We start from the raw sequence: 72089 nt of genomic DNA, 5'->3' as shown, positions 1-72089 counted from the left end.
CCACTAAGCAGTTTTAGAGTTAATTTTGTTTTAAAAAAAGCAGTAATTACCACAGCTATAAAGTAAATATCGAAATGAGAAAGGATAAGACCTCTAATTTTGTACTTTTTCAAGATTATTTCGACAAGTCAAGGCCTTTTGCATTTCCCTATATATTTTTAGAACCGGTTTGGCCAATTCCTCCAAAAAATAAGACTACTGGGATTATGATTGACAAAGCATTGAATTAGCAGATCAGCTTGAGAATAATGAGCATATTAACAATATTGTATCCTCCAATCGGTAACCATGATATACTTCAGCATTTATTATTTCATTTTTTATATCAGCAATATTTTGTAGTTTTCAGTGTAGATGACTTGCATACTTTCTGTTAAATACAGTGCACACTTAAGTATTTTGAAATTTTAGGTAAGTTTTAACTGTTTCATGAATACAATTTTTAAGTTTCTTTTTTCTAATTGTGTGCTGCTAATATTTACATATGTAATCCAATTTTTATATTAACATTTATATTGCAAGTTCTTTGTAAATTTCTTGGTTTGCTGGTAAATAGTCATTTCATTAAATAGAGTACTTACCTCTTTTTCAACTTAGTTATGCGTTTCTTTTTCTTTCTTTCTTTCTTTCTTTTTTTTTGCTTGTCTTGCCTTATTGAAATGGCTAGTATCTTGGGTACAATGTTTGAATACTAGTGGTTAAAGTAAACATTTTTGCCTTGTTCCCAAATGTAGGAAAAAACTGTTCAATATTAAACCTTTAACTATAATGTATTTTTTTTTCATAAATTCAACTTAACAGATTGAGAGTATTTGCTTGGATTCCTTGTTCGCTGAGGATTTTCTCATAAATGAGTGTTAAAGATTGTGAAGTGTATTTTCCATGTCTATTGGAAAAATATATAAATGTTCTTTTTACCTTGTTATTATAGTAAATTATGTTGATCGCTATTCAAATGGTAGAGTAAATTTGAATTCCCAGGGTAAGCTTACTTGGGCATGATATATTTTCTTTTACATATACTACTGGATTTATGAATATTTTATTAAGGAATTTTACAGTATTTTTCATAATGAATATTAGGCTTCAACTTTATTAATTTATTGTTAAGTCTTTGTCATTCCAGCCCCATAAAATAAGAGTGCTTTCCTGGTATTGCATTTTTAAAAAAAAATTCAATATAATATTGGCTTTAATTCTTCACTAAGTATATTATATAACTGACCTCTGAAACAACCTGGGCCTGGACTTTTCTTTTTTGGAAGGAATTTGACAAAAAAATCAATATTTTTGCTAGATACGGAGTTTTTAGATTTTCTGTTTCATTTTTATTAGTTTTGTTAAGTTATATGTTTCAGAGAGTGTTTCTGTTTCTTCTAAGCTGTCCAATTTGTTGGCATCAAGTTGTCTGTAATACTGTCTTACTTATATTATTTTCATTGTCTCTATGATCTGTACTGATAACCTCTCTTCTATTCATGATGTTAGTTATTTCTTTCTCAATTTTTCTTCATCAGTCTAGGCAATGGTTTATTAATTTTGTTATTCATTATAAATAATCAGCTTTTAGATTCATCAAACCTAAAATATTTATCTTTTCTCTATTTTACTTATCTATGGTATTATCTTTTTTTAATTTTTATTTATTTATTTTTTGAGACAGAGTCATTTTTATTTTTTTAACACTTTTAATTATGTGATCCTATCTTCTATAGTTTCTAATTTGCGATTAGGAGATACTAAGGTGATTCATTGTTTATATTTTCCATATTGTATTTTTCACTTCTGGAATTTCTATTTTGTTCTTTTTATAGTTTATTTCTTTGCTGATACATGCTGTTTTTGTAAGCCTATTTTACTTTATATCAATTAGCATGATTAGGATCCCTTTGTCCTATTTCTGTTTCTAAGGTCTGGTTCACTTTAGATTTGTTCTCACTGGTTGCCTTTTCTCTTAAATTGCAAAAACCTTAAGGTAGTTTATTTTGCTGGACTCAAGCAAATACTGTTTCTTTGGCAGCAACTAAAATTATAACACCGTGCTTTTATTTTTAACTAGACTGTTTAGAGTTAGATACCCAGAACAGACTGCTGACTTCTCCCAGATTAAAAGCTGAAAAAGAGACAAAGAAGGAAGGAGAGGAAAGAAAGAGAAAGGGAAAGAGAGAGAAAGAAGGAAAGAAGGATGAAAAGTAGGAAGGAGGGAAAGAAGAGAAGAAGGAATAGAATGGAAGAAGAAGAAAAAGAAAGAGAGAGAGAGAGAGAAAGAAAAAGGAGGGAAGGAAGGAAGGAAGGAAGGAAGAAAAGGAAGGAAGGAAGGAAGGAAGGAAGGAAGGAAGGAAGGAAGGAAGGAAGGAAGGAAGGAAAAGCAAGAAAGATTTCTGCTATTCTTTTCTTCTGTGTATCAACTTCTACCTAGAATCTGCTTGTTTTTCATTTTCTTCTCTTCAGGTGTCTTGTACTTATTCCCAAGTTTATTGTTGTTATTTTCCCGAAAGTTAGTCTAGTAGAAGATAGCATGAGTATAAATGAAGTAGAATTTTCATTTTCATGTACTTTCTTTTCTCTTAGGGATCCTTTGATGTAATAAAGAAGTAAAATATATATCACGGGGTGACAAGTGTTGTAGATGAACAGACAGTATGAAAAGGGAATAGGAAGAGTCTACACGGTACAACTTCAAATAGGATAGTCAGGGAATTAAATATTTAAACTATGACCTGAAGAAAGTGAAGAAGTGAGCATAAGAATATCTGATGGAAAAGTGTTCCTTGCAAAGAGAGTAGCCAAAGCAAAGACATGAGGCATGAGCCTGACTTGCATGTTAAACAAACAACAAAAATGTTAAAAACCCATAATGCAGCTGGAAGAAGCAAGGAGAATGAGAATGTTAGGAGATAACATCAGAAAATCACCTGTGTGTGGAGCCTCGGAGTTCATGTAAAAATAACTTTTCACCCTGGGCCAGTAGGAGAGCCAATAGATTGTTTTGAACAAACAAGTCCCAGTCTCTGTTCTGTTTTGATTCTACTGTCTGTGCTATTGGAAATATACTGTGAAGAGGGAGGCAAATTGGATGAGGAGAAGTCGAAAGAAGAAATTTTAGGAAGATATTATAATAATTCAAGCAAAAGTTATTCAAGCAAAAGTCTGGTGGCTTGGACCAGAATAATAACAGTAGATGAGTGATCAGTTTCTGGAGTGCACTTTTCCTCATCAAAAGAGCACAACAGGCCGAGCGCGGTGGCTCAGCCTGTAATCCCAGCACTTTGGGAGGCTGAGACAGGCGGATTACAAGGTCAGGAGATCGAGACCATCCTGGCTAACAAGGTGAAACTCCGTCTCTACTAAAAACACAAAAATTAGCCAGGCGTGGTGGTGGGCGCCCGTAGTCCCAGCTACTCGGGAGGCTGAGGTAGAAGAATGGCATGAACCCAGGAGGCAGAACTTGCAGTGAGCCTAGATGGCGACTCCCTCTCAAAAAAAAAAAAAAAAAAAAGAAGAGCACAACAAAACTTCCCATATCCTGGCTGGTCGCCTGTATCTTCCATCTCTATCGTGTCAAAGGTAGCAAGAAGCCGTCAAGTTATTAAGTATAGTAAACCATTAACCAAAATCAATTCTATGCATACCACAAAACTGAACACATTGACTCTTCTTTGAATACATTTAGTAAACATTTGTCACATTGTACTGGGGCTCAGAAAGTTCAAAAAATTGTCCATGGTTACAAGAACATAAAAAAATAAAGAGAATATGGAGCCACACGTACCAATCACACAGATTCATCATTATCACTTTTTTATTATCCTTCTTTATTATCCTGCTTTATTGCCACCTCACCCACTCCCTGACACACTGCCTATACACACATATATATGTGCGTATGTGTTTTCTTTTCTTTTCTTTTTTTTCTTGAGACGGAATCTCCCTATGTCACCCAGGCAGGAGTGCAGTGGCATGATCTTGGCTCACTGCAACCTCTGCCCCCTGGGTTCAGGCGATTCTCCTGCTTCAGCCTCCCACATAGCTGGGATTATAGGAGGCCTGTCACCATGCCTGGCTAATTTTTTTTTTTTTTTTTTTTGTATTTTTAATAGAGACAGGGTTTCATCATGTTGGCCAAGCTGGTCTTCAAATTCTGATCTCAGATGATCCCCCCGCCTCAGCCTCCCAAAGTGCTGGAATTACAGGAGTGAGCCACCATGCCCATCCAATGTGTGTGTTTTCTTAATATTTTCAAATAATTTCAGACTTTCAGAAAAGTTGCAATGATAGTCTAAACTTTGTTTCTTGAATCATCCAATATCAGGCTGCAGACACATGCACTGATCCTTCAGTGCTCACATCCCATGAATAACACTTTCCTATGTAGCCACATGACAACCAAAATCAGGAAGTAATCGCTGTACTTCTATCCAATCTTAACCTCTCACATTTATTCTAGTTTCTTCACCCTCTTTAATGGCGAAACATTCCAACTAAGAATCACTTGTTATACCTTGTGATCATGTGTTCCCAATCTCTTTCCATGTCGAGTATTTCCTTAATTTTCCCTTGACTTTCAAACCCTTGACACGCTTTTTAAAAAAAGATAGAGTCTCAATATGTTGTCCAGGGTGCTGTTGAACTCCTGGTCTCAAGCAATCCTTCTGCCTTGATCTCCCCAGTAGCTGAGATTACAGGCTCAAGCCACCATGTCTGGCTTCCTTGACACCTTTGAAGACCAGATACCTTGCAGAATGTTCCTTAATGTTTATCTTTCTGATGTTTCCTCATGAGCAGATTCAGGCTGTGCATTTTGGTGGGGGATATCACAGAAGTGATTTGATGTTTTCTTACTTGGCACACAAGTTAGCTTTGTCCCGTTATAGGTGACATTAATTTCAATTGGTTGGTGAAGTGTTGACTCCTTGGTGTTCCCCCTGCATTTCCCCCTTTTCTTCAACAGTATTTTATATATACATACCTTAAAAACACGGAAACATGTCTCTAGCATCTATTTCCATCATGCTTGTCAAATGGTAATCTTCCAAATTCACGGTTCATTTTACATTTATTAGTTGGCATTATACTCTAAGGAAAAGCTTGCTTCCCCTCACTTATTTATTCATCTATTTTACACCAGTATGAACTCATAGAATATCATTTTATTCAATGTTACTCTCATCATTTGATACTCAAATTGTCCCAGATTTGCCTAATAAAACAAAGCTCCTTCACATTGGTTTCTATCTTCTTTTTGACATAACTACAGCCTTCTTGGAGCACTTAAGATATTCCAGGCTCATCTTGTACATTCCTTGTCCAGTCTTGGAATCATTCTTTTCTCTAAGGAGTCCTTGTTCCTTTCAGTGGATAATGGTATTCAGAAACCAAAATTGAGTTGGAAATGTATCTACACACACCCACCGCCAGCATTAATATTTTTGCTTGACTTTCTATCTATACTTACATATTAAAAACCATGGGCCAGGCACGTTGGCTCACGCCTGTAATCCCAGTACTTTGGGAGGCTGAGGCAGGCAGATCATGGAGGTCAAGAGATCAAGACCATCCTGGCCAACATGGTGAAACCCCGTCTCTACTAAAAATATAAAAATTAGCCAGGCGTGGTGGCACGCGCCTGTAGTCCCAGCTACTTGGGAGACTGAGTCAGGAGAATAGCTTGAACCTGGGAGGCAGAGGTTGCAGTGAGCCGAGATCGTGCCACTGCACTCCAGCCTGGCAACAGAGTGAGACTCTGTCTCAAAAAATAACAACAAAAGAAAGCCATGAGTTCATAGTGATACACCCCCAATTCCAATTCAACACTGCAGGCTTCATTCTAGTTTTTTCCTTTTTCCATATTTGTAATTTTCTTCTCCTGTAGTGCAAAACTTGTCTTTCATTATCTTTGGTATGCTTGCTCTTTGCTCAGTTCCCCTAATTGTAATCATTTCCATTCCCCAGTGGGTCACTGATCTAGACCGTCTACCTCCTGTGGGCTCTCCTCTCTCCTGAGCCACTTCCATCCACTCAGTCACCTTCCTTCCGTAGGCGGCACCCTCCAGCCAGGCTGTTGCTGTCTCACTTAACCACTTTGCTCTCAAGGTTCTAATTCCAGCCCTCTCACACTTCCTCTGATTCTTTCTCACTCAGGACTTTGGGCTGAATATTCAAAGAAGAAGGAAAGAAAAAAGGAAGGAAGACTTATTTTCGAATCTGATTCTTTGGACTCCTTTAGAGTGTTACACTGTGCTATGATCGTCCATAAAATATATTATTATGGGATAAGTATTCCACCGGACAGTTCCCTTAAGAAGTTCTGCTCTCAATTCTTGTGAAAAGATTTTTAAAAAATCATGGATGGGGAAGTTACACTGACGTCCATGAATGAATACAGCAGGGATGCTATCCATTGCCTTTCCCTCAAGAAAGTGCAATGGTCTGGGAATGCACCCCAGTTTATAATCCACTTAGGCACAGACTGGCAGGGGTCCAGGTCGTTTGTAAATGTGTTTCTGTGGCATCCACCACAATCCTGCAGACATCTGTTTTTAACTATAATTACACGAAAACACTAACATATTGACGGCCATTTGATGTGACCATACATATCCATTATATATCCATTATACTATTTAATAACCTTTTATTGATCAGATGAGAGTCCTTGTAGCACTAACAGAAAGAATATTTCTATAGTAATATAAATTGCCTCATCGTTAGATATTGAAGAATCCGAAATTCTGTCCGGAATAGTGCTTTGTATGTATTTAAATTAAGCCTAAATGTGTTGTTAATGCATTTATTTTATTTTGTTAGTAGACATATGAAATAATTTTACATATCTATGGGGTACAGAGTGATATTATGATACATATACAAAGTGTAATGATCAAATCAGGGTAATTAGCATATCCATCATCTCGAACATTTATCACTTCTATGTGTTACAAGCATTCAAAATCCTCTCTTCTGGCTTATTGAAAATATGCAATAAATGATTGTTAACCATATTCCCCCTATAATGCTAAAGAACACCAGAGCTTATTCCTCCTAGTTAGCTGTAACTATGTATCATTAACCAACCTCTCCCTGTCTTCTATCCACCTCTCCTTCCCAACCTCTAATAATTACAGTTCTACTCTCTATGTCTTTGAGCTCAACCTTTTAAGCCCTTACATATAAATGAGAACATGTGATATTTATAGTTCTACACCTGACTTATCTCACTACAGGTAATGTTCTCCAAACTCATCCATTCTGCCACAAACGACAGAATTTAATTCTTTTTTATTCCTGAATAGTATTTTATTGTGTATACATGCCACATTTTCTTTACTCTTTCATTTGTTGACAAAAATGCATTTTTTTTTTTTTTTTTGAGACGGAGTCTCGCTCTGTCGCCCAGGCTGGAGTGCAGTGGCCGGATCTCAGCTCACTGCAAGCTCCGCCTCCCGGGTTCACGCCATTCTCCGGCCTCAGCCTCCCGAGTAGCTGGGACTACAGGCGCCCGCCACCTCGCCCGGCTAGTTTTTTTTTTTTGTATTTCTTAATAGAGACGGGGTTTCACCCTGTTAGCCAGGATGGTCTCGATCTCCTGACCTCGTGATCCGCCCGTCTCGGCCTCCCAAAGTGCTGGGATTACAGGCTTGAGCCACCGCGCCCGGCCAAAAATGCATTTTTTTTGTGGCTTGCAGTAGTCTGTTGATTATCTATATCTCTTCTTTTGAGGACCATTTTATTATTTATTTATTTTATCTATTTACTTATTTACATATTTTTGAGATGGGGTCTCACTCTGTCACCCAGACTGGAGTACAGCAGTGTCATCTCAGCTCACTGCAACTTCTGCCTCCTGGGTTCAAGCGATTCTCGTGCCTCAGCCCCCACAAGTAGCTGGGATTACAGGTGCATGCCACCACGCCTGGCTAATTTTTGTAGTTTTTGGTAGAGATGGGATTTCACCATGTTGCCCAGACTGGTCATTTAACAGACTCCATCTGAAGTCTTTTTTTGTTGTCGTTTTTTGAGATGGAGCCTTGCTGTTGTCACCCGGGCTGGAGGGCAATGGCCTAATCGTGGCTTACTGCAATCTCCACCTCCCGGGTTCTAGCAATTCTCCTCCCTCAGCCTCCCGAGTAGCTGAGATTACAGGCATCTGCCACCACGCCCTGCTAATTTTTGTATTTTTGGTAGAGACAGCATTTCACCATGTTGGCCAGGGTGATCTCGAACTCCTGACCTTGTCACCTGCCTTGGCCTCCCAAAGTGCTGGAATTACAGGTGTGAGCCACTGCGCCCAGCCTTATCTGAAGTCTTATTGGGCATATTTAACAGGATAAGAATCAGTGGAAGACCAAAACCATGTTTAACTTATCTTCTGTGTCTTTACCATGAATCAGATCCCACACATAGTAGATATTTGATAACTGCATCATGAACACTCATCCTCTTTTCCCCAAGAAGTTAAACTTCTAGTAGTACTTACCTTACTGAGCGAGAAGCACTAGCTATGATGGATAATGATTAATGTCTCCCACTCCATAGAGTCCACATTTAATCATGAACGGATCCACCATTGCCTCTCTATCTTCATAGCTCCAGTCGTACAGCCCCTCGTCTTGCCTGATCTGATCCATTGCAATCATTTATCATCTATTCTCTCTCTCTCTGGTCCTGACTCACTCCACAAAAGTCTCTGGAACTGCTGCCACAGTTTGTCTTCCATAAAGAATATCTCTTAGTCCAAACCCATAGAAAGTACACCACCAATACTAAACCCTAATGTAGACCATAGACTTTGGGTAACTGTGATGTGTCGATTTAAGTTGGGCAATTGTTGAAAATGTACCACTCTGGTGGGGAATGTTGATAATGGGGGAGGCTCTGTATGTGGGGAAATGGATGGAGTTGGAGGTATATAAGAAATCTCTATACCTTCCTCTCCACTTTGCTGTGAACCTAAAACGGCTCTAAAAAAAGTTTAAAATTAAATTAATGGATGATTAAAATAGATAAAATTTTATTTTTTTTGAGATGGAATCTCGCTCTGTCACCCAGGCTAGAGTGCAGTGGCACCATCTCCACTCACTGCAAGCTCCACCTCCTGGGTTCATGCCATTCTCCTGCCTCAGCCTCCCTCCCGAGTAGCTGGGACTACAGTCGCCAGCCACCACACCGGGCTAATTTTTTGTATTTTTAGTAGAGTCGGATTTCACTGCATTAGCCAGGATGGTCTCGATCTCCTGATCTTGTGATCCGCCCGCCTCAGCCTCCCAAAGTGCTGGGATTACGGGAATGTGCCACTGTGCCCGGCCAAAATAGATGAATTTTCGAATGGGAAAAAAACAACATACTTAGAGGAAAGTGGAAGAAAATTTAGGAAAATATTTATGTAATAGGGAGTTAGAAGTATAGGAAATTTTCATTTCTATGCTCTGAGTTTAGAATAAAGTTGTCACATACAGCCTCATAGGTTGTGCACTGCACAACTCCAGGAGGCCTCATTAGTTCTTTATACCTCCAGCTTATACAGCCTCCTTTATTGCCCATGGCTTCTAAAAGGCACGTATATCACTCTTGTGTAATGAAACCAATTAATGCAGTTTAAATACATGTTCCTTAAAAATTAGGATCATCCTATTGTCTCTTTTGAAATCTTTCAATGATTTTTCTTTCTCAAAAGGGCAAAGTCTAAATTCCTATCCTTGCAGAATCAAGACCAATTTTAATTTGGCCTCTGAACCTCTGGCCTGTTCTCTCTGTGCTCTTCTCACTTTCTAGCATGCCCTGCCAAGCAAGCTGTCCTTTCACAGCTGAGACACAGAGCCCCACATCTCTGTCCTTGCTGTTTCCCCTGCCCACAGCTCTTACTACCTCCTCATCTTTTGAGCCTTGGCTAGGATGTCTTCTAGTGATTAATTCTTTTTGGCCTCACTCCCGGCTCTGTCAGTAGGATTGAGTGAGTGCTCCCTTCTAAGGGGCCTCCTATGTATTCTACCACAGGACATAAATACTATTTTCACTTATTTTTCATAGTTCTGTTCCCTAATAAGAGATGGTGGGCCAGGCATGGTGGCTCACGCCTGTAATCCCAGTCCTTTGGGAGGCTGAGGCAGGCGGATTACGAGATCAAGAGATTCAGACCATCCTAGCCAACATGGTGAAACTTCATCTCTACTAAAAATACGAAAAATTAGCTGGGCATCATGGCACATGCCTGTAATCCCAGTTACTCGGGAGACTGAGGCAGGAGAATCGCTTAAACCTGGGAGGCAGAGGTTGCAGTGAGCCGAGATTTTGCCACTGCACTCCAGCCTGGCAACAGAGAGAGACTCCATCTCAAAATAAATAAATAAATAAAAAGAGATGGTGCTTTTCTTGAGGTTAAATATAATCTCCTTTTGTTCTTTTTTAAATTAAAACATCAATTCTCTCCCAATATCATACATCTGTCCTAGATAGTATGCAATGAATATATGTCGATAGAATTAAAAAATAAATGAGGAAACAGAAGAAGAAAGAAAAAAAGAAGATGGCCTGCTTCTATAGCTCACATTTAACCTTATATTTCACCAAGAAACCCAACACAGAGAAGACGTGTGAGGCATCAGGTAGGCTAACTGGTGCATTTTGATTCAATGTACACTCAAGTTCATAAGTGAGTTTCATGAATGAGATATAGACCTCTGAAGACCTGATATTTTACCAAAATTAACTGAATTTGTATGCAGTGGTGATGATACCAAGGCAAGGCACCCTGAGTGGATCTCAGAGATTAACGATATAGACCCTGGTCGATCCCCCTAAGTTTAAACCGTAGCTCCATTGTTAACCATCTAAATAAACTTAGCCCAGCTAAGAAATTTTCTCATTTGTTAAATAAAATGAGTGTCTACCCTCAAAGGTAATTTTAAAGATTTAATTAAATAAACTATGCAATGTCCTTGTCTATTGATATCAATGGTAATTTAATAAAAACATGCAATTGTTGTTATAAATGGATTGAAATAAAATGATTATATCCCACATCCATTTTTTTTTTTAATGGAAAAACACTTTTACTTAAGCTGTTCATTTCTAGGCAGTAAAAACATGGGAATTTGCTATATTTACTCACAAGATAGAGATATCAGTCTTCCACATTTTTCTTTCATACAAAAGATATTGTGGCTTATGTTTTATTGTTTATCTCATTTCCACATTTTAACTTTAAGTTAACATATTCTGAAGAATGAATATTTTAAGAAAATAATTATGATAACAAAATATTTAATTAAATTAATTCAGCATCTACAAAGAAATTCATTTTCCAACAAAGGATATCTTTCCTAGAAAATATTCCACAAATTTACCAATAAAATTAAGATTTAAAATTAATGAGAATTCCTATCTCTTTAGTAGACAAAAATAACATTTGTCTGTGATTTAAACTTCAGATGATAGAGCTTCATTTTTACTGAAGTTAGTGTTTTTTTTCAATAGGAAAAATTCCATGATTTCAGAATTTCTACTTAACAATTATTATTCCATCCTAATTCAACTTTGGGAGATGTGTTTAAAATGACAGCAGCCTGCCGGGTACAGCGGCTCACACCTGTAATCCCAGCACTTTGGGAGCCCAAGACGGGCAGATCACGAGGTCAGGAGATCGAGACTATCCTGGATACCATGGTGAAACTCCGTCTTTACTAAAAATACAAAAAAATATTAGCCAGGCTTGGTGGTGGGCGCCTGTAGTCCCAGCTACTCAGGAGGCTGAGGCAGGAGAATGGTGTGAACCCGGGAGGCGGAGCTTGCAGTGAGCCGAGATCGTGCCACTGCTTTCCAGTCTGGGCGACTGAGACTGAGTCTCAAAAAAATTAAAAAAATAAAAAAATGACAGCACCCTGAGGAGCAGATGCATGTATGTCTAGAAATCTGGATTCCTGTGTTTTTTTTCAATAGGAAAAATTCCATGATTTCAGAATTTCTACTTAACAATTATTATTCCATTCCTAATTCAACTTTGGGAGATGTGTTCAAAATGACAGCAGCCTGCCAGGTGCAGTCACTCATGCCTGTAATCTCAGTACTTTGGGAGGCCAAGATAGGTGGATCACATTGCTATGCAATAAATGTGACATCACATTAACCAAGGTTTGTTTCCCCTTTAATATTATGGCTATGGAATAAAATTCTTTATCAATAGCAACCCTTCAGTTCATTGAGCACTAATTAGCTTATAAATTCTGATTTACACTGTACAACCTTACACAATACCCAGGGAAGTCTTGCTGTTTATTAGTCTGTTCTCACACTGCTAGAAAGAACTGCCCAAGGCTGGGTAATTTGTAAAGAAAAGAAGTTTAATTGTCTCACAGTTCCACATGGCTGGGGAGGCCTCAGGAAACTTTCAATCATGGCAGAAGGTGAAGCAGGCACATCTTACATGGCAGCAGGCAAGAGAGCGTGTCAAGAAAGTGAAGAGGAAAAAGCCCCTTATAAAACTATCAGCTCTCATGAGCACTCAGTCACTATCATTAGAGCAGCATAGGGGAAACAGCCCCCATGATCCAATTACCTCCCACCAGGTCTCTCCCTCAACACCTGGGGATTACAATTCTGGATAACATTTGGGTCGGGACAAAAAGCCTAACCATAGTACTGTTGTTTAGGTAGACACGTTCAACGATTAGTTGTCTTTCCTGTATATTGTCCATTTATAGCTTCATCAAATGGTTTCTTCCTCTAGCTGATTTATTTGTATTATGCAGTTTGCTAAACCACACTTTGGCTCACTTAGACTTCCAGAAGCATGTCCTTCTTGCTAATGGACCTTTTTCCTGCAACTGTTGAAGAAATATTCTAGCCAAATGGGAAGAAGCCCAGAGCACCTCCCCTTAGGCTAACTCCTGCCTCTGCTTTTCCTGCCTGGGTCAGTCAGCCACAGCTTGAAATTCCTGAGGTTTTGCAAAATGTCCCTTTTAGTCCTTGAAGAGCTATTATTTTGTGAAACAGTTCCCAATTTAGCTTAGGCAGAACAGTGGTCTAGAGATGTGCACCACAGAGTGATTTTATGTATAAGGATGTGTGAGGGAAACTGTCTTAAACTACATCTTACTTGACGCATACATGGAAATTTACATGTACTTTGCTATATTATAGATTCTGAGAAGTTCTGCAGTAAAGAAACAGGTTTAACTTTGTGAAGTTTTCTAAATTCTTTCACTAGTTACTTTTGTAGCATCTGTTATTATGCATACACTCTGAGAAGTAGAGGCTCTAGAACATGTGGGAAGCCTGCATTTTTATATTTTATCCCAATTGGATAAACCACAAATCCCTGGTTAAAGAGAAGGCATTATTTAAATGCAGAAGCTTGTGTATCCAAGAACAATAATTCAAAGAGGAAGTCAATGAGTGCTTTTTCTGAAAAATGGTCACTTCTAAAACAAAACACATCCCCATTTTAGAGTTAATTTTTGTGTTTATATAATCACTCCAAATGAATTGAAGGGAGCACAGAGAGTGTACCAACGTGTTAAAAATATCTTTGTAACTCTAAAAGATGTGGTCACAGATATGTTTTATCAAATCATTCAGGAAAAGAAAGGAAAAGATGGACTTTTATTGAATAAATGAAAAAGGACATGAGTGTGTAAGCAAATGCAAATGGAAGTAATCAGATAAACCCAAGTGCTCCTGCTTGTAAAGACAAAAGAAAAAAAAATAAGTTAAATATTTAGGTGGCCTTACCTTGAAAGCATATTTCAATGCTCCATTTCTGACAACTTACCATAAACCAAAGGCGAAAGGATAATACTGCCTTTCTAATTTTAATTCCATGTTTGAATGAGGCAGAACTGGAGATTTGCCAGCAATTGCTGCAAATCTTTTTCCAATCATAGTGTTTCCCCTGGTCATTTATAAAGGCAAAACATATAGAAATAGGCAACAGGAAGCAGATATCAGAAAATGCAGGAAGTACTTATTGAGCAGGAAAGATTGAAGGAAATTGATTGTTTTTGTTTAGTTTTCGTCTTCCATGGTGTTCCTCTAGGTATGAGGCATCAGCAGTCATGAAGGAAATAGATTTGTAATTGCAGAAGAGTTATTGTTTACATAGTGTTGGCATTACATTTCATTTACAACATATTTATTTTTAAAAACAGAGATAATCATTTTCCTGAATTGAATACAGTTTGCAAAAAAATGTGTCTTATAGGACCTACAGATTTTACTGAATTTTTTGGAAATTAACATAAGGAAGAAAAATTATATCTGAAAAGATGGTAAGACTTTTATGTCCTGGGTTGTATAGCCTGGGTTTTAACAAAAGACTGTCACAGAAGAAATGAAAAGTATTTAACTATGACCATATTTTGAATATAAAATCTCTGTCACCTAAACAAGATAAACTCGGGTGATGAAAGGTATTTTCACCATTAGAGAAATGATTTTCAGATTAGAAGAAGATTGAATTTGTAATATATTTAGAATTAGATTTTTACTTTTGTCATTTAATATGTGAATATTCTTCTTTGTTAATTATCCCCAATGTTTACATAACCAATCATCAGGATAGTATGTGATCCATTTCACTCATCTCAAGTAGAGTTGGAATTTTAAAAAATATGGTGTTTTTGGTCGGACGTGGTGGCTCATGCCTGTAATCCCAGCATTTTAGAAGGCCGAGGCGGGTGGATAACCTGAGGTCAGGAGTTCGCGACCAGCCTGACCCACATGGAGAAACCCCATCGCTACCAAAAATACAAAATTAGCCAGGTGTGGTGGCACGTGCCTGTAATGCCAGCTACACAGGAGGCTGAGGCAGGAGAACCAGTTGAACCCAGGAGGCGGAGGTTGCAGTGAGCCGAGATGGAGCCACTGCACTCCAGCCTGGGCAACAAGAGTGAAACTCCATCTCAAAAAAAAAAAAAAATTAGGTGGGTGTGGTGGCATGCACCTGTAGTCCCAGCTACTCGGGAGGCTGAGGCGGGAGAATTGCTTGAACCCAGGAGGTGGAGGTTGTAGTGAGCCGAGATTGCACCACTGCACTCCAGCCTGGGCAACAGAGCGAGACTCCATCTCAAAAAAGAAAAAAAAAATGGTGTTTTTGCCCCCACATAACCACTTTAAATCTGTGAAATTGACCAGATTTTCACATACCTGATTTGGTGTCTGGCCCCCATAAGGCACAAATTGTCAAGTTGTATAGGAAAGAGCCGAAAAGAGTTCTGCACTGGAGTCAAGGGTGTCCAGCCCTAAACACAGGAGCTTGAACATAACTTCCTGTGACTCAGTGTCATTCTCTGTCGGTTCGTGCAACACGGGGGGAAGAGCTGTAGCTTGGAGTCAGGTAGCCTTGGGTTTGCATTCTAGCTCTGCACCTACCAACCATGTGACTTTGGACAACTTACGAAAATTTATCAAGCAAGCTTTGGATTTCTCATCTGCGAAATGAGGACAACAGTGTCTATCTCAAAGAGTTGTAGTAAAAATTAAGTGAGATAATGGAAAAACCAGTTTGCATAATGTTTGGTACATGGCTAGTATATCTTTACTTGTATTGGCTTCAAAACTAGGACATTTCGTGTCTTAGTCTATTTGTGCTGATACAACTAAATACCACAAAACGGATAATTTATAACAAGTAGAAATGCATTTTCTCATAACTCTGGAGGTTGGGAAGTCCAAGATCAAGTTGCTGGCAGATTCTGTGTCTGTTGAAGAAAGCTCTATCTCCTTCCAAGATGATACATTGTTGCTGCCTTCTCCAGAGAGGAAGAATGCTGGGCTCTCATACTGAGGAAGGCAGAAGGGCAAAAAGAGCCCAACTATTTCCCTCTAGCCCTTTGATAAAGTGGCTGATCCCATTCATGAGAGTTCTGTCCTCTTGACTTAATCACCTTCCAAAGGCTTTACCTCTTAATACTATCACATTGGGCTTTAAGTCCCAATGTCAATTTTGAAAAGAGCATGAACATTTAAACCACAGCATTTGGCAAATGATATCTATCTTCTCTTCTAAAATAGCAGTAAGTTTCCCAAATCTTAGGAATTAAAATATAAGCAATTGTCTCACAATTTATTTCCTTGGTTACAATTCCATATTTGTAAATGGGGCCAGAAGAACTTGCCAACTATCAGCCAGTGACTACAAATTCTCTCCTCAAATTCAGCCCTATATGAGCAATTGAACTGGACTCACTGAGTCTTGCTTTAAAGAGTATAAAATTATATCCAGTTTCACGCATGCCTCACCCTTGGGATTAGGGCTTTGTCTCTCCAGAATTCTCCAGTTAGAATGCAATTGTTCCCATGGAGTTAACATTAATCCATTATGAGATATTGGCTTATTACGTGTTTTTCAGATTTCTTTTCATCATGATATATAATTAAAATTACAGTGAGACTCAGAACAATAAAGTTTGATGGAGGCAGGAAAATTCCAAAGGGAAAAAGCATTAACAAAATAATGTAAGCCAAATGTAGTTAAGGCAGCCAAGGGAGAATGACCCATAAGAGGCAGAATAACTAAAAAGAGGGAATTGAGGTGCCAAAGAAAAATCATCTTACTTTTATTTGGCCTAGAGTGAGCTCTGAAATAAATATAACTGTTAGGAATGAACAGCTGAGTTGAGAGAGAGAGACAGAATAGGGATAGGGAGTGAGAGAAAGAGAAGTTTTTCTACTTACCTCACTCCCTAGGATATGCTTTTATCATCAGAAAACTGTATAGAATTAGCTTTAACATTTTTCGTATTTGCTTTGTTTCACCTTGTCTCTCCTGAGATTATGTTATGAATCACCAGGAGAATTAAAAAATAATAATCTCAATGGCTAGACATGTAGACTTGCACAACTGAAGGTGACTTTGTGCTATTAAAGCTAGAACTGAATCTGGATCCTATGCTGTTACTCGGTGGGATACTTTTAAGGTTTAAATAAAGAGTGGGTCTTGAACAACTCGCATCTTTCAATGAAAGCAGTTATAGCCTCTAATTTAAAACAAAGAATAAAAGTATTAGGCCAAAGTGTTTTGTGTTACACACAATCATATTTTGTTCCCTAAATTATTCTAGAAGACAAACCAGCCTGCACCCTGAGAGTGACATGGTGAAATATTTATGTTGTCACTGGATTTGATTATTAAAGTCTTGCTTTTTTTTTTTCTCTTCCTGCAGGCGGGTTGTTTGTTTGTGAATAATTCTGTGTAAGTGGCAGACCTGTGGCTTATTTCTAGTAAGGTCACAGCTGAAGACTGCAGTGGCATGATGTCGATTCTATTTTCTGGGTTGTGCTTTGAATAGATTTTGTTCTGTGGAGCATTTATTAGGTAGACAAGTGTTTTTTTAGCGATCTGCTCCCATGACTCAAACTCTTGCCTCTAGCTATCTTTTAAAGATTCTACAAATCTTTTGCCTCTGGGCTCTTCATGCTTGTTTGTGACTTTCAGAAAGTTTTCCTGCAGATAACTTGTCTTCTCTGAAAATCGATAACAGTAGATTATTAGATAATGGCACCAACTGAAAAAGCTCTTGTTAAGGTTAAAGCTACATCAAATAAGCAACACAAAGCAAATTATTGTGTCTTTAAAATATTTTTTCTCTCATACATGACTACATGTGGCTTATCAGCTTTGTATTTCAGCTGTTTTTCCGCATCAAAATTAAGTTTCTTACTCATACTTAAATGTAATGAAAAGCAGCAGCTTAATTTTAGAGATTCTTTAAAATAAAATTTCCCCTTTGTCTCTCTCCTTTTTTTTTTGAGGACTCTCACACTGGTTTTTGTTTGTTTCTCGAACTTCTTTCTTCAGTTTCATGTTACCGCTCTCTTTTTCTTGGCCTTTTCTTCGAAGATGAACCTTAGCTTCCCTGGATTTTATATCCTCTCTATTGGTATTTCATACTTGTCTTCTTTTCTTTCCATATGTATATATGTATGTATGTATTTTTGAGACAGAGTCTCGCTCTGTCACTCAGGCTGGAGTGCTGTGGCGCGAACTCCCTTCACTGCAAGCTCCGCCTCCCGGGTTCACGCCATTCTCCTGCCTCATCATCCTTCCTAGTAGCTGGGACCACAGGCGCCCGCCACCGTGCCCAGCTAATTTTTTGTATTTTTAGTAGAGACGGAGTTTCACTGTGTTAGCCAGAATGGTCTTGGTCTCCTGACCTCGTGATGCGTCTGCCTTAGCCTCCCAAAGTGCTGGGATTACAGGCGTGAGCCACCGAGTTCGACCTCCTCTTATATTTTTAAAATGTCACTATGGCCTATATTATTTAAATTATGTTCTTTAAATCGATAAATTCTAACTATAACTATTCAGTATTTTATCATTTCTGTTTTATAGTTGCCTATTTTAGGTCACATCTTTCAGTCAATATTTTATCTATTATTACAGGTTATCCTTCAGTTTCCATATATTTGCATGGGAGTTTTATACTAACATTGAAATCATCTGAAAAAAATTTCAATATGACTTTGATAAATAAAGATTGCCAGTTTTATTACTTCCAATACAACTGATAACACAAACAACTTTATAAGGAGATTATCAGGAAAGTGGCGTTATTTTTCACTAGATATCCTTAAGGGTATTGATGAATGAAATAAGATCATGTTCATTTGAGAAATGCAAATCAAAACCACAATGAGATACCATTTCACACCAGTCAGAATGGTGATTACTAAAACGACAGATTGGTGAGGTTTGGAGAAAAAGGAACACTTTTGACTGGGTGTGGTGGCTCACGCCTGTAATCCCAACACCTTGGGAGGCCGAGGCGGATGGACCGCCTGAGATCAGGAGTTTGAGATCAGCCTGACCAACATGGTGAAACCTCCTCTCTACTAAAAATACAAAAACTAGCTGGGAGTGGTGGTGGGCACCTGTAATCCCAGCTACTCAGGAGGCTGAGGCAGGAGAATTGCTTGAACCCAGAAGGCAGGGTTTGCAGTGAACCAAGATCTTGCCACTGCACTCCAGCCTGGGTGACAGAGTGAGACTTTGTCTCGAAAAGAAAAAGAAAAGAAACACTTTTACGCTATTGGCTGGAGTGTAAATTATTTCAACCATTGTGGAAGACAGTGTGGTGATGCCTCAAAGATCTAGAGGCAGAAATACCATTTGACCCACAACCCTTTTACTGGGTATATGCTCAAAGGAATATAAATCATTCTATTATAAAGATACATGCACATGGCCAGGCGCGGTGGCTCAAGCCTGTAATCCCAGCACTTTGGGAGGCCAAGGCGGGTGGATCACGAGGTCAGGAGATCAAGACCATTCTGGCTAACATGGTGAAACCCCATCTCTACTAAAAATACAAAATATTAGCTGGGCATGGTGGTGGGTGCCTGTAGTCCCAGCTACTTGGGAGGCTGAGACAGGAGAATGATGTGAACCTGGGAGGCAGAACTTGCAGTGAGCCAAGGCTGTGCCACTACACTCCAGCCTGGGCGACAGAGCAAGACTTTGTCTCAAAAAAAAAAAAAAAAAAAGATACATGCACGCATATGTTCATTGCAGCACTACTCACAATAGCAAAGACATGGAATCAACCCAAATGCCCAATGACAGACTGGATAAAGAAAATGTGGTACAGATACACCATGGAATACTATGCAGTCATAGAAAGGAGAGAGATCATGTTCTTTGCAGGGACACAAATGGAACTAGAAGCCATTATCCTCAGCGAACTAATAATGGAAGAACAGAAAACCAACCACTGCATGTTTTTACTCACAAGTGGAAGCTGAAAAATGAGAACACATAGACACATGGGGGAACAAACACACACTAGGACCTGTTGGTAGCAGGGTATGTGGGAGGAGGGAGAGCATCAGGAAGAATAGCTAATGGATGCTGGGCTTAATACCTAGGTGATGGGTTGATCTGTGCAGCAAACCACCATGGCACAAGTTTACCAATGTAACAAACCTGTACATCCTGCACATGAATCCTGGAACTTAATATAAAAATTGAAGAATAAAAAAGAAACAAAGAAAAGATAATGTGCATTTGTGTACAGTTATGTACAAAATTAATAATTTACTATGTGTAGACCACACATCTGTGTTTTAATTAACTTATTTTTATAAATAGCAATTAACTTCTACATGTTCTTTTAAACTTTTAAATAAGATATTTTTTCTTTATTAGAATTCACATCGATGTAGTTTTTCTTTTCTTGAATGTCTGTAAACTGGGTAAAACTCTTCCATTGATACAGTTCTCACATGTCTGCAGTGTTTCAGCATCTGTAGCAGAGACTTCCAGATAATTCAACTGGCTTCCTCTTTCCTGGGTCACGCTGCTAGACTATAGTTCCCAGTAAGTGAGCCCATGTGTCCGAAATGTGAGCAGAAAGTATGTAAGTCATATCTAAGCTTCTCCCTCTCACCCCAAGAATGGGACTTCCCTTCTGGTATCAAGAATGGAGGCAACCCCCAAACAGAAATTGCAAGCCTTGTTTTGAAAATGAACTTACAATGTAGAAGGAGTCTTTGTTTCTTCTCCTGAGTGGAGACCTACTGAAACATGAACATTCATATGATTTATGCATACAAAAGACAACTTCATTGTGTTGGGCTATTGATATTATAAGGTTTGTCTGTTACAGAAGCTAAAGTTACATTAAATAAAACAAAATCCCTTAAATCGCATTGCTGGGACAAAATAAAGAAATACAGAATGGCTTGTTAAATATAAATTTTAAATAAGCAACAAGCAATGAGTAATTGGCATTTTTTAGTGTAAGGGTGTCTTATACAATATTTAGAATACTTATACCAAATAAGTTCTTAGTTTATCTAAAATACAAATTATTGCATATTTTTCTCTCTAAATCTGACTCCTGCATCCCCAAAAGAGACTGTAATAAAAATATTAGAACTTGGAGAACATAGATTATGTTTTTGCTTCTTTTACCCCACTTGATTTTCTAGTGCTATTTTAGACACGTAAGAAACACTCAATGCTCTTCTATTTCAATGCCATAGTTTAGTACAGGAAGGAGATAACATTATGGTAAAATGTTCACAGATATTATGCTTCAAACCTCATTCAGCATCAACAACTTTCAGATATTATTTGTTAAAACAGAATTTGCTTAGAGTGTGTGCTAAAAAATATTGACTAATAAAAAATTACCATTTCTATTTTCTCATTCTTGATTGCTAAAAATATTTTGGTGACTTCTTCCTTTTCATATATGTAATCTCATTGCATTTTGTGCTAAAGTCATTACATTTATTGTATAGTTGATCTCTCACTTACCTGTTAATTTACTTACATCATGTTTCATTTTTGATAACAGTATCCCATTGGAAGCCTGGTGTCAAACCCTGCTTGTCTTCTATGACAGTCTAGAATGCTGCTGATCCTTCATATTGATAAATGTTGGCTATATTGAGCAAATCCTTAGAATCTTTATGCACCCTACCCATGCCAGGTGAAAATCTATGTGTGTGTGTGTGTGTGTGTGTGTGTGTGTGTGTATGTCTGTATGCATGTGTGTGTAAGATTCGCAACATTATTACCACCAGTTTAGAGATAAGAAATTGAGGCATATAGATCAGGTTTGGTGGCTCACTCCTGTAATCCCAGCACTTTCAGAAGCTGAGGCAAGTGGATCACTTGAGGTCAGGAGTTTGAGACCAGCCTGGCCCACATGGTGAAAACCTGTCTCTACTAAAAGTACAAAAGTTAGCTAGGCATGGTGGTACATGCCTGTAATCCCAGTTATTCAGGAAGCCAAGGCACAAGAATTGCTTGAACCTAGGAGGTAGAGGTTGCAGTGAGCCGAGATCACGCCACTGTACTCCAGCCTGGGCAACAGAATGACAGACTCCATCTCAAAAAACAAACAAAAAAAGTTGAAAGTTAAGTAACTAGGCTGGGCATGGTGGCTTATGCCTGTAATCCCAGCACTTTAGGAGGGTGAGGTGGGTGGATCACGAGGTCAGGAGTTTGTGACCAGCCTGGCCAATATGGTGAAACTCCATCTGTACTAAAAATACAAAAAATAGCTGGGCGTAGTGGCACATGCCTGTAGTCCCAGCTGCTCGAGAGCCTGAAGCAGGAGAATCGCTTGAACCTGGGAGGTGGAGGTTGCAGTGAGCCGAGATCGTGCCACTGCACTCCAGCCTGGGCGACAGGGCAAGATGCTGTCTCGGAAAAAAACAAAAAAACAAAAACAAAAAAAGAAGTTAAGTAACTAGTGGAGGTCACCATCAGCACCAAGATGACTGTGTGTTAAATAAGTAGATTCTAAGCAGTTACAATGTAACAGAAGCAAAATGTCAGAATTTAATTCATTTTGCATAAATTATGGAGGGAGCAGCCAGGATCTGTGTGCAGTACAAAAAAACCCTCCTCCGATCAAAGATGTCATGGTGCTGCTCTGCTCTAAGTGCAGTTGGTGAAGGGTGCACCAGGGCGGGTGGAGAGAGCGGTAGGCTTAGAGTCAGAGGACACATTTGAGCTACAACTTCCATTTGGTGGTTGTGTGATGAGAGCATATCTCAGTGTATCTGAGTCTCAGTTTCCTTTTCTCTTGAAGCAAGAGAATATTCAATTATGCAAATAGTTTTTGCACTCTTAAATGATTTCCATCCATCTTGTTCAGATTTCTTTGAAGAAATCTGCAGAAATCTGCAACCTCCTAATAAAGTGCTTTTTCCAGTGGAACATTTTACATTTTCTTCACACAACAATGTGTGAAAATACCACTGCAGAGCACACTCATAGCTATTATCATGACAAAACCACATTTTCGACATAGAAAGTGTTAATGTCTGGTGAAAGAGTAAAAGAATCTTGGACTATAAAGAAAATCTACAAGTATTCATGACATACATTAGAAATATGTTCACCAAAAAAATTAAAATAACATTGACACCTAAAATGGAAACTTCTAGTTGATTGTGGAACTTACTTAAGGGCCCTTTGTCCCTAGATAGTGCCAAATGTTATACCCTCAAAAAAAGCCATTAAATTGCTTATGTCTTTCTTTTGATGTGTTCATTTTTGGCTACAGTTTTTTTCAATATGTCAATATTTGGCTACAGTTTCTCACCTAAAATGTCATAATTCAAAAGAATTACTTTTTTAAAAAACTGTGTCCCTGCTATAATATGTTTTCCATTTGTACAGTACTTCCCTAGGCTGTAGTAACTAAATGATGAGTGTCCACATTTGGTCAACCTATTGGTTGATTTCTTATTTTGGGGGGAGGTACATATTTCTAGTGGAGACACTATAGATATTACTTTTATTTACTTATAACTCATGTGCTCCGAATACTTCGGGTAGACAGGGATTTATTATCAGGCAGGATGTAAAGTTCTTGAAAGGGCTAAAGGAGCAGACCCCACGCTTGCTTTACAAGAACTGCTCTCAGGCCAGGACTCACACTGCCTCTGTGACCAGGAAAGCAGCTGCTGCCACTGGAGGAAACTGCCTGGTCAGGGAGCTGCTGAAGACAGATTCACAGTGACTCTGCCATGGCTGTTTTCTCATATGGCTGCTTTAGGACCTTCCTCCTCCTCTCTGCCTAACTTCGCTCTGAATTCAATTCTCTCAAATAGTGTGTCTCAGTTTGTGCTGCTATCACAGAAGTCCACAGACTGGGCAATTTATAAAGACCAGAAACTTATTTTCTCACAGGTCTGGCTTCTGGGAAGTCTGAGATCAAGGCAGCAGCAGCTTCCGCATCCGGGGAGGGTTGGGTCTCTGTGTCCACGATGGTGTCTTGAACTCTGCATCCTCTGGAAGGGAGTAACGCTGTGTCTTCCCAGCTTTACTTTACTAACTAACTACTTTAACTTTACTAACACTTTACTTCCCAGACAGAAGGCAGGGGAAGTAAACAGGAATGGCCTCCCTGTGTCAAGCCTCCTTATAAGGGCACCTAACCCTACTCATGAAGGAGGAACATTCATGACCTAATGCCCTCTTAAAGGCCCCACCTCTTAATACTATCACACAGGCAACACCTAGATTTTGGAGGGGACATATTCACACCATAGCAAAATCTAAGTCATAATCAGGCCCTAACTGAAAGGAAGTCTAAGAAACAAGAATAACTTTCTAGGCTCTGGAGGGCAATATACAGTAGACCAGGGTTTCACACCCTCAGTACTATAGATATTTAGGGCCAGGTAATGATTTCTTGTGGAGAGCTGTGCCTTATAAGATGACTGACCCACTACACATCAGTATCCCCTGACTCTGACAGCTAAAAATGTCTCCAGACATTGCCAAATATCCCCCGAGGAACAAATCATCCCAACGGAGAACCACTGCAATAAACAGTGCTTTGCATTTTACAGATCACACCACATTAGACAGTTATAAGGTCAGTCTTTCAAAAATATATAAAATAGAATAGGAGTAGAATATTATAGTGTACATATTATACAATAAAACACATGAATCCACACATAATAGTGAAGTATACTTTCATAATATTTTTAATTCTGTCAATGTGTATGTGTGTTTTTACAGGGCTTAATGACCAATATATTTCCTATTGTGAATATCAGTGTATTTCATACTGTTTGTAATAGTCAAAAAGTTTGCAAATAACTTGATTAGAGCAAGACTGGAATAAAAAAAGAAGAAACTAGTTTACAGTGTACTTAACAATACTTTTTACCCTAAGTATGAACAAAACACTCAATATTTTCTCCACCGATTGCTCTGTGTCATCTATATAGCATTCAGTGGTCTTGAGCTTACCCGTCTAATCTTTTATAACCTCTCTTGCATGGGATGGATGACAGATCTATTAACCCACAATTTTTACAAACTCAAGTATTTTCTTCACTACACATTGACAAGATTATATGAAATGAATACCTCATAAAAAAATAAATTGCAGAGCTTCATCTTACCTTATCCTTCTGGCTAAAACAGAAACCATATTGTTAAAGGGTCTTTGTGGTGTTTTTGACTCATAAGCAAACAAGCAAACATTCTCACACAAATTAAATCAGATTTTTTGGACTTTTCAGCAAATAATCTTTTAAACAGGCCTTTAAAAAAAAGAACAACGAAGCTAGCTTTTATGCATAAGACAAATATGCATATTGATGAATGTGCACCTAGGAACACATCTGGAAATACCTGAGGATAAGCCACAATACAGACAATCTGTGCACGAAAGATAAACATGGGAATAATTAGAGGCCAGTCTATCTTGTAGGATAAGCTATGGCTATTGCACAAAGACAGAATAATGTTCAGAGGAGAATATAAATCAGGTTTATTGGATAGAATTTTGTAAACACTAAATATTTTTTGAAATAAAGCATTTACATTGAATACATCCATTAATACTTGTTCATGACTAAAATGTTTTAATCTCTTAAAGTGTTTTGAAATTTCACACATCTCACAGGAGTCCAGGGTTAAACAAAATTTGTATATTATAACACTTTTATTGAAGACAAAATGTCTTACTTATGCTAATGCATGATTAAACTTTATATTACAAAAATAAAACAATTGTCTTGCAAATTCACCTAATGATTCTTCCCCAAGGAAGTTGTTAGCTTCTACATGGTTTACTTTAAGGTTCAACAAAAATATCCTAATAATACTAAAGTGGTAAAGTTCAATTTACAGTGTTTACCAATGAAAATTTCTATAATTTGTTAGTCACATCAGTTATACATTTAACACAGTATATACATCAAGATAATTATTCTGAAAAGAATATTTTGTTATGAACAAGCTCTAATTTTTGACCATCAGAGGTTTTACATCATTCTTTTGTTTTCTTCTTGAACTTGTATTACCATCCTACTACTCCCACAGAATTTTATCCTAATCTATTATTTTTATTGATTCAAAATATTTTAGTGATTACTCTATGTGATGGTTAATATTGAGTGTCAACTTGATTGGACTGAAGGATGCAAAGTATTGTTCCTGGGTGTGACTGTGAGGGTGTCGCCAAAGGAGATTAACATTTGAGTCAGTGGACTGGGAAAGGCAAACACACCCTTAATCTGAGTGGGCACCATCTAATCAGTTGCCAGAGAAGCTAGGATAAAACAGGCAGAAGAATGTGGAAGGACTAGACGGACTGAGTCTTCCGGCCATCATCTTTCTCCTGTGTGGGATGCTTTCTGCCCTTGAACTTCAGACTCTAAGTTCTTCAGGTTTTGAACTCTTGGACTTACACCAGTGGTTTGCCAGGGGCTCTAGGGCCTTTGGTCAGACTGAAGGCTGCACTGCTGATTTCCCTACTTTTGAGGTTTGGGGACACGAACTGATCCACTACTGGCTTCCTTTCTCCTCAACTTGCAGAGGGCCTATGCTGGGACTTTACCTTGTGATCCTATGAGTCAATTCTCCTGAATAAACTCCCTTTCATATATACATCTATCTTATTAGTTCTGTCCCTCTAGAGAATCCTGGCTAATACACTGTATTCTAGCCTCTGGAAATAATGTGTATAAATTTTATCCAGTGATCATATGACTCTGTAGTAATAAAAGAAATAGAAAAGCAAAACAAAACAAAATAACCTTCTTTTGGGTTGAGTTAGTATTACAATTATTTTTGGCACTCAATTTATTTAAAAATAAATGTATTACAAATTTTGATGAGTAATTTATAAAAGAGAAAAAGATCACTGGAAAGACATTTCTCAAAGTCTTGATTCCATATGACTTGCTTGTTCAAAGTCAACCTTGGATTCCTGTTAGCTGTGCTAAACAATCCTAAAAGGTTTAATGACCTTTTCTTCCCAACACAGAAATTCCTGACTTGTATGGTCTTGCATGGAATAAATCTATCTGTGTTGCACAGCCCCCATGTTGAAACAACCTTGACAGAATTCACTGAATGCCAGAATTTCTCGATGACTGCATTTGTCACCAGATCCTAAAGCCTCACACTTTGCAAGTTCATGTGTTAGGCCTCAAGGGATTCCAGAGTGAAACACTTCCATGCTAGGGCTTGCTTTATGGCCATATCATGAAGTCTTGGCATGAATTTTTATCAATGGAAGCATTTTTCCTCGGTGTTTGCCTCTCTCTCCCTACAATGTGTTCCTTTAACACATTCTCTTCACAAGAAACTTTCTGCAATTGTAGGAAAAGATTTGCTGTCAGTTGACTGAGGCAGGACTGTAAATATCACTCCATAATTTCAAGTGAGAAAGATGAAATTAGAGCCATTTTCTACTTTGTCTTCCCTCTTGGGGCCAGTTTTAAGCAATATTGTGAAATAAATTTTCAGCAGCTCCCAGGATTCCACTTCTGACTCTTGCTCTGTGGTCATAAACACAGCAACTTCTTAAGTTTTATTTTATAACTCTTCAAGCAAGACAGTGATTTAGAACAGAATACCTAAGTTAACATACATTGTCAATGCATTCAAGGAGTGCTGTGGCATGAATCTAGACGTAGAGATTGAATAATTGGTGCGGTCTTGTTCTTTGCTACTTTAGATCTTGTGATGGCGTAATTGATGCTGTGTTTATTGCTGGCTGCTTTGGTCAGGTTCCTGGTGCCCATTTTATCCCATAGAAATGAGGTTATGGCAGATCCTTGCTAGTTCTGTAGGGAATGCTTTAGTTCTTGCCAGCCAAAATTTTGTCATAGCCAGGATCACTACTTGATGATGCCAAATTCAGGAAATTAACAAAAACTATGATTGATAGACCAAATGAATATTATAATTTCTATTACCATTTTGGTTGGATGCTTTGCAGTTGTGTGCTATTAAAGTTGTAATTAAACTTCATCTTCTCAGACCACTTGACTGTTCTACTATGTCAGTAACTCTCATTCCTGGAAGAGATGTGAGTAGCTGTGCAGAGACCCAAGGAGTTTAAATTTCTGGGTGGTTAAAAGAATGAGTCACTTTATCAGAGCCTGATTATTTCTGAATCCTGAAGGGCTTCTCTTATCAAGAAAGAAAATCTCTTACGCGTAACATCTCCACCCTGGAAGGGGTCGGGGTGGGGAGGCTTACCATCTAGCAAATATTTTTTTACATGATTAGAGAACCAACTTCTGGTAGTGTGTCTTCAATTATGTTAAATCATCTACTTTATATAGTTTAATTAACAAAAATTTTTAAATGCCAGGCAAACTTCTAGACATGGTGAAGATAGAGAATATTAAAAATGTAGAAAAATGTAGAGTGTCTAGGGCCTTTGAAGTATTTGCAAATTTATCTAGGAGACAGGTCATAAAATATGGAAAATTTGAATAGTGCACAATCTATTAGGTTGGTGCAACTACTTTTTCACCAACCTAATAATTATAACATGACTCAACAGTGGGAGGAATATAACTAGTGAGTATAGTCATTCACTAGTTAATTGCCAAATGGAAGATGCTGTCAGTTACTGCTTTGACTCAACTTTGAACTAACAGTAAAACAGGCTGAATTAACCATCGTATCTATCCAGTCCTTTTTGATGACTAGAATACAGGCACAGTAGACACAATACATGTTAAAGAATGATGTCATGTGCACTTGTCTATTCTGTTACTCCGTAAATGATGCTGTTTTTTGGCTGATAACCCTAACTTCTCAACCCAGCTCTGGAGTCCCTGTAACAAGAAGATCCCACTGGTCACATTAAAAAAAAAAAAATCTCCTTAGCATCCAAGTCCAGATTTTAGGGCACTCATGTCATGATTCTTTTGATGAATGAATGCCACCTGTTAGACATCAAATCTGAACAGAAGAAATGCTTATTAACACTTTTTTCATTTGGGCTTTACTTTCCAAAATTGAAGTACATAGACTCTAACGAAGGATCAAGATATAATGCAGCAAAAACCCTATGAGTTTCTGTTTCTTCTTTAAGTGAAATTATCAAACCCTGGTCGAAAACTAGGAAATGGTATAAATCTCAGGAAGATTTTCACAATTTAAAACACAAAGTATTTAAGGTCATGTCTGTGTGACACCAAAATATTGAGTGGAAATTTCTAATGGTAATTTGGACACACACACACACATTATATATGTATATTGTATATATATGTTAATAAAACATATATACATGTTAATAAAACAGACACTAATGATTCTGTCAGAGTGATGTTTCTGGTGTGAAAACTAGACTTTGGTACCTTTGATAGTTAATCTACTCTACTCATTAGGAACAATCTTCTGCAAAAACAAGGTAAAATTTACATATAGTATATTTATAAAGGCACTATTAAAATAAAGATAACTGAGACGGGTAACAGATAATATTGTCAACAATCACATTAATAAAAATTAAAATTTCTTAGGGCAGGTCTCTAAAAAACCTCTTATCATATATATTAGTTTCTTGGGGGAAAGGAAGAAGGAACCAGTCAAACCCTCTGAAAATACAATGTATAATATGAAAAAAAGTTACACGTGGGCTTCAGATGGCAGAGGATTTGGGCACCACATGTTTCTCCATGTGCTCCCTTATCTTATCGTTGATTTCAAATGGTTGCACTACAGAATGCCCAGAGTCCTGATAAATTCTGAGTCTTGGGCTTCTCCTATCTCTGCATGAAGACATGTCTATGGCCTAAACATACCTATGGCCTCTCTGTAATTCCTCCACGGTTTCTCTTCCATCATCAGCAGCACTAAGAAGAGAGGGCACCCTTACTCTGTACAGATGCAGCCGCTTGTCGCCAGAGGACGCCATGGGTAATAAGCAGGGTTTACTATCAGGATATACACAGGAGACATCTAATCTGGCCTGGTTGAACTGATCTTCTCAAAAGAGTCTACAGACCATCCTTAACCAAAGCAAAAGTTTCCTGTAGAGGTAGCTGGGACAAAGCTGAAAGCGGGCTGCTCTAGGATGCCATGTATTTGTGTTTTGGAGGATATGTGTTTTATCGTCTTTGTAAGTGAAACAGAGATGTTCTTCCCCCGACATACAGCTCCTGCTTTAGTTCTTCTGTCTTCATCTCCACTTAGTTTTCTTTCTTTCCCTTTCCTCTCGCCTCTTTTTTCTGAAATTTACTTCTGGTAGTGCCCAGAAGAAAAGAGAAGGGCAAAGAGATCCTTCCAATTTCATTTTTGCTTCTGAAAAAGACATCCTTTTTTATGCTGTGATTTTATGATGTTGTGTCTATGTTAAATTTTTTTTGGAAGTTGACTAGTGTAATATAATATTTCTTTTGAAAAATCACTCATGACATGTGGAATCAAGAGAAAAGGAAATGGAAAATAGTGGAAGGGAGAGGGATGGAAACTGTTTCTTGCCGTAGGCATCTTTTAGCTTGTTATTCAATTTCTGTTCGTTGAGTAACTAAGAAAAATAAACACATATTTCACTTGGCCTTATAGGTGGTCTCTTATAATACAGAAGTGCCATTGCTGGTGTATTTTCTGCTTCTTATTTCATAAAAATGTTACATGTGGGCTTTAGATGGCAGAGGAATTGGGCACCACATGTTTCTTCACGCACTTCATTTTCTTACTGTTGACTTCAGATGGTTGCACTGTAGAAGGCCCAGAGTCCTGATTAATTCTGAGTTTTCGACTTCTCCTGTTTCTCCATGAAGATACTTTTAAATTTCCTGTTTTATTGCTGTAAAAAGTACAGTGGCAAAATGCTCACCCCATTCTAATGAGACACTCTAAAGCGCCTTTGCACCTTTTCTCTAACATGCATCCAAAGCTGAGAAGCTCTCCTCTAAACACTGCATCATTCTGACCCAGTTAATTTCTGGATTTTTTTAAAGGAAAGCATTTATGCAGCAAAGGGCCATTAGAAAATGACCCAGATGACTCAGAGAGTGACACCAGTAGAATTGGTAGCCAGGTATTTGCAATTCTACATTATAAAAATCTTTCAGGTTTCCATGACTTTCTATTTCTATTGGCTCCTCCTTAGTTTAGGCAAATTCCTAAATTTGAGCTTCACTTCTCAAAGTTGAAATATGATACTCTGATAAAGATATAGTGCAGCAAAACATTATGTATTTGTATTTCATTTTTGAATGAAATTTGCAAGTGAGTAATCCTCATTGATAATCATAGTGAGTGTCTCCTTAGGATGGGATGAACATATTGCCAGTGTACTTTTTGCAGCAACAAAACAGGAAAGGTAGAAGTGTTCTCATGCAGAAACAAGAGAAGACCAAGACTCAGAATTAGTTATTATCTCTTTATTAGAGTAGCTGTACTTCAGTTTTAGGAAATAAAACCGAAATGCAGGACTTTGCCCAATTCCTAATTCAGATTCCTGCAAAAAACTGCTCTGACTGCCATTTTCACTTCCAATCCATCTTCCTCACTTGAAGACAATGTGATTTTTTTATATTGAAAATATAATTACATTACCTTCAAGAAAGGAAAGCAATGTCTTCTCATTGTTCTTAGTTTTATAAAGTTGATATTTGTAACACATCTGCCCTCTGTCTGTTCTTCAGTCTCACATTTGGCAAACTTCTTTCAAGTCCACATAATTGTTTTTGGACTACAACTGTTTAGCCTCTGAATGTTCACCCTCTGCCTACACTGCTCCCCTTCTGCAGGCTGAAGGTCCTCTTCTCCACGTCTCCATAGCATCCTCTTCCATCCCCATTACGGCCCTCATCACATCTTACTGTAATTACTGCAGTACTCCTGTCTGCCCTGGTAGGAAGCTCCATGAAAGCAGGGGCATTATCTGCCTGACCTCTTCTGGTTTTACAGCATCTCACAAAGGGAGTGGCCCAGAAAATAAGTTCGATAACTATTTTCCAATTGATGGATAAGTAAATGCTATATATCCATATCATAACTTGCTGGCAGAACACAGCATCAGCTACAAGGGAGTCAAATTGCCAACTGTCTAGAATGAAGAAATTGAAAAACAAACACTTTTTTGCTGAGATCTAAATTCAGGCTGGAACTGAAGACTCAAGCTGAAAGCTAACAAGAAAACCACTTCCTTCCTTCAGCCAATCCCTAAGGAGAAATGGATTGGCCTGGGGAGAGCCAGGTTTGCTTATGTATTAGACATCAGGGTGGATTCTTCGGCTAAGCTTATAGAAGCTAGGCTTAAACTGCTTCCCAATTTATGTTTTTACCCCCAAACTCGTAACACTAAATCAGAATTGTCTTCTTACGTACAACTGGCTAACAGTGTGTTAAAGACGGATATGATTCATGACTGAGAAACGCCATGAGGAGACAAAGAGACCATGCAAGTGTTCTGAAGCCATTGTGTGAAGAAGAGAAAAAGCTGCCATCCACTGGGCAGTAGTACCAGAGTTTGCAAATAATTGCACACAAAGGGACTTCTGTTAAGGATTACTCTCTGGAATTTTGCACTAAATTCCCAAAGCATTTTCTTTCTAACATTTTGTGATTTGGTTGAACAAGTGGTCACCTTACCCACAACCTTCATGATATCAGAGATCTCATTCATGTCTGCTCTCATTACTTCCAGCCTAAAGAATCCTAATCTTTTCAGTCTTTCCTGAATACAGTAGTTGCTCAAAACCTTTAATCATTTTGGTTGTCCTAAATATGCCCAATACTGTTAAGGGAAACAAAACACCTTGTTTTACCTTTCATTTCTTGACAATTTAGGACCTAACATTTTGATTTGCAAGAAGCCAAGATATTTTCATAATTCATTTTTTCTTATGTAATCTCAGTCTACATATTAGAATAGCTTCACCAAGATGGGTAGATTGAAGAAATCTGCACCATGAATATAGGGATATAGTATGTTTTCTTTTCCTCAATTATTGCTTCCTTGCATTAATTAATTAATTCATACATGTAGACATTATTAAAATTAGTTAGAAATAAATTTAAATTTATTATAATTCCTCAGTTTTTGTTTTTTTTTTTTTTTTTTTTTGATGGAGTCTCTCTCTGTCTCCCAGGCCGGAGTGCAGTGGGATGATCTCAGCTCACTGCAAGCTCTGCCTCCCGGGTTCACGCCATTCTCCTGCCTCAGCCTCCCGAGTAGCTGGGACTATAGGTGCCCACCACCACGTTAGGCTAATTTTTTGTATTGTTAGTAGAGACAGGGTTTTACCATGTTAGCCAGGATGGTCTCGATCTCCTGACCTTGTGACCTGCCCACCTCAGCCTCCCAAAGTGCTGGGAATACAGGCGTGAGCCCCTGTGCCTGGCCTTATCACTTGGTTTTAACACTAACATGACTTTCGGTTTTTTTGGAGAATACATGAGAGCAAGAATATAGTCAATTTTATTTACACTCAGAATATAAACTGTTCTCCGTATTTTAGAATTCCAAGGTACTGGTAAAAAAAAAGATCATTTGTTTCAAAACTATTAAGCCAAGATTCCTAGATTAATCACTTACCGTTTGAAATACTATATTAAAAAGCTCTGTGAAATGCTTACTTAGAAATTAATATAAAAACATATTAAGTACTCTTAACCACCTACATATGTTTCTCAGCTTTTTCGCTCCTAGAGGCATAATTGTTAAATCCATGTAGTTTAATGAAGAAATCCATATCATGAGATTGTCCATAGAAACTAACCTAAGGGACAAGACATCACACTAATTAACTTTGAGGGTGAAATGAGAGTGTTCATTATCTGCTGAAGTAGAGTCCTACAGTGATAAAGAAGTGTTTCAAAGAGGTACAAGGAAAACATAACCTATTGTAGATATAAGTTGGGACCAAATAAGCCAGCAGCCTAAAGCTCTAGTTTTCTTGGCTACGTTTATCCCAAAGATAAATGTACACTGTGGGAAGCTGTTGAACACTGGTCAACATATTTCAGCTTAACATGATCAGTAAATATAGTTTCAATCTCTCTTTGCGTATCAAAAACCTAATAATAACATCTACTACTTAGTTCTTAATACCCTCTGAGCACAGTTTCATTATCTTCCTCTATCCTTACGATGTAAAGATGTAGGTACAATATCGTCCCGGTTTTACAGATAAGAAAATGGAGACTCACAGGGGTTGATAAATTTCCCTTTTTCACACAACTAATCTCAAGAACCCAAGCGTGTTTACTTGAAGAGACTGAGCTCTTAAGCACAATGCTGTACTGTGGCCTCATGAATTCATTCTTGCAATAAGTGTGTGTTGTGTATCTACTTCCAGTCAGACACTGATTTCAAATTGTATAATTTTTACAAAGAATCATGCTAGTAGTTATCATGTGGAACATTTTAATACTTTGTTGATGAATTATTTTTATATAAAAATGATTTCAATATTAAAATATTGGCCACCCTGCCTCTGATCACACTGCATACAATTTTTGCTAGTTCACTTCGGGTAATTGTTATTGCTGCAAGTTCACTTACAATTCCCGAGCATCTACTTTGTGTCCTGGAATGCTATGTCTGTGGCTACAGCAAACAAGTCTCCACCCTCACAGAACCTACTGTGGAAGATGAAGACATGAAACCCGGTGCCACCTTAGGCGGGCAAATGTGACAGGAAAGGGGAAGAACTACAGACCATTTGGAATTTCCACAGCAGAGGCCTCAGCCGATCAGGGAAGGCTTACAGAAAACAGGAGGCCTAGGCCAGGCGCGGTGTCTCACACTTGTAATCCCAGCACTTTGGGAGGCCAAGATGGGTGGATCACCTGAGGTCAGGAGTTCGAGGCCAGCCTCGGCAACATGGTGAAACCCCCGTCTCTGCTAAAAATACAACAGTTAGTCGGGCATGGTGGCGGGCACCTGTAATCCCAGCTACTCTGGAAACCGAGGCTGGAGAATCGCTTGAACCTGGGAGGTGGAGGTTTCAGTGACCCAAGATCACACCAGTGTACTCCAGCCTCAGTGACAGAGTGAGACTCCGTGTCAAAATAAATAAATAAATAAATAAATGAAAACAGGAAGCCTAAGATGTCAGCTAGGTAGAGAGGGTTCAGTAGAGAAGAGAAAGTGACAGGCCTGGGGTGAATGAAAGCAGGCACATCCAGAAAAGGAAAGAGTTAAAGGGGACAAGACTGCAGGGTGATGGGGTGCAGAGACAGACACACAGGAGGCAGCTGTTGAGAGCCAGGCTTTGGCACTGTGCATCAAGCTGAGACTAGAGCAGTGGTCTTGAAATGTCTTCATCCATTCACTCTCTAAAGGAATTTTGGAAAACTGTACACTTGTTGTACAGTTTTAAAATTACACATTTAAATAGTTATACCTTGTTCCCTTGCTTTATAATTTTTTAAAAAATAACTGGCCAGGCGCGGTGGCTCACATCTGTAATCCTAGCACTCTAGGAGGCTGAGGCAGGATGATTGCTTGAGGCCAGGAGTTTGAGGCCAGCCTGGCCAACACGGTGAAACACTGTCTCTACCAAAAATACAAAATTTAGCTGGGCGTAGTGGTGACACCTGTAATCCCAGCTACTCGAGAGGCTGAGGCATGAGAAATGCCTGAATCCAGGAGCTGCAGGTTGCAGTGAGCGGAGATTGCACGACTACACTCCAGCCTGGGCGACAAGGTGAGACTCTGTCTCAAAAAATAAAAAAAAAAATTTAAAATAACTGATCCAGCACTTTAGCCGCTGTTAACATTCTCAGAAAACTAACACAGGAACGGAAAACCAAACACTGCATGTTCTCACTCATAAATGGGAGCTGAACAATGAGAACACATGGACACAGGGAGGGGAGCATCACACACCAGGGCCTGTTGGAGGATGGAGGGCAAGGGGAGGGAGAGCATTAGGGACAAATACCTAATGCATGCTGGGCTTAAAACCTAGATAATGGGTTCACAGGTGCAGCAAAACACTACGGCACATGTATACCTATGTAACAAACCTGCATATTCGGCACATGTATCCCAGAACTTTAAAGTATTAAAAAAAGAGAACAAAACCGATCACTTGACGTGAAAGATGTGGAGTTTAGTTAACTTACGCTTCACATTCTATAATGCTTTGTAAGTCTGTGTGTGTGTGAGTACAGGCATGTGCTTGTGCTTTCCTTTTTCTTTTGCTTATATCTGTTTCTTTGTTGTGTTTGTAATTATAACTAATACTTTTGAATATCTATTTATGATCCACCAAATTCCTAAGCCATCCTTGAATGCCTGTTTATAAGCTGAGGGAGTCAGCACCATACATTTGTTACATCCCAAATTTCTCTAAGCTCCACTTTTCATGAGAATAACAATATCTACATTTCACAATCACAACCAAGGTTCCTGTGCTTTGTCTGTAAGCTAAAAATTGAACATGAAGAATGTCACACTGTCACGATTGCATAGACATTGGTCCATGCTGGTCCAAACACTGTGCTAAGACTGGGTTCCCTTTTCACGGGGTCCAGTGTAGACTTGGGTCATGTAAAAAGAAGCATTTGTCTTTCATAAACGCCTCCAAGTGTTTACAACCATGTTGTTGCTACTTTGCTTAATATTTCAGCCATGTATTTGCTGAACAATTATTTGTTTCTCCTGGAGTTTCTAGTTCTTTTTTCTCCATTATTTACCCCATATTTTTTCTCAAAATAATAATTAAACCTTTCTACTGCTAAGCAGCTGTCACTGTGTGACTTCTCTTCAACACTCCCCTGTGAAAATTGAGGAACCAGGCTGGGCTTGCTAGAATAGTAGCACGTCCAGCAGGAATTTAGAATATGCTAGGGTGGGCTTCATAATCAAGATGATACCTGAAATGAAATATTTGCAGGTTATTGAATGTAGAAACTTATCAGAATTATGGAAACAATTAAGATACTAATACTGTCTATGTATGAATTGAGTATCAATTGAGTTGTTTCTTCATGGTTCAATAACATTGGGCTTATATCAGAAGGTACTGAATGCAAATAATTTAGTCTAGAAAACAATGTTAATCACTTATATTTTAAATTTTAAATATGCTTTATTTATAAAATACGTAAATGGGCTTTTATAAAACAAGTGTTTATTTGGTTTCCATTATGAAATGCTGCAGTTTTAAAATGTTGATTTTTGGTCAGGCGCAGTGGCTCACGCCTGTAATCCCAACACTTTGGAAGGCCGAGGAGGAAAGATCACAAGGTCAGGAGATCGAGACCATCCTGGCTAACATGGTGAAACCCCATCTCTACTAAAAATATTTTAAAAATTAGCCGGGCTTGGTGGCGGGCATCTGTAGTCCCAGCTACTCAGGAGGCTGAGGTAAGAGAATGGTGTGAACCCGGGAGGCTGAGCTTGCAGTGAGCCAAGATCACCCACTGCACTCTAGCCTGTGCGACAGAGTGAGATTCTGTCTCAAAAAAAAAAAAAAAAAGTTGATCTTTTTCAAGTATATGTTTACGTGGTATACATTATTTAATAATTTTTTTTCCTATTTACACTGGATCTCTCTCTCTGTGTGTATATATATGTGTGTGTGTGTGTGTGTGTGTATATGTATACATATAGAAAAAATGGAATAAAATTAATTCCCTTCCAGACTACAATATTCATAAAGTCACCTCGGCTCTCTCTGAATAGGCATCCATGAACACACACTTCTAAGCTCACCTTTGCCTAATCTGAAATAACATGTAATAAATGCATTTCATATATAGAGAGTACAATTATTTACAGTTTTAGTTGTAAGTTCACTTAGGCTGCTAACAGGCAAATTTCATAACTGCTTCAGATGAAGAATACTTCTAGAAAGTGAAGAGTCTTTTCTACATTTTTTGTACATAGAAAATGTTTTAATATTATCTGGATCTTTCATATAAAATTTAAGGTTAAAATTTTCTTTTGTTTTACAGTGAGCAGGAGAAGAAAACCAAAATGACAAGACTAAGAATACAAGAAAACAATCTCCTCTGTAAATGGTGAAAGCAGCAACGTTGCATATATTTCCAAACTCATTAGTTTAGAAGCTATTCTAGAGGTCATAGACAAGAAGTAAATTATAAACTATGATAGAATGCAGTAAGTCGATGAACCTGTAATTATATAGAATATAAATGGTATATGTCTTTATACTCATTTTAGAAGGCACTTAAATACATAAACTCCAAATTAATTTCAGTATTAATATTTCTCAATATTAATTATCAGAAAGTGATCTTGAGGTGGATCTTAAAGAAGTTATTTGAGTTCAAATTGTAATTAAAATGTTTCTGTCAGGCTTAGCAAATCTTACCATGAACAAGTAGCAAGAGAAAAAGTATTTAATAACATGAAATATTGAAACTGAGCTGACAGGTTCCTGACAAGCAATTTCCAGATAGTTCTAATTTCATGTATTTAAAAACCACAGTTTTTTTTTTCATGGCTAATCAGATATAAAACCATACACAAATATGATGAGGCAATTAATGCTATCTCTATCTTTGTTGACAATTTTGAAGCAAGATATAAAGAACAAATTATTCCAAGCCTGCCTTTCACTTTGCATTCAGATAAGAACTAGGTTACTGAAGTGAACATCCTTTCATTATACCAAATTTAGTACAAAAATTGGGAATTTATTTGGTATAGAGCAGGCATAATTATTCCACCAGTTTTCATTATATTACTATTGTTTGCATTTTTATAAATGAGAAGGCAATTTGGTTGTAATTACATCAATTTTATCAAAACTTCTAGCACTTAATTAAGAGAAAGGAGCATTCTTTAGACATTGAAGAACATTATATTTTTTAAATAAATTGGAAGGTATTAATTACCATTTATATAATAGAGTATACCAATCAAGTTTTTTTTTTTTTAGATGGAGTCTCGCTCTGTAGCCCAGGCTTGAATGTAGTGGCACGATCTCGGCTCACTGCAAGCTCCACCTCCCAGGTTCACGCCATTCTCCTGCCTCAGCCTCCTGAGTAGCTGGGACTACAGGCGCCTGCCACCACGCCCGGCTAATTTTTTGTACTTTTAGTAGAGACGGGGTTTAACTGTGTTATCCAGGATGATCTCGATCTCCTGACCTCGTGATCTGCCCACCTTGGCCTCCCCAAGTGCTGGGATTACAGGCGTGAGCCACCACACCCAGCCAAGATATTAATCACTTTAAAATTTCCAGTGTTCTGGCTAAATATATAGTTTTATTTTGGGGTATGTATGAGAGATACCACAGTCTCCATAATCTATCTGTACCATGGATAAGTCTAACAGCCTTTCAATTGTGTAGGCAATTGTTCATTTCTTAAATTCAAGTTTTAATTGGCTTTACTACAAAACACTATAATATAAATTCAAGTAACCTACCATGAAGTTCTCTGAAATTGAAAAATATGTCTCATGAAAGACGTGTTTTAAACTCACATGTATAAAAAATGAATTGTTGTACTTTTAATTTATTTATTCAGTGATAAGAATTAAGTACATGTCCCTTAGCAGGTGCTCATTTAGTTAGTTTGCATATGTAAGTAAACCAGGTAATCAACAATCTTTCTTTTATAATGCTCACATTCTAGAGGTCATAGACAAGAAGTAAATTATAAGCTATGAGAGAATGCAGTAAGTCTATGGAACGAAACTAAGAGTAGATCAGCGTACTGGATTTGGATGTGCAAAATGGGGCAGATTGCAGGGCTAGCTGGGTTGACCAATCCCGAAATGATGTCATAAGAACAAAGGCTCTAAGGAAGGGAGGGAGTTGACCAGGACAAAAGAGGGTTTGTGGGCAGAGAAAAGAATAAGCCTTGAGGTGAGAGAATGGCTGGTGTGTTCAAAGAATCTCAGGAAATCAGAGTGTCTGGAGCCAAATGAGCTTGGAGAGGAGTATTAGGGGATGAGGTCACAGATAATACTGTGGCCAAGATCCAGAGGATCTTGTCGTAGATCATCCTAGGGACTTTGGCTGTTATTTGGTATAAAATGAGCAGCCATCATAGAGTTTTATGGAGAAGAGTGTCATGATTTTATCAATGTCTTAGAAGAATCATTCTGGCTGCATTATTGAGAAAGATTGCAGTGCAGCTACAACGGAGCTGAGAGAACAATGAGGAGGTAATTATATTGCTGCTGGTAGCTTTAGGTTAGAGCTAGTAGGTGAGGTGAGAGCAACATAGAGAGCCTGGAAATACTTTGAAGGCAGAGCCAGCAAGAGTTCTTGCTGGATTGCCTGGCTGTGGGGGAGAGAGGAGTCAGAAATGAGCCCACGGATTTTGGCTTGAGAAATTAGAAGGATGAATCCCATTTCTTCAATCGAGAAGCAGAGGTAAAGCACTTTGGGATGGATTTATGGATAACCCAGTCTGGACATGTTAAGTTTGAGAATTTTATTTTACATTCAAGTGATGATGCAACTGGATGTAGGAGTCTGGGTTTCCTAAAGACATCTAAGCGTTAGAGATGTAAAAATGGGGATATCTTGGCATATGGATGACATTTAAAACTAATACGACTCTCCAGGGCCTTATGGGGTGTCTAAAGAAAAAAGAAAAAAATTAAAATAAATAAATAAATAAATAAATAAATAAAACTTAATGACTAAACTTAATGACCAAGGGTAAGGGCCAAGGATGAAGTGCTGGGACACTTCTCTATAAAGGGCAGAAGGTAGAGGAGGACCCAAAAAATTGAGGCTGAGGGAGGGCATTAATGTTATTGAAAGAAAATTGTAGATCTGTAGGGTTCTGGAGGCCTGATGAAGAGAGATCAAGGAGAAGGGAGTGAACAATTTGGTCAATGCTCTTCATAGGTCAAGAAAGATGAAAATGGAGACGCGACTATAGACTTAATGATGGAGAGGTCACTGTTGATCTTGATAGGCACAGTTTTTGGAAAATGATGGAAGTGAAAGTCAAACTAAAATAAAATTCTATAAAATTTTTATTTCCCTTTAAGATTTAATAACTGTGTTCATATTACACCATTAGGGATTAAATCCTTCCTCTTTTCAATGGAACAAGAACAATTTAATAAAATGGAAGAAATTATTAGCCTTAGAGTTATTTTATTAACAATGGTAATTCATCCTTTTTTGGAGACAGAGTTTCACTCACTGCCCAGGCTGGAGTGCAATGGCATGATCTGAGCTCCTGCAACCTCCCACCTCCTGGGTTCAGAAGCGGTCTCCTGCCTCAGCCTGCAGCAGTGCTTCTGGGATTACAGGCATGTACCACCATGACCGGCTAATTTTCTATTTTTAGTAGAGATGGGGTTTCTCCATGTTGGTCAGGCTGGTCTTGAACTCCCACACTCAGGTGATCCACCTGCCTCAGCCTCCCAAATTGCTGGGATTGTAGGTGTGAGCCACTGCACCCGGCCCTCATTCATCTTTTTTACTTTATATACATGTAGAACTCCACTCCTGCAAGTAGATATGCTGTTATAAGGTCTGTCAAGAAGTGTGGTCTCTCTGTGAGGTTCAGTGTTACTTCAATTTGGACTGGTGTTTTTGTTGTTTTGTTTTGTTTTTCTGGTATATTCCCAAGTTTTAGAATGAACATGCTTAGCCCAGACTATTAACCTTTACTAAATGATAAGCCTGGACTCTATTCTAAAATGAAATTCTTATAAAGAAAAAGTATAACATCTTAGTAAAATGATGCATAGTGAGAGTCATGTTCAAAATAAGATGAGTAGCTAACTTCTGAAGACATAGAAGACTGAGTTGATATTCTCTCTCTGTCTCTCTCTCTCTGTATAGAGAGAACTAAAAGCTGAAATGGGTAGAGGAAGTGAAAGCCTGCAAGGCACAGAACATAAGAGCATATGGATCATATAAAAGGGGTAGAAACACCAACCTTGTCTTTTTTTTTTTTTTTTTTTTTCAGACTAGCTCACTCTGTCACCCAGGTTGGACTGCAATCGCATAATGTTGGCTCACTGCAATCTCTGCCTCTTGGGTTCTAGTGATTCTCCTGCCTCAGTCTCCTGAGTAGCTGGGACTACTGGTGCATGCCACCATGTCTGGGTAATTTTTGTCTTTTTAGTAGAGACGGATTTTCCCCCATGTTGGCCAGGCTGGTCTTGAACTCCTGACCTCAAGTGATCCGACCACCTCGGCCTCCGAAAGTGCTGGGATTATAGGTGTGAGCCACCGTGCCCAGCCTCTGACCTTGTCTTCTAATGCTCCTGTAGGAACAGAGGACATGGGCCTCTGTAAAAGGAAGGAGTTAGGACTCAACCCCCTCATCAATACAGCAGGGACTTCCAAATGTTAGTTTTACTTAAAAGCTAGGAAACAATGCCCAGTCATCTGAAGAAGCAGCTGGAAATCTTGTTGCCTATGTGGGATTTGAAGATGGGAAATGTCTCAAACTCCTGGGCTCAAGTGATCCTCTTGCCTCAGCCTCCCAAATAGCTGGGACTATAAGCATGCACCACCATGCCCAATTATTTTTTGTTTGTTTGTTTCTGTTTTATTTTTGTGGAGATGGCATCTTACTATGTTGCCCAGGGTGGTCTCAACCTCCTGGCTTCTAGTAATCCTTCCTTGGCCTCCCAAAGCGCTAGGATAACAGGTGTGAGCCACTATGCCTGGTGAGAAATGCAACTATTTTCTATGTGGATTTTACCAAGATTTTTTTTTTCTATGACTAATGTTTTCTTTTTTGGTGACTAATTCACAATTCTCTCCGTCGCCCAGGCTGGAGTGCAGTGGCGCAATCTCGGCTCACAGCAACCTCTGCCTCCCGGGTTCAAGCGATTCTCCTGCCTCAGCCTCCCAAGTAGCTGAGACTACAGGCGTGCACCACCATGCCCAGCTAATTTTTTTGTATTTTTAGTAGAGACGGGGTTTTACCATGTTGACCAGGATGATCTCGTCTCTTGATCTCGTGATCCACTCACCTCGGCCTCCCAAAGTGCTGGGATTACAGGCCTGAGCCACCACGTCCAGTCAAGATTCTTAAAATTAAAATTTATACGACATTGTATTAGTTAGAAAGAAGCTTGCAACTCTAAGAATCTTAAATTCTCAATGGTGTTTAATAATAGAGTTCATTCAGCTGGGTGCGGTGGCTCATGCCTGTAATCCCAGAACTTTGGGAGGCCGAGGTGAGCGGATCACGAGGTCAGGAGATCAAGACCTTCCTGGCTAATATGACGAAACCCCGTCTCTACTAAAAAATACAAAAAATTAACTGGGCGTGGTGGCAGGCACCTGTAGTCCCAGCTACTGGGGACGCTGAGGCAGGAGAATGGCATGAACCCACGAGGCAGAGCTTGCAGTGAGCTGAGATCGCGCCACTGTACTCCAGCCTGGGTGACACAGCAAGACTCCATCTCAAAAAATAGTAATAATACAATAAAATAAAATAATAGAGTTCATTCTTGCTCACGTCACACCCCTGTGAACTGGTGGAGCTCCAGCATGGGAAGTCACCCAAGGATCCAGGCTTCTCCCCTTCAGAGGCTCCTCTATTCACAAGGGGCCTGGAATCCACGTCCAGATTTTCAGTATTCAGCTCTCAAAGTAAGGAAGAAAGGAGAATGTGGAGGATGTGTACACATGCATCAGGGTCTGTATGTCACTTTGCCCCACATTCCACTGGCCAGCACTGAGCCACAAGGTGATGTCTGCAAAGGACATGAGAAATGTAATGCAAATTATACCCCAAAGGAAGAAGGGCCAATGTGTGAACATTTATCTAGTCTCTGCCACGCTTTTATTTTATTTTATTTTATTTTATTTTATTTATTTTGAGACAGAGTTTCCCTGTTGTCATCCAGACTGGAATGCAATGGTGCAACCTCAGCTCACTGCAACCTCCACCTCCCAGGTTCAAGCGATTCTCCTGTCTCAGCCTCCCGTAGTAGCATGCGCCACTATGCCTGGCTAATTTTTGTATATTTAGTAGAGATGGGTTTTCACCATGTTGGCCAGGGTAGTCTCGAATTTCTGGCCTCAGGTGATCCTCCTGCCTCGGCCTCACAAAGTGCTGGGATTACAGGCGTGAGCCACCACGCCCAGCTCTGCCACTCTTTTAATTTTGAGGGAAATTGGTTTCCATCCTCGAATGCTATGCCAAGCCATACTATAAATTAAAGTTGATAATAACTAATTCATAGAAGCTTATAAGGCCTTTAAAATTTTACTCTTGGAAGACATGTTTCATAAATGAAGAAGTAAAGCAAAACAGAATAATTTCTGTTTATAATACATCCACAATACAAAATACACAATACAAAAACAAGGGAAATCGCTGAATGATGGTGAAGGAAAATGTATGATGACTCTGGTGTAGCAGGTTTAGAGAACAATCAATAAAAATTGGAGCAGGAGAATGGAAGGTGCGTGCAAGAGAGGTATTTCTTTTTCTTTTTCTTTTTTTCTTTTTTTTTTTTTTTTTGAGACACAGAGTCTCATTCTATCACCCAGGTCGCCCAGGCTGGAGTGCAGTGGCGCGATCTCAGCTCACTGCAAGCTCCGCCTCCCAGGTTCATGCCATTCTCCAGCCTCAGCCTCCTGAGTAGCTGGAACTACAGGTGCATGCTGCCACGCCCGGCTAATTTTTTTGTATTTTCAGTAGAGATGGGGTTTCACCATGTTAGCCAGGATGGTCACGATCTCCTGACCTTGTGATCTGCCCACCTCAGCCTCCCAAAGTGGTGGGATTACAGGTTTGAGCCACCGCGCCTGGCCAAGAGGTATTTCTTATTTAAAATACACACACACACAATACACTCTCTATATAATTATCTATAGTCATTGAGGTTCTCTCCCTGTATATTTAAATTTTATGGTTTTTGCAACGTGATAAGTGAAAGAGTAAGATTAAAAATAACTAAGCAAACTAATTAAGAAATTTGTAAACATGGAAAAGTGCATAGATATACAAGAAAGGAAATGTGATCATGGTGTAATATACGGCTTAGCTGTGAATAGTATTTTCAGTCGTAACAATGTGAGCCACTGAACATAGCCACTGATCAAAATTATTGAGAAACTAGAGAAAAGTGTGTGTGTTGCGGGGGGCGGTGTTTGGGGAAAGATCTTATTGTGAAATGCTGAATCCCCATATATGTACATTAATTAAAAGGCGCAGGTAATTATTTCCATTCTTTACCTTCTTTGGTGACTAATTCACAACTGATCACAGCCTGGGATGAAACCCAATTAATACTTAATCAGAGCTACTTCATAACCAGCACCTATGGCACTTCCTTAGACATTCTTATAAGAAGAAAATGCTGAGAGCAGAAGAAATTTACACAATCACCATCAATCATTACAAAGAACTGTTGATTTTGCGATGTAATCACTTTGTAAAATGTAATATTGATTCCATCTGTTGTTTTAGTGCTTTGTCCTTGAGCCAAATACTGATAAACGTGTTTGTGTTAACAGGCCAGTTTGGGAACTCAGGATCACAGTTGATCCTAAATGCTGCTACCAGGAAAGAGACTCCAACAGGGACAAATTGAGTAAATGATTTGTTTGTTTTTAATAACTTCAAATGGTAGGAGTATACCCCAACTGTGTAAAACTCTGGCCAAAATCAGATTTGAAGTGGATTCTTCCTTTAATCTTTGAGTGTGTGTGTGTTTTGAGAGAGGGGTCATAACAATTATGGAAAAAGACTCAAGCTGAACTGTGAGTCAAGCTCATTATGATAGTAATTTGAGGACAACTCAGTTGGATTGGATTACCCTCCTCCTTAAAAATCTTCAAATTAAATTTGCAGGATAAAAAGTCAAAGACATTTGTAACATTATTCTATGATGTTTTAGAAAAATATTTTTAAATATCAATCTTGACATAAAAACATACTTCTGAAACTTCTTTCACAGATTAAGCAAAAGAATAATTTATTGGATTTTGATTTGAATCCTAGATAAACATATTGGGTAATTTCACCCAAGATAAAAAAAAAGAGACTAAAGTCGACTTCAATACATTTTGCCAAGAAAAAAAATTGATCCCAATTAATTCATATTAGTATTTAACTGATCTTAAAATGACAAACCATTTCATTTTACTTTCCTCAAGGGGAAAAACTACACGTTTTACTGAATAGAACTTTTGACAGATTTGATGTCGTTCTATGTCACTATGAATCTTTGTGAAGGCTTAAATCACTGTCCTTTGCAGTGTTTACATCTACTGCTAAACTAATAATCTGCCTATGATATTAGTTTTATTTTGAATATAATGTTTATATTCAATAGCTCTTAACTGAATCATATTGACAATTATACTTAATCATTCACTCTTGAATTCTAATTCTTATAAAAACATATTTCTTTTTCTAAAATAATAAACACAAATATAACTTGCTTATAGAACTGTGAATGTGAGACCTAATTATTCAATTTACAAAAAACAAACATTATCCATAGTCACTGATGTTCTAAGATAATAATTTTAATCTTTGATAAATAAAAAATATATAAAACTTTGAATTTCTGGCAGAACACGGTGGCTCACACCTGTAATCCCAGCATTTTGGGAGGCCAAGGTGGGCGGATCACCTGAGATCAGGAGTTTGAGACCAACCTGACCAACATGGAGAAAATCCGTCTCTACTAAAAATACAAAAATTAACTGGGCATGGTGGCACATGCCTGTAATCCCACCTGCTAGGGAGTCTGAGGCAGGAGAATTGCTTGAACCCGGGAGGTGCAGGTTGTGATGAGCTGAGATCGCGCCATTGCCCTCCAGCCTGGGCAACAAGAGCAAAACTTCGTCTCAAAAAAAAAAATTAAATTTCTTTTTTAGCACAACCCAATCATATTCTCACTGAAAATCTGAAATGGTACTAACGCTTTAAAAACTCAATTTAATCCCAAATCAAAGGATTTATAAGCGATGACTGATATGTTATATTAACAAAAATCAGTGGATATGTGTTATAGCTACTAAAATAAGACTTCTTAAGCAGTTATCATCTTAAAAACTATACATATTAAAATTCTGGGTAAAAAATAACTAGTGTGTGTAAGAGAGAGTTTGAGAATTAAAAAATAACTGAGAACATCCTGAGTGTCCTAAGATAAACTGGAAGCCTAAGGATTGTTTTCTTAAAAATGTCAAAGGAAATGATAAAGGAAAGAAAAAAAAGAAAGAAAGTTACTTCTTTTGGAGAATAATTGATTTGAAGGATTAGAATAGTGTTTGTTGCATACTGTGTGCTTATGTTTAACAAATATTTGTTGAGTCCAAGAGTGGTGGCTCATGCCTATAATCCCAACACTTTGAGAGGCTGAGGCGGGTTGAACTGCTTGAGCCTAGGAGTTCAAGACCAGCCTGGGCAACATAACAAGGCCCTGTCTCCACACACACACACAAAAATAAATAATAAATTAAAAATACAAATAAAATGTGTTGCATGAATGAAAGAAGGTAATACTACAGTGATGATTTATCTGAATTAAGCAGAAAATCAACTAAAAGAAAAATGGACTTTGTTATATACCATTAGATTCATAGGATATTTATCTACTAAGTAAGCTCTAAGAGCTCATTATTTTACCTATACAACAAATTCTGATCTGTTTGTTATAAAACCCCACTTGTAATTAATACTGTGGCTTGTTACCCACATGTTTTACTCTGATTAATAAATTCCAATGTTAGTAGGTTCTCTTTGCCTACAATTTTCTGTAATAGTAAAATGCCTTAGGATTATAACCAATATTAAGGCAGGTTGCCCCAAAATAAATCTCGCAGGAAAATTTGTCACCAACTTGCATTGACACACAAAACATAAATAAGCTCTTACTTAAGACAGGGTAAACAGGTTTTAAACTTAAAAAAAAAAAAAAACTATCTTGATAAACCAAGATTTTTACATTTTTCAGATAAGTTGGTTTAATTCTGCTCATTACACGTACATCAAATAACGTGTATTGAGTGCCTCTTATATGTAAGACTGTGCTTGTTTCTAAGGATTAAAGGGTGATGGAGTTAGAGTCTGTGTATTTAAAGAACTCAATCTCTGTGACAAAGACATAGAAACAAGTGAATGAAGTAGAGCATGAGGAAGTTCTGGGTTAGACAGACATGCCCTAGACACACAGAGAAGGGTATAATTCATTCTGTTTGAAAGAAACCAAGAAAATCTCAGTGCGGATTTTTATCTGAGATTAATGTTAAAGAATAAGTAAAAAGTTGACAGGTAGACAAGGTAGATACGGGAATTCAGGCAAAAAGAACATGAGTGGTGGCTTAGAATTGTGATTATGAAGTTAAAGATGAGTGGTTTTGTGCTGTGGGAATATGGTAGACTGATGACAGTACAAGTTATATACTCAGCAACAGAAAAGGAAATAAAAACAGAAAAGGCTTTACATAATATAAAGAAATTTTCACTGCTAATTATGCTAGAAAACAGAATCGAAGACAACTTTTACGGAAAGGAGTCACGTAATTAAATCTCTAGATTGAAACATGGTGCTTTGGAGATGGGATTGGAAGAGGAAGAGAATGAGAGCAGGAAACCCAGGCAAGAGATGAAGAAGCCCAGAATTAGAAGAGCATCAGGGGATTGCAAACAGGGATTGCATTTCGACAATATTTTAATTAAAATACAGAAGATCTGATGAATGACTTATAAAGACCAAAGAGAAGAAAGTACAGAGTGGTTTCATGTTTCCAGAAGGGCAGTGTAGCAATTAGATTTTTCTGAATAACAAAGCACCCCAAAGCTTAATGGCTTAAATGACACTTTTTCATTGCTCATGAATATGTTGGTCAACAAGGCATTTCAGCTAAACTGGGCCTGGCTCGGCTGATGTTGGCTGTGATCATTCACGCATCTGCTGTCAGTTGCTGGTCAACTGACATCTGGTTGATCACAGCAGACTGAGTTAGACGGCTCACCTCTGCTCCGTGTGGTCTCAGCCTTCAGCTGACTAGTCCAGGCTTTTCCACATGGAGGCTGGGCAGGGGTTTGAGACAACTAACAGAGTCATGCGAAGATAAGAAACCTTAGCCTTAGAACCAGGATGTCATCATTTCCTCCACATCCTATTAGAGAGTGCAAGTCACAAAGTCAGTCTGTTTACAAAGGGTGGGAAAATAGACTACACTTCTTCATGGGAGGAGCTGCAAAGCCACATTGCCAAGGGTTGGTGATTTCGGGAAGAGAAAAAATTACGGTCATTTTTGTAAACAATCTATTGCTGATGATAATGTTTTAATAAGAAAATAATGTACAGAAGTTGGGTTAAATTTGAAGGGGAATGTAAAATATTTGAATATATTGAGTTTCAGGCTCTACTTGAGCATCTAGAAATACTCAGTGAGAAATAAATTCAGGAAAAGTAAAGTGACTTACACAGGTTATGTAATTACTTTCAGATACATTGCAACTAGACCCAGGACTCAATTTGCAATCTAACATTCTTTCAGCTAATCTGTTTTTTCTTAATTGAAAAGATAATTCAGATAGCTTAAATGATCAATTATCATTCATTCACTCGATTCATTGTTTCTTTCTCTCTTCTTTCTTTTTCTTTCCTTTCTCCTCCCTTCCTCCCTCCTTCCCTTCTCTTTTTCTTCTTTCTCTTCAATGTTTACTGAGTTCCTAATATATGCTAGATGCTACAGGCATGGATAAAAGAGTTAGACTTTACCTTATTTCAAATTGGTCACTGTAAACTAGACTACAATGTAATTAGTAAAGACACTGGACACCACCCTCTCTTAGGAAGATATTTATCTGCTGTGAGCTTCAAACTGGTGATGATCTAGTCAGCCAGCTTTATTTACCTTTTGGCAAATAAAGTAATAGCATAAAGAAGCAGAGTGAATGCAACTAATTGCAAACTGCCTTTTGTGAATTAATTAAACATTCTACTCCAGAAGCAGAAATTAGAATCTTTTGTGTGCTGCTAATGAGTATTCGAAGCCTGTGTTGTAGTTGGTTAATCATAAGAAGCTGAGCAGGAGAGTGCTGCTGTTTACCATGATCATAATAGCTTTAAGATAAGCATGTTTAATATCTCAACTAAAACAGATTTGAGAAGTGTGATGTTTCATTGGCTGTAGGTATGATCTCTTGTTTAAAATAAAGATCGGTCAGGCGAGGTGGATTACGCCTGTAATCCCAGCAATTTGGGAGGCTGAGGCAGGCAGATCAGGAGGTCAGGAGATCGAGACCATCCTGGTTAACAAGGTGAAATCACGTCTCTACTAAAAATACAAAAAATTAGCCGGGCGTGGTGCTGGCACCTGTAATCCCAGCTATTCTGGAGGCTGAGGCAGGAGAATTGCTTGAACCCGGGAGGCGGAGCTTGCAGTGAGCCGAGATTGCGCCATCGCACTCCAGCCTGGGAGACAGAGAGAGACTCTGTCTCAAAATAATAATAATAATAATAAACCCAAAGATCATCTTTTCCAATAGAAACCAGTTTAAAACAAGCTAATTATATTTGAAATTTTATTTTCAAATACGTGTAATGTGTATTTAAGAGAAAAATCCCACTACTCGCCCCTGAGAAATTAATTCATTTACTTGTAGGTATACACTAGGGTCTCAGGTTTTAGTGAATGATTGATGGAGCTGGAATTCCAGATTTTCTTCTGTCTGTTCAATATGATAGTTGAAGAAAGAATACCTACAAAAATAAGGTAATCTTGGCTGTCTTACTAGTATTAAAAAGTTATACCCTCAGCTGGACGTGGTGGTTCATGCCTGTGATCTGAGCACTTTGGGAGGCCAAGGCAGGTGGATCGCTTGAGCTCAGGAGTTCAAGACCATCCTGGGCAACATAGTGAGAACCCATCTCTACAAAAAGTACAAAAAGTTAGCCGAGCATGGTGGCACATGCCTGTAATCCCAGCTACGTGGGAATCCGAGGTGGGAAGATTGGCTGCAGTGAGGAGAGATTGCACTACTGCACACCAGCCTGGGTGACAAAGTGATACCCTGTCTCAAAAATATAAAAATAAAAATAAGCTATACCCTCCAAGTCAGCTGAAGTTATTGCACAGTTTACATCCTTACCCTGTATATATGCAAGTTCTTTCCAGATTCCTCTGTCATTGGTGATCCTGTTACTTACATATATCTCTTCAAAATGTGTTTTAAATATTTCAATTAAGTGTTAAAATTTAAATGTTTTTAATTTAAATATTCATACTTACATTTTTAAATATTTGGGTATTTAAAATTAAAGGCAGTTTTATGCAATGTTTATTTGTCAATTATATATTTTAAATTAAATTAGATTAAATTAAAGGAGTAATACCAAAGACTCCAAGTAATAATGTCACTTTCATTCTTTAGTTCAGGTTAAATATAAAACATAGGACAAAAAAAGAAAGATAATGAAAGAAGAAAATGAAAGGAGAAAGAAGAGGAGCACTATTTTTTAAATATGAATTGCAATTTCTACACGGTATTTATGTTTTTATACTTCTTAGCTTAGCACATCTAATAGAGAAATCACTGTATCTACATTAGAGGCCAAGAAGCATATATCCTACAGATATGTTTTGGTCTTCCCTGTCATTTTAACTAACCTGTCTGATCATGTTAATATAGATCTAGAATTCATTGTGCCCAGAATATATATTTTTGACTTCTTTTTCAATTTATTATTTTAATAAACTAACCAGCCAGGTGTGGTGGCTCATGCCTGTAATCCCAGCACTTTGGGAGGCTGAGGCGGGGGGATCACAAGGTCAGGAGATCGAGACCATCTTGGCCAACATGGTGAAACCCTGTCTCTACTAAAACAAAACAGAACAAAACAAAATTAGCTTCATTTGGTGGCACACACCTGTAATCCCAGTTACTCGGAAGGCTGAGGCAGGAGAATCGCATGAACCTGGGAAGTGGAGATTGCAGTGAGCTGAGATCGTGCCACTGCACTCCAGCCTGGGTGACAGAGCGTGACTCTGTCTCAAAAAATAAAACTGAAAAATAGACTAACCATGTTTTGGCATGTGTTACTCTCTTGATGTACATTTTATCCTCAGCCAGTGTTACATAAGTTTGAACCTGTCAAAAATAGAACGAGCAGACTCTCAATAACACTTACCTAATGCTAGAGGGCAGGAATCATAATTAACGCAGTGTTCTGCAGTCAATATTTCAGCTGCTTCTCAATTCATGGGAAAAACTTTAATTAGTTTAGTACCTGGTGAGTTTCTACTCACTATTACTCATATAAAGTAAGATATATTACAGTTGGATAAAAGATGAATGGGTAAATGATTTGCAAGTATATAACCCCAAATTCCCAAATCATGATTAACCAGAAGGAAGGAAAGGAAGGAAAAGAAAGTGGAGAAGGAGAAGAAAGAGGAGGAGAGGATGCTGGAAAGAAAGAGGAGGAGAGCAGACAGAAGAGAAATATTATGATATCTCGGGAGCTGCTCATTATACTTCTAGCCCCTGGCTACACGACTCCTGTGATGGTGAAAGGCTGCGAAGGAGAATCCTGGGAGGTGCAAGATAGCTACAAGAACCTGCAAAAACTCCTGTAGTAAGCTTTGTGTGATAAAAGGAAATATCCACATTTTTACTTTATGATTTATTCATTTCGACATCTTAACCTAAAAGAGTGTAATTGTTACATGATTTGAGATTGTTGAATTATTTTATAGAACACAGAGATACAAATTAAGGGCTTAAAGCTGACTGTAGAATAGTCAGTAGCTTGTGAGAATCATTAGACTCAGAAAAGTAAGTTCAGCCTAAGTGTGTTGAACATGGATAGGAGGGGAGAAAAGGTCTAGGAAAGCATTAAGTTGTTATGGGGCACTAGATCTTCCTCAATTTTTGGTGACCCCATTCTGGCCCTGTACGTCTCCTACCTGGGATATGCAGACAAATCCCAGAGCATCTCAGCAGTTTCCAGTGAGCCCCAGCTGCTGGCCAGAGTCCCTGAATGTGCCTCTCTGTGGGGAGGAAGTGAGTGCTAGCTTCAGGGCACTTACTAAGCACCTTGCTCACCCTGCACTCTGGACCTTGAAACCACCCACATCACCGCGGGGCAGGCTTATGTGTCAGAGAAACAGGATACGTGAAGGTTGTGTAACACTGAGTTCAGGTATCATGGTCTTCTCGTTTTGCTAGCTCCCTTTCCTAAGTTTATGAATCTACTTCCTCTCTTTCTCCTTGCATCTTGCTGTATGATTTAGCAAGCCATGTGACTTGAGCATCTTACTTGGGTCTGGGCACCGTTCTGTCCCATGACCTCAGAGATAATCGGCTTAGAGCACACTTGGAGGCCACTGGGACTTCAAGAACCTATCCCATCACACCAGATATAATTGAGTCCACATGGTGATGTTTCTGGATCAAGGAAAACGTACTAAGTTGTTTTTCATACTTACATTAGATTTTTTAGCAACAAGAAGTTCAATCACACCCCAGCGAGCTGTTGCTGGTCAATGATACAAGTTGTCTCTATTTTCTTTGTGCCAGCTATCACCAAAACATCTGAATTATATTCTTAGCTCTGTGAATGTTAAAATTTTCACCCTCTTCAGACATTTGCCTCAGCAAATGTCTCATTAAAATTTCATGACTTTAAAGCAGTTTCTCTTGCTCTTAGAGTTTAATGCTTTCTCAGACACTGTATTATTTTGAAGAGGACAATAGTCTCACATGTAGCATAATAACTTATGAGGCTCCTAGTACTGTATGCTAAATGCTTGCATCCCCAGAGAGAAAAATGGAAATTAACATTTTCCTCCAAACCTTTCCACCTGCCTGCCACCCGCCTCAGTATATGGGCTCACAGATGTACATGAAATTTTTTCCATTGCATGTAAAGTTTGCCCAGTAGTTTTAACATGTTATAAACAAGAACTGCTGGAACACTAAGTCACATATGAATAGAGAAAAGCCAAGTTTCCAGCTAAGTCAGACAATTCCATTACTCTACTAAGTCATTCACTGGCAGTAAAATCTGTGTTTAGAAGGCTAAAGTAATGCTGAAAATTACACACACACACACACACACACACACATATTTTAGATCCTCGATTGGTGTGTTTGATTAGGTGATTAGGCAGAAATAAATTCAACCATCAAGTAGACAGATTTTATTTTTGACTATAGTCTTCACGAGGAATCTGGTGCTTGGAATAGAAAAATCAAGACTCAGTCTTGGACCCTTGACATTCTCTGGTTTCTTATAAATAAACCTTGAGAATTTGATTAATGATGTTAAGTAGGGACTTAAGATGTAAATGTCCTTGACCACAAACCAGTTCTTCTCTGCCTATTGAAGGTTATTATTTTTCCTTAAGCGCTTATTAAGAAAGAAGGACCTAAAGATGTGAAGAATGAAGGGGATCCCCACCACGGCCAAGCAGAACAGTCAAATCTGCATCTGACCCCATTGAGGGAGCAGTTAGGGCTAAGTTTCCCTTAGGTTCAAAATATACAGTAAATTAATGTATTGGGTGTACACGTTGCTAAATGTTTCCGGGTACAGCAAACCTGTCACAGATCTTAACATGAGATGACAACATTGTCACTGTTTATATAGTTCCCCATTTCACAATAAACTTTTTTTTTTTTTTAGACAGAGTCTCACTCTGTCGCCCAGGCTGCAGTGCCATGGTGCGATCTTGGCTCACTGCAACCTCTGCACCCCGGGGTTCAAGCGATTCTCCTGCCTCAGCCTCCCGAGTACCTGGGACTATAGATGCGCACCTGTGGTGCACACCATCCTGTCCAGCTAATTTTTGTATTTTTAGTAGAGACAGGGTTTCACCATGTTGGTCAGGCTGGTCTTGAACTCCTGACTCATGATCCACCTGCTTTGGCCTCCCAAAGTGCTGAGATTATAGGCATGAGCCACCGCACCCGGACTTTTTTGTTTGTTTGTTTGTTTGTTTGAGACAGAGTCTCGCTCTGTTGCCCAGGCTGGAGTGCAATGGCGTGATCTCGGCTCACTGCAACCTCTGCCTCCTGGGTTCAAGCGATTCTCATCCTTCAGCATCCCGAGTGGCTGGGATTACAGGTGCGAGCCACTATGTCTGGCTAATTTTTGTATTTTTGGTAGAGACTGAGTTTTGCCATGTTGACCAGGTTGGTCTCGAACTCCTGACCTCAGATGACCTGCTAGCCTCGGCCTCCCAAAGTGCTGGGATTACAGGTGTGAGCCACTGTGCCTGGCCCATGATAGACTTTTTATGTACATCATAATTCACTGGCATAAAAATACAATCCTTATCTATACAACTTTTTACTTTTTACTAGCTAAACATGAGTAATTTTTTTTTTTTTGAGACAGAGTCTCGCTCTGTCACCCAAGCTGGAGTGCAGTGGCGCGATCTCGGCTCACTGCAAGCTGCACCTCCCAGGTTCACGCCATTCTCCTGCCTCAGCCTCCCGAGTAGCTGGGACTACAGGCACCTGCCACGATGCCCAGCTAATTTTGTTTTTTGTATTTTTAGTAGAGATGGGGTTTCACTATGTTAGCCAGGATGGTCTCCATCTCCTGACCTCGTGATCCCCCTACCTCGGCCTCCCAAAGTGCTGGGATTACAGGCATTGAGCCACTGTGCCCAGCCAAACATGAGTAATTTTTATATCCCATTTTGTTCCATGTTTTGACACCATGTAGAGATAATTTTAGCATTACTAATTTACAAATTATTTAATATGCAAAACATTATCAAATGAGACCAATTTCTGCCAATGAACATACAATTTTTTCAAAAGAACTTTCACTTCTCATTCCTTGAAAAAAGGAAAAAGAAAAAAATTTTTTAAAAACCTACTGGATGTCTCGTCTGTAGCAGGCCCTGCATGAACCACTTTCACATATTACACCATTGCAGTTAATTTTTCTGCATCTCATAGTGTCTCCTTTCTTCCCTGTGCTCTGGTGGTTTATTGCCAATGTACACTCTACTAGAACATTATAAACTGGGTATTTCTACAACAGGCATTTTTAGTCACCATTCTTATGCTCTGGAAAAGCTTAGCTGACACTTTATGAGGGCCTTGATGAAGTGACTAATGACTTGGTAATGGTGACATCATACGTAGGCACACCAAACAGGATTTTTTCTTTTTTGGAAAACTACACAAAGCCAACAGCTCTAGCATAAATTGTTAATGTCAATTGGGTTGGTGAAATGAGAATTACATCATTTACAATTTAATGCCCTAGTTACATGTTTAAATTTAATACAAATTTAGAAGAAAAAATGCTAAATTCATAAAAATAAAATAAATTACCAATTATGAAATAAATCATAATATGAGATTTGCTGGTTATATATTTTTCTTCCACTGATAGGTGATAAAATAATACCTCATTTTTTAAAATGGAGATTTGCTTGATGATTAAATTAAACATTTAACAGCTATTGACTGCCTATAATATGTATTATTCATTTAAAATCACTCAATTTTCTGAAGCTCCCATAAGCTTCCCAATTGTTATGTGAATAAGTGGTATGATTTGTAAAGACATTTTTAGCCCCATTTATTTAATGTCTCATGTATACCTAACAATTCTTTTAAAAAAACTATAAAAGACACTATTTACAGATTCATTTTCCTGTTATTACATATATGAATGACTCTAATGGAAACAGAAAAATTCAATAGTACATAAAGCAAATACACTATTCATTTCTATCCAGAACTGTGGTGATTTTGGACACTGTAAAAATCTAAGTAATCTAAGTTTTTATTAGTCAATAAGTTGTTTACCAGCCTATTTGTGCATCATAATTACTGATTTTTAATGAACCAAAGTTTCCAACTCATTTCTGAAATGGCTTGTTATTGCAAATGAATTGAACTATGAATGTGGAACACATAAATATATGGCTGGTCTCTCTGAATACTTTAGTCATCTTAGAGAATGCTATTCCATAGATTGTTCATTCAATGGTTCTTCACTGCTTACAGAATAAAACTTAAAATTCCTTAAGACTGTCACAATTTGGATTATGTATAACTTTCTAAACGTATTTTTCACTGTTTCCTTTAGGCACCTTGTGCTAGAGCAAAACTTAAATAGTAAACATTTTTAAGAAGTTCTCCAACTTGGCTGGGCACAGTAGCTCATGCCTGCAGTCGCAATACGTTTTTGAACCCAGGAGTTGGAGCCCAGCCAGGGTAACAAAGTGAGACCCACTCTCTACAAAAAATACAAAATTTAGCTGAACATGGTGGTACTTGCCTGTAGTCTCAGCTACTTGGGAGGCTAAGGCCAGAGAATTGCTTGAGTCCAGAAGGTCGAGGCTACAGTGAGCTGTGATCATGCCGTGGGTGACAAAGCAAGACTCTATGAAAAAAAAAAAAAAAGGCAGTTCTCCAACTTTTATTTTTTTTAGAGCAGTTTTAGATTCATAGCAAAACTGAGCAGAAGATACAGGTTTTGCATTTACTTCATGTACCATATACACACAGCTTTTTTTTACTATCAAAATCCCACGCCAGGGTGCTGCATTTGTTACAGTTGATAAACTTACACTGATATACCATTATCACCCCAATGACATATCACCATTTACATTAGGGTTTACTCTTAGTGTTAATACATTCAGTGGATTTTGACAAATGCATAATGACTTTGTTCTCCTTCAATATTGTTGTGGCTATTTTCAGTCTTTTGTTTTTCCATATAAATTTTAGAATCGATTTGTCAATATATTGAAAAAATCTTTTCAGAATTTTGTTTGAGATTGCATTGGACCTATAAATCAAGTTGGGAAGAACTTGGTAATATTGTCTTCCTTTCCATGAACATGAAATATCTTTCCATTGTTTTAGTTTACCTTTGGTTTATTCATCAGAGTTTTGTGGTTTTCCTCATTTTGTACATAATTTGTATCAATTTTTAACATAGTTATTATAGGTATATTTACATAATTTTTTGAGTGCTAAAGTAACAACATTGTGTTTTAAATGGTAAATTATATTTCTTACTAGTATAAAGAAATACTAAACTTAGTAGTTCAAGGAGCTTTTTTGTCAGTACTGTTGGATCTTCTTGAGAGATAATTACGTAATCTGTGAATAAAGTCAGTTTTATTTCTTCCTTTCCAGTCAGTATTCCTTTTATTTCATTTTCTTGTCTTATTGCATTAGCTAGGACTTCTAGTACAATGTTGAAAAGGAGAGGTAGCAGGAAATATCTTTGCAGAAGGTATTTTACTTTCTCACCATTAAGAATGATGTTAGCTGCAGGGTTTTGGTAGTTGTCTTCATTAAGTTAGGAAAAGGTCCTTCTACTCCTAGTTTGCTGAGTGTTTTTAGAAGATAAAATGGCTGTTGAATTTTATTAAATTTTTTTTGTTTGTTTATTGATGTGAGCATGTGAGTTTTCTTCTTTAGTCTGTTTTGATTACATTACATACAAGTGATTTATTACATTAATTGACTCTTGAATGTTGAGCCCCCTTGCATACCTGGGACAAATCCCACTTGATCAGGCTATATAATTATTTTTACACACTATTGGGTTGATTTGCAAATATTTTATTAAATATTTTTGTCTCTGTTTTCATAAGAGGTAGTGGTCTATAGTTGTTTTTTGTAACATCTTTGTCTAGTTTTGGTATTAGGGCAATGCTGACAATTTAGAATGAGTTAGAAAGTATCCCTTCTGTTTCTATCTGCTGGAAGAAAACAGATAATTGGTATAATTTATTCCTCAAATGTTTGGTATAATTTATCAAGGAATGCATCTAGGCCTGGTGGTTTCTGGTGCAAAAAGTTATTTATTATTGACCAACTTTCTTTAATACCCTTCGGCTATTTCTTTTTGTGTGTTCTGGCAAATTGTGTCTTTCAAGGAATTGGCCTATTACACTTATGTTAGTAACTTGTGGGCAAAAAGCTGTTCACAATATTCCTTTATTATCTTTTTAATGTTTATGGGATCAGTAGTGACGTCCCTTCCTTCATGTATGACATTAATAATTTGTGCCTTCTTTCTTTTTTCTTATTAGCCTGCCTATAGAATTATTGATTTTTATTTATCTTTTCAAATTCCCAGCATTTGGCTCCAATGATTTTCTCTATTGATTTCATATTTTCAATGTTACTGATTTCTGCTCTAATTTTTTATGTTTCTTCTGTATACTTTGGATTTAATTTACTCTTCTTTTACTAGTTTCCTAAGATGTGGGCATAGATGATTGATTTCTTTTTTCTACGATATGTATTCAAACTTGTAAATTTCCCTCTAAACACTATCTTTGCTGAACGCCATAATTTTACTAGATTGTGTTTTCATTTTTACTTACTTCAAAATATTTTTATATTTCTCTCAATATTGCTTCTTAAAGTCATGTGTCAATTAGAAATATGTTGTTTAATCTCTAAGTATTTGGGGATTTTCCAGTCATATTTCTGTGATTAATCTCTAGTTTAATTCTGTGGTAGTCAGAACTGACATTGTATGATTTTTATTCTTTTAAACTTAAGGTTTTAGGTTCAAATGCGGTCTATCTTGGTCAATGTTTCCTGTGAGCTCGAAAATATTTACTCTACTGTTGTTGGACGAAGTAGTCAATACATGTGCATTATATCCAATTGATTGATGGTGTTATTGGGTTTAAGTATATTCTTTTTTTTTCTTTTCTTTCTTTCTTTTTTTTTTTTTTGAGAAGGAGTCTCCCTCTATCTCCCAGGCTGGAGTGCAGTGGCTCGATCTTGGCTCACTGCAACCTCCGCCCCCCAGGTTCAAGCAATTCTCCTGCCTCAGCCTCCTGAATAGCTGGGATTACAGGTGTCTGCCGCTGCACCTGGCTAATTTTTGTATTTTTAGTAGAGATGGGGTTTCACCACGTTGGCCAGGCTGGTCTCGAACTCCTGACCTCAGGTGATCTGCCCTCTTTGGCCTCCCAAAGTGTTGGGATTACAGGCGTGAGCCACCGCACCCGGCCCCAAGCTCATTCTTATTAATGCTATACCTACCAATTCACGTGCAGTGCAAGTAACAAAGTAATTTGAACTCCTCTCTCCTTTGTTTCATTGTTACCATTTATTTCATTTGTATGTAAACGTACATAAGTATGGGTGTGTGTCTGTGTGTGTGTATGAGCATGAATACTGGCATATGTTATTGCTACTATTATTTTGAGCAAGTTGTTATATAGTAAATCAGTTGAGAATAAGTAGATTCCTGTTGCACACTTCACAGAGCTGATGTTCCTCCTCATGAAGGCAGGATATTTACCTCTCTCTACTTGCAGGTTTTCTCCAACTATGCTATGGGCAGACCTTACCTTCTTTTGGCCTTAGAGTGATAAGCTAGAGAATGCCTGCTTCGTGACATAAGAACTTTAGATTTCTCAAAATACTTTTGGTGCACTTTTTCTAGATTATTGTGAACCCACACATTAGGTCTCTTACTTTCCTTGAGTTAAGCATTCATTGATATCTCATCATACGCTATATATACTCCTTGGATGACAATGATATACAACTACTTGTTAAACCTTTGTGCTAATTATATTAAGAAATAGACTGGGCATGGTGACTCATGCCTGTAATCCCAGCACTTTGGGAGGCCGAGACAGGTGGATCACCTGAGGTCAAGAGTTTGAGATCAGCCTGACCAACATGGTGAAACCTCATCTCTACTAAAAATACAAAAACTAGCCATGCATGGTGGCGGGCGCCTGTAGTCCCAGCTACTTGGGAGGCTGAGGCAGAAGAATCACTTGAACTCAGGAGGTGAAGACTGCAGTGAGCCGAGATCGCAACACTGCATTCTAGCCTGGGCGACAGAGTGAGATTCTGTCTCAAAAAAAAAGAAAAAGAAATAACAAAAAATTCCTCAAAAATTTATAGCAATGGCATTACATTATGAAAAGATTGGAAAACAGGATCCATTTCATTAAAGTTTCACAGATGAAAACTGTCAAAAAGGGTAGAATTAAGACACTATTGCTTCATATTTAATTTCACATGGCAGATATACAGGATTGATGTAGCAGAACCATTTGATTTAAAATAAATGTGCTGATAATTATTTAAAATGTGTAGGTTCTGCTTTTTAAAATTTCTAATAAAATTTAATTAAGGGAAGTATTTAGAAGGCTATGATTTTGAGATAAACGGTAAATATTTTTAAGTAGGAAACATAATTAGGAGTCATCATTCCAATCACATCGAATTTGCAGAATGGTTTACTGCTCTATGAAAAAAATTTTTTTTAAACATGAAATGCCTTAGAATGTTGTGCTGTACTGACATACCTCAACTCTCAGTAGACAAAAATTAAATCAGTTAACTATGTCTTTTTAAAACTCCCTAAGATTTAATGTGATCATGACATTTTTGCTTCCTCCTCTATTAGGTGTGAACTGTACTATGAGTTTATAAAGGTGTTTTGGGAGAAACAGAATGCAATCTTTGCCAAACATGACTGAGTAAGGATTTATAGAGGAGGATTTGTATAACTTAAGTCAATAAAGTCCCCAAAAGGAGTAATTGGAACATCTGGAGTCAATAATCTCATAGGACTAGTTTCCCTTCTGCTCAACTTCTCTTTTCCTTTGCTTCCTGGCAGGTTGTACAGCCAATAACTCTAGGAAGTTATATTTGGTTTGAGAATTAAAATATACGTGGAGATGCAGCTGCAAATATCAGCTTAGGGTCAGAATGAGATCAACTATACAGAGAATTTCAGAGATGGATGTTGGAAATCAAATCATTTTATGTGTATTTTTTCAACAAAATAAATAGAACCATTGTTAGAAACAATAACATTTAAAAAATCAATATTAAATAAAACAAGCACAGATCTTCTATAAAAATGATCTGGACTTGAAAAGTCAGGATCATGTATTAACCTGATTTGTCTCAATGCAGATCCAATTGTTGAAATACAAAGGAGCATTTTACCTAATCTCACAAAGTACATTAAAATTGAGTTGAGGAACCAAAATCAGAAATTTTGAAAAAGAATGAGCTCTTCACTTCCTTCCCTTTAAAATATTGTATCATTTTCTAACCTGTCGCTCAAAGCCAGAAACCCATTAGTCATCCTTGACTTGTTTCCTTATCATCAGTGTTTCTAAATATAAAACATAAAAATGAAGAGTTGGGGTTCTTTTTTCATTTTCTTTTTATGTAGTTTTGCTTGTCGGATTAGTAGAACGAGGTCAAGAAGAGTAGAGATTTTGCTTTTTTTGTTTCCAATCTGCCCAGTGCCTGAAATGATAACCAGTATGTTGGAGGTGCAAAAAAATATTTGTTGAAATGTTCATAGGTGACCTCCCTGAGCAGTAAAAGATGCAATAAAATCAGTCTACATTTATCATGATATGAAAAAAATGGACAAAAGTTTTTCACCTTGGGTAAGTTACTTAACTTTTCAAATCAAAGTTTTTGCAAAGTAGAGGTTAATAAGAGTACCAATAACAGATGATGAAGATACACATCATTGGTGCTCAAATCCTCCCCTCACTCTTTCCTCTTTCTCCTAATGTGTCCTCATTAATCAATAGAAGGCATGAATGCTGGCACAACCAAGAGAAAATAGCAGTTTTCATGGCGGCATAACTGAAGTAAAATGGAAGCACTGGCTCACTGAGAGTAACCAGAGACAGAGTGAGCAGGGTTGGGATGAATGAAAGGCTCAGAATAGTGTAAGTGTCAGACAACAGAGTTCAGCTGGGAATCATTTTCTGAAAACAGCTGTTGCAGGCAGTAGACCCTCCAGGGTATTATCTTATCCAAACATATTTGCCATTCCCCAGTAAGAGGGCTAAGATATGGGTGGGGCGGGGGGGAATTCACATGTCTAGATTTATCTTTGTCATTTTTTTATCTGAAGTTCCATCAAAGATTGATTAGTTGAAATTGTCACTGACACAGAACCATAAAGTGGCTGCTAACTTAGTAACTTGAATAGACAAAGTCTGAAAACAGTATCAACTCTGCAACCTGCAGTGACTGCCACCAAAACATATAATATGATTAAAACTCAATTACTAACATACGGAACTGTCAACTCAATATGATGACCACTGCTGGGAACTGGGATCTCTAAGGATATGATACACAGAAAAGAAGGAAAAAATAAGAGAGAACAAAGAAAAAATAACACATATACCTGTAAAATCATAAAATATCATTCTTTCAGAATTTCAAACCTGGAATCACATTGTCAAATGCACATAAAATCAGATGTTTTCATTCTAATCATGTCTGTTATTATTTGTGACCATTTAAATATCCATTCCAAGAGAAGAAGAGATCGTTTATTTATTAACTGCTTTGGATATTTACTTATTAAGAGGTCTTTTAAAAGTTCCATTCCAACAAAGATTTTCTGCATAATGAGGTTATCAGAAGGACATAAATATTCCAAAATTTTCATTCACTTCAGCAGTTCAGGTTAGTTCTTTCAACTTGAATTAATTCTGTTAGTTCAAATAATAGACCATAAACTCTGATTAATGAATGAATATCAATGTTGTTTTATTAAAAGTATTATTAATTCTGATCAAAGTGTGCACTGTGTTCACACTTAAAACTCTTAAAACCTTGTGGTCACCTGTTATTTATTTCATGGAAGGTACTTGTGAGGATGCATTACATTGAATTGGCTTTTATTTCTACTCACAGTCCAGAGACTGGAATGGGAATACCATGAGTACAGTCTTGTGTGTGTGTGTGTGTGTGTGTGTGTGTGTGTGTGTGTGTGTTTAGTAGACACAGAGTTTCACCGTGTTAGCCAGGATGGTCTCGATCTCCTGACCAGGCGATCCGCCCGCCTTGGCCTCCCAAAGTGCTGGGATTACAGGCGTGAGCCACTGCCCTTGGCCCATGAGTACAGTCTTTAATAAATTTAAAATATGTTCTGGTTTGGGGGCAGATGATGTTCCAGTGCTATAACTTTGAAACAAACTTTGATCTTTCTGTTTGATTATGGTTCAATAGCTTACAAAATATGTTCTTTTGGATTTTCATCAAATTCTTACATAGCAGAAGATTAAAATGTATTGTCATATTAAGTAGGTATACCTTGATTTACTTTTAGTAGCATACCTTTCAGAACAGTTTTACTTCATAACGGTTTACAGAATTATGACAAAGATTATAAGCAGATTTTGCACAAATACCCACACTCCGTTTTCTCTATTACTATTATTATTGGTTTTCTTTGAGACAGAGTCTTGCTCTGTTGCCATGCTGGAGTGCAGTGGTGTGATCTTGGTTCACTGAAACCTCTGCCTCCTGAGTTCAAGCGATTCTCCTGCCTCAGCCTCCCAAGTGGCTGGAATTACAGGCACATGCCACTATGAGCCTAAATACTAACTATTGTATTTTTAGTAGAGATGGGGTTTCACCATATTGGCCAGGATAGTCTCGATCTCTTGACCTTGTGATCTGCCCACTTCGGCCTCCCAAAGTGCTAAGATTACAGGCGTGAGCCACTGTGCCCGGCCTCAGTTTTCTCTATTATTATTATTACTTTTTTGAGACAGAGTCTTTGCTCTGTAGCCAAGACTGGAGTGCAGTGGCACAATCTCAGCTCACTGCAAGCTCCACCTCCCAAGTTTATGCCATTCTTCTGCCTCAGCCTCCCGAGTAGCTGGGACTGCAGGCGCCCACCACCACGCCTGCCTAATTTTTTTGTATTTTTAGTGGACATGGAGTTTCACCATGTTAGCCACAATGGTCTCGATCTCCTGACCTTGTGATCCACCCACCTCGGCCTCCCAAAGTGCTGGGATTACAGACGTGAGCCACCGCGCCAGGCCAGTTTTCTCCATTATTAACAGCTTACATTAGAATGGTACATTTGTCATGATTAATGGACCAATATTGACACATGATTATTAACTCAAGTGCATGCTTTATTCAGATTCACTCAGTTTTTCCCTAATGTCTGTTTTCAGTTGTGGGATTCCATTCAGAATGCCACATTACATCTGTCATGTCTCTTTACATGTCTTTCGACTGTGACAGTTTCCCAGACTTTTCCTATTTTTGATGACCTTTACATTTCTGAAGATTACTAAGGAAGTATTTTGCAGCACAACCTCATTTTGCACTTTTAATATGCTCTTCATGATTAAACTGAAGTTATGGGTTTCAGGGAATAAGATCATAGAGGTAAAATGCCATTCTTTTCACCTTAAGGGTACATACTACAAACATTATTTATCACTGTGCATGTCAACCTTAATCCCGTGGTCTGAAGTACTGTTCGCGAGGTTTCTCCACTTTAAAATTCATCTTTTCTTCTCTGTTTTAGTATTATCATCTTTGGGAAAAAGTCACTGTGCACAATCCACATATGAGGAGTGGAAAGTTCTGTTCCATCTCCTTAAGGTCAGGGGATCTGCACAAATTATTTACCACTCTTCTGCACTGAAGATTCATTTATTCCCCCTGATTTTAAAATGTATTCAATGATTTATTTATATCAAAAGATTCGGGGTTATTTATTTTATTCTTTGGATTATAATCACATACTACTGTATCAGTTAAGTTGTTCTAGCTTTGGCCATTGAGAGACCTTTCCATTGGATTCTGTATCTGTTTGACACATTCCCATCACTGTGATATTTTCCTTCTTTGGAGCACTTTCCATTTTCTAGCACCACAAGATGCTCTACGCTTAGCTTTTGCATTACCTGCCCCAATCCCAGGAGAAGCCAGTTATTCAAGGATACCTGATTACTTTTTTTGAGAATGGCATTAGAAAACAAGATCCAGGTTCTAGGTATACTCTTTGCTACTGCAATGTCATTGATTCTGGGCCCTCTTATTGACATAGCAAGGAATTAGAAGTGTGTATACTAACCTGTATATATACACATATCTTATAACTATTTGTAACCTCTATGTCTACATTAACCTAAACAAGAGTTCATACTGATATCTCCACTCTAATTCATTACCCATGGAGCATTCTAGCTTCCTCCCATTGCTCATCTATAACCTTCAGCTACAACACTTGAGAAACATGGCTTTTAAAATCATCAAACATTCGTTTAATTTTAAAATTTCAGCATGTACATGTGTGTTAGATTCTCTAGAGAAACAGAACCGATATGATATATATGTAGATATATATGATGGAATTTTTTATAAAAATTGACTTACTTATGGTGGCTACAAAATTCTAAAGTATGCTGTCTGCAGGCTGGGGAACCAGGAATGCTGGTGTTATAATTTTAGTCTGCATTTGTAGGACTGAGAACTAATGGCGCCAACAGTGTAGCTCCAAGTCCAAGACCAAAGGCCTGGGAACCACAAAGGTGGGTGGGGAGGTAGGAGAGAATTTTTGTAAGTCCTGGAGTCCAAAGGCCCAAGAACCTGGAACTCTCATGCCCACGGGCAGGAGAAGATGGATATTCCAACTCCAGAAGAAGAGAAAAGAAATTCACTCTTCTGCATTTTTGTTCTATCTGGACCTTCCACAGATTGAATAATATCTGCCCAAGTTGGTAAAGGCAAATCTTTTCTCAGTCTACTAATTCAAGTGATAATCTCTTCCAGAAACACTTTCACAGACATACCCAGAAATAATGTTTTACTAGCTATCTAGGTATCCCTTAACATGGTTGAATTGACACCTAAAGTTAATCATCACAGCATGTAAAACAGTTTCAGAATTATTAACACAAAACCCTGTGGAGAACAACTTCATCAATTAGATTACAGTGCTTATGTACAGTTCCTTTTGGCCTTAGTTTTACATAATTCACTCTTTTTTCCATAGTTTTACATAATTTCACTCTGTCTTAGGTCAGCACAGTATTCCCATACTGCTTTCAGGTAGGTTGTTTCTAATATTTGTAATCAGTTTAGATTATTCTGTCACGTTCTACATTCCATTCATTGTATGGATACACCACAGTTTATTGATCTGTTCATTCCTCTAGAATATATCGTGGTTGCTTTCAACTGCTATAAATATGTGTGCACAGGTTAACATGTGGATATAAGTTTTCATATCATTTTGATAAATATCTAGGAATGTGATTTCTAAAACATGTGGTAAGACTATGTTTAGCATTGTAAGAAACTGCCAAACTGTCTTCCACATTGGTAGTGCCATTTACCATTCTCATGAGCAACAAATGGGAGTTCTTGTTGTTCCACATACTTGACAGAAATTGGCATTGTCAGGTTTTTATTTTTTGATGTTTTGTTTTTGGTGTGGTTCTTAGCCATTTAAATCGTTATGCAGTGTTTTCTCATTGCTAGTTTTTTATTTGCAACATTTCATTGCATTTCATTTCAATTTTCTAATAAAAAGTGATGTTAAGCATCTTTTCATTTTGAAGTTGAAATCAGAAGTAACCTAGTAAAATTCTAACTTGTAAAATTCTCCTTAGTCCCTTATCAGAATGCAGGATATTACTAAATATTAAACAGTTGAGAGGCATCGTCGTCTTTTTCTGTTGTTTGCAGTGAGTCAGGAATCTACCCAGTAGTTCACCTCCAAGGATCATGGGACTTCTAGGTATTAGAGTAAATTGCCTCTAAGAATTGTCAATTACTTAGTTAAGAGAATGCACAAATGCATTCCTAGAGGACACAGATAAGGATTTTTTTTTTCCTTCTGGTAATTCTGTATCAAATGTATGAAATTGAAGTAGGAAATTTATCAAAAAGGGCCTTAAAGGTTAAAAAGCACTAAACATATAAATATTTCTGAAATTACTGGTAAAAATAATATAATGAAAATACTATTTTGAAGACCCTGCAATCCTTTTTTTCAAGTTACACAAGTATTTTATTTACTTATTTATTTTCTCAGATGGAGTCTTGCTCTTGTCACCCAGGCCGGAGTGCAGTTGTGCGATCTTGGCTCATTGCAACCTCCATCTCCCAGGTTCCAGCGATTCTCCTGCCTCAGCCTCCCAGGTAGCTGGGATTACAGGTGCCCACTACCATGCCTAGGTAATTTTTGTATTTTTAGTAGAGATGGGGTTTCACCACATTGCCCAGGCTGGTCTCAATCTCCTGACCTCAGGTGATCCGCCTGCCTCAGCCTCCCAAAGTGCTGGGATTACAGGCGTGAGCCACTGCACCCAGACAGTGTTTTTATTTTTTAATGAAGATATAATTTGGATGAAATTTTCGATTGGTAAAAGATGACTTTACCAACCCATTTTGAACTGTCATTACACAAAAGTAAAACTCCCAGAGCTGACAAACACAACATGGTTTCGAACTGCACTGGTTCACTTACATGTGGATTTTCTTCTGCCTCTGCCATTCTTGAAACAGCAAGACCAACCCTTCCTCTTCCTCCTCCTCAGTCTACTCAACCTGAAGATGATGAAGATGAAGATCTTTATGATGATGATTCACTTCTATTTTATGAATAGTAAATATATTTTCTTGGCTGGGCACGGTGGCTCACGCCTGTAATCCTAGCAGTTTGGGAGGCCGAGGCAGGCAGATCACGAGATCAGGAGATCCAGACCATCCTGGCTAACACGGTGAAACCCTGTCTCTACTAAAAACACAAAAAATTAGCTGGGCATGGTGGCGGGCGCCTGTGGTCCCAGCTACTCCAGAGGCTGAGGCAGGAGAATGGCGCAAACTCAGGAGGCGGAGCTTGCAGTGAGCGGAGATCGTGCCACTGCATTCCACCCTGGGCGACAGAGTGAGACTCCGTCTCAAGAAACGAAACAGAACAAAACAACAAAAAATATATATAATTTTTTCTCTTCCTTATGATTTCCTTAATAACATTTTCTTTTCTATAGCTTATTTTATTGCAAGAATACAGTATATAATTTACATAAAATAAAAAATATGTGTTAATGAACTGTTTATTTTATTGGTAAGACTCCTGGTCAACAGCAAACTATTAGTAGTCAAGTTTTGAGGGACTCAAAATTTATGTGTGGATTTTTGACTGTATGGGGGGTTGCTGGCTCTAACTCCCATGCTGTTTAAGGATCAACTATATATCATAATGAGCTAAAGTATTTGTTCATTGTTATCTGGGTGACTCTGATAAACCCCAATTAATTAATTATCTTAAGAATAATTCGGTTATGTGTCTCTTCAAGAAAGAACTGTGAATTTTCTTTTTAAGGAATGTTTCCTTCTATCTTTGCAGCCATGTTATAATGTATTAGAATGTGAACAAGCATCGTGATATAATTCACAAAATTTAAAATAGATTTATTTTAGGATATAGCAAATCTTTTTCCCCCTTAAATTATTACCTAACAGTGACATCAAATATAAAATATGCTTAATTTTTATTGACATACAGACATTAGGAATAAGTCAAAGAAAATCCCAAAAAGAAACATTACAATAACTTGAAATGTTTTTACAGCTGCCGATATCATACCATTCCTTCACAGGATCTCTTTTACTTATACGCTAGGCAGTAACCTCAGAAACAATTAGAGAAGTATGTTTCTTTGAGCTGGATAATTAAATGCCAAGAAAACTCACCACTCAATACGTAATTCACTCAACATCTTGTTGTTTGAAGGAGCCAGTGTTCATACATAGGATGGATTGAATTCCTAACAACATCTGGCATGAGCAGTGGACTTGGCCCTCACCATAATAGCATTACATTCATGGTCAGACTGACAGCTAAATGGATGGATGGAGCTTGTCTGTAACCGGCCAGATTCATGACTAGAGCATAATGAATCAGAACGTTATAACCTCTGGTCACATACATGCTGGCCTGTTGCTCCTTACAGGCTCTATCAGGGGATATGGAGTAAATTTCTGTTGTCAGATCTAATGGTGAAGGATTCTGGCTTCTAACTTACTGGGAAAGCAAAGTAGAGTTTCCATTCCAATAATCTGGATCAAAACATTTCCTGATCGCTGTGGTCAATTTATTCTGTCACTTAATTAAGCCCAAAGCATTGCAAATCATGTCAGTAAGCAAAGGAGAGACTGCCTCCTCAACCTTGAAACCAGTCCTTGAGACAATATCTTAAAAAGTTAGTTAAGTTCTAGGATATGAATTAAAGGAGGTTTTCTCTAGGGTTTTTTTTTTTTTTAATTGGTTAAACAGGATTAAAGCAAATGGCAAACAAAGACACAATTAAGAGTTACAAGAGAAATCAAAATGCAAGCTCACATTCATACAAAGGAATGAGAAGCAGAATTCTCACCACAGAAGTTCCCCCACACAATGAAGTAAAAATCTGAAATCTGGGAAAAGGATTAACAAAGTAATTCAAATTATTTGAACTTTTTCTTCAGCTTTGAAAGTTAGTTGTAAAGTTTTCTGAGTTAAGGGCTCTTGGATAGTGAAAATAACTAATATTCATTGACTTGTGTTTGTTTCTCCATTTTTTAGCATATTCCTTTCTTTTACTTCAATATATGCAAGCTTTAGCAAAGCCCAAAGTGACTGAAAAGAGAGCTACAATAATATGGCCTTTGTTGATAGCTATACATCACACTTCTGTGTATCCAAAATTAACATTTGTTCACGATATTAAATTATCCTTGTCACCCACTATGTTTTATAAAGTTCCTCAGGGAGAATTATAACTAAGCTCGTGTTTGCAAGCATTTGTAGGTGTCTGCTGTTGATGTGCATGGAGTGAATAGTTTTACTGCCCTGCACTCTTCATTCTCTCCTCGGAGTTTTGAAGACAAGATGATATGCCTCAAGAGAGTAGCTGTTTCCTGATGACATGTATTTATTAAGGAAATGTACATAAACTTCACGGGGAGGCAGGCAGCACATTTTTAAGGAGGCGAACAGATTAGAACACATTGTATAATGACTTCCGGAGCAGAGAGCACAGTGTGTGCTCTGTATTTTAAAACACTGAAACTATCATTTGAGTATTTGTTAGGTCAATTTGCAACAGTTTCACTAGGAAGAGATCATTCAAGAGGCATTACAAAATATAGCTACGCAGTTGAAAAGTGAACATGAGGGTTTTAGCCACCTGCAAGTTGCTCTATAACACACATTCTGGAAAAATGCTGCAGGTAAGCAGAGAGAGAAAGAGAGAGAGAGAGAGAGAACACACCACTGATTCTTTTCCAATAAGTTAAAACCACATAGTAGTTAGATTTCAGATTATGATAGGAGGATGGCCATATAGGTGTGAAAACTGCAAAACTGTACCTTGATTTCAGCTTTTATCAGTACATCCAGGACATTTTAAAGCTATTTAGAGCATTTAATAGTTGATGGCACTGGTGGACAATTTTGCAACTAATGACATAAATTATACAAAGTATTTATTAAACCTTTTTTATCTACTAGGATTTACTTGTTTAACTCAATTCTGTAGTAATTAAAACATCAACAGCATCTCAAAATTGTTTCAAAGTTTTCAAAGCTGTGTATTCCACTCCAAAGCCCATAATAGCAATGTGGGTGTTCTGTCGGAAAGGTTAAATTAATATGGAGGAACAAAACATAGGGAGGAGAAACCTTTGCATATCATTTTAATTTGACGATATTCACTTAATGCTTGCATATGTGTCAACAAATAGTGATTTTTGAGACTTATAGAACTCTTCAGTCTTATGGAACCTTTCAGTCTTTTTTTTTTTTTTTGAGACAAAGTCTTGCTCTGTCGCCAGGCTGGAGTGCAGTGGTGTGATCTCGGCTCACTGCAACCTCTGCCTCCTGGGTTCAAGTAATTCTCCTGCCTCAGTCTCCCAAGTAGCTGGGATTACAGGTGTTTGCCACCATGACCAGCTAATTTTTGTACTTTTAATAGAGACAGGGTTTCACCATGTTGGCCAGGATGGTCTCAATCTCTTTACCACGTGATCTGCCCGCCTCGGCCTCCCGAAGTGCTGGGATTACAGGCATGAGCCACGGTGCCTGGCCCCACTTTCAATCTTCTAATGGGAGCATATCATCCCATTTTTTAAGGAAAAAGAACTACTTTCTGGCTAATTACTTACATTAGCTCATCAGAAGATGAAAGTATCCATGTAGCTTTTATTTGATTATTTTTATCTGTCGTCAGGCAATGTTTTTCAAGAAATATTTCAAAACTTTACTTAGAAAATATTGCTTGTTTTAGGAAAAAACCAAAGTATGAGGAAATATTTAAATATGAAAATTGTAATTGTCATTGCATGTCTAAAAAGAAGAAACAATTGATAAGGTCCCAATTATATCCTTTGTGTAAGGCCTTTTCTCTTTCTTCACTATGATCTGGTAAAGTAGAGACCAATCTCTCTAGTTCAGTAGTCTTCCTAAGAAATGGAGTGATGGTTGTTCTTTTACGTTGCCCTGTAAATCAGAGGTTTCACTTATTTACTGGCCATAGAACTGGTGTGTACATAAAAACCATTAACTAGGCCACATTCACTCAAAGGAAACACGTTTTTAATTTGGTATTTTGCAGTATATATGGTCCCAAAGAATACATACAATAATTGCCTTTCCACACCAGTGATTCTAGAATCATGAAAACGCACATGCACA

The sequence above is a fragment of the Papio anubis genome, chromosome 11, assembly GCF_008728515.1.
Source record: "Papio anubis isolate 15944 chromosome 11, Panubis1.0, whole genome shotgun sequence".
Lineage (NCBI taxonomy): Eukaryota > Metazoa > Chordata > Mammalia > Primates > Cercopithecidae > Papio > Papio anubis.
Note: the sequence above shows the minus strand (reverse complement) of the source record.